The 72,089-nt window shown below is 37.5% G+C and overlaps 1 pseudogene across 1 annotated transcript in view; it reads right to left on the bottom strand.

Moving 5' to 3' along the window:
* LOC113892792 overlaps positions 1-360 on the bottom strand; it is a 562-nt pseudogene extending 202 nt beyond the window's left edge. The window contains exon 1 of the transcript XR_003511138.1: positions 1-360. This exon is cut by the window's left edge and continues 202 nt beyond it. The product of XR_003511138.1 is annotated as a profilin-1 pseudogene (transcript).
* Positions 361-72,089: the final 71,729 nt, after the last annotated feature.

Here is a 72,089-nt window from a genome sequence, read left to right as displayed (position 1 = left end):
CATCAGCAGGACTAGCGTCTTGGCAGTCATGGTGACCGTGATATTGAAGGTTGGGGCTCCACCAGTGCTCTTGGTACGAAGATCCATGGTAAATTCTCCATCCTGCAGCAGTGAGTCCCGGATCACAGAACATTTCTGGCCCCCAAGTGTTAGCCCGTTCACGAAAAAACTTGACCGGTCTTTGCCAACCAGGATATCGACCTCAGCAGGCGTGATGTTGACGAAGGTCTTGCCGGGGACGGCGGCCCAGACGGAGGGCGAGTCCTTATAGCCCACGATGGCTGCGTCCTGACAGGTCCCGTCCGCCATGAGGTTGTCGATGTAGGCGTTCCACCCAGCCATGGCGCTGCTTTTGGGGCTGCTCTCGGGGCTGCTGCTGGAGCCGTGGGCTGGGCTCGGGCTCTGCCGGGGGGCAGGAACGGCGGGCAGCGGCGGGGCGCGTGCGCCCGCATCTGCGCCCGGGCTGGGAAGGCAGTGGTAAAGAATTTGACAGCTAATGCAGGAGATGTGGGTTCAATTCCTGGGTCAGGAAGATCACCTGGAGAAGGGAATGGCAAACCACTTCAGTATTCTTGCCTTGAGAACCCCATGAACAGTATGAAAAGGCAAAATGATAGCGCACTGAAAGAGGAACTCCCCAGATCAGTAGTGGTCCAATATGCTACTGGAGATCAGTGGAGAAATAATTCCAGAAAGAATGAAGGGATGGAGCCAAAGCAAAAACAATACCCAGTTGTGGATGTGACTAGTGATAGAAGCAAGGTCCAATGCTGTGAAGAGCAATATTGCATAGGAAGTTAGAATGTTATGTTCATGAATCAAGGCAAATTGGAAGTGGTCAAACAGGAGTTGACAAGAGTGAACGTCGACATTTTAGAAATCAGCGAACTAAATTGGACTGGAATGGGTGAATTTAACTCAGATGACCATTATATCTACTACTGTGGGCAGGAATCCCTTAGAAGAAATGGAGTAGCCACCTTGCTCAACAAAAGAGTCCGAAATGCAGTACTTGGATACAATCTCAAAAATGACAGAAGGATCTCTGTTTGTTTCAAAGGCAAACCATTCAATATCACAGTAATCCAAGTCTATGCCACAACCAGTAACACTGAAGAAGCTGAAGTTGAACGGTTCTATGAAGACCTACAAGACCTTTTAGAACTAACACCCAAAAAAGATGTCCTTTTCATTATAGGGGACTGGAATGCAAAGGTAGGAAGTCAAGAAACACCTGGAGTAACAGGCAAATTTGGCCTTGAAATAAGGAATGAAGCAGGGCAAAGGCTAATAGAGTTATGCCAAGAGAACACACTGGTCATAGCAAACACTCTCTTCAAACAACACAAGAGAAGACTCTACACATGTACATCACCAGATGGTCAACACTGAAATCAGATTGATTATATTCTTTACATCCAAAGATGGAGAAGCTCTATACAGTCAGCAAAAGGAAGACTGGGAGCTGACTGTGGCTCAGATCATGAACACCTTATTGCCAAATTCAGACTTAAATTGAAGAAAGTACAGAAAACCACTAGACCATTCAGGTATGACCTAGATCAAATCCCTTATGATTATACAGTGGAAGTGAGAAATAGATTTAAGAGACTATATCTGATAGATAAGAGTGCCTGATGAACTATGGATGGAGGTTTGTGACATTGTGCAAGAGACAGGGATCAAGACTATCCCAATGGAAAAGAAATACAAAAAAGCAAAATACTGTCTGGGGAGGCCTTACAAATAGCTGTGAAAAGAAGAGAAGCGAAAAGCAAAGGAGAAAAGGAAAAATATAATAATCTGAATGCAGAGTTCCAAAGAATACGAGAGGAGATAAGAAAGACTTCCTTAGCAATCAATGCAAAGAAACAGAGGAAAAGAACAGAATGGGTAAGACTAGAGATCTCTTCAAGAAAATTAGAGATACCAAGGGAACATTTCATGCAAACATGGGCACAATAAGGACAGAAATAGTAAGGACCTAACACAAGAAGAAGATATTAAGAAGAGATGGCAAGAATACACATGAGAACTGTACAAAAAAGAGCCTCACAACCCAGATAATCATGGTGGTATGATCACTCCCCAAGAACCAGACATCCTGGAATGTGAAGTCAAGTGGGCCTTAGAAAGCATCACTACAAACAAAGCTAGTGGAGGTGATGGAATTCCAGTTGAGCTATTTCAAATCCTGAAAGATGATGCTGTGAAAGTGCTGCACTTAATATGCCAGCAAATTTGGAAAACTCAGCAGTGGCCACAGGACTGGAAAAGGTCCGTTTTCATTCCAATTCCAAAGAAAGGCAATGCTAAAGAATGCTCAAATTACCACACAATTGCATTCATCACACACACTAGTATCAGCAATACATGAACCATGAACTTCCAGATGTTCAAGCTGGTTTTAGAAAAGGCAGAGGAACCAGAGATCAAATTGCCAACATCTGCTGGATCATTGAAAAAGCAAGAGAGTTCCAGAAAAGCATCTATTTCTGCTTTATTGACTATGCCAAAGCCTTTGACTGTGTGGATCACAATAAACTTTGGAAATTTGAAAGAGATGGGAATACCAGACCACCTGACCTGCTTCTTGAGAAGCCTATGTGAAAGTCAGGAAGCAACAGTTAGAACTGGACATGAAACAACAGACTGGTTCCAAATAGGAAAAGGAGTACGTCAAGGCTGTATATTGTCACCCTGCTTATTTAACTTATATGCAGAGTACATCATCAGAAACGCTGGGCTGGAAGAAGCACAAGCTGGAATCAAGATTGACAGAAGAAATATCAATAACCTCACATATGCAGATGACACCACCCTTATGGCAGAAAGTGAAGAAGAACTAAAGAGCCTCTTGATGAAAGTGAAAGAGGAGAGTGAAAAAGTTGGCCTAAAGCTCAACATTCAGTAAACGAAGATCACGGCATCTGGTCCCATCACTTCATGGGAAATAGATAGAGAAACAGTGGAAACAGTGTCAGACTTTATTTTTTGGGGCTCCAAAATCACTGTAGATGATGATTGGAGCTATGAAGTTAAAAGACGTTTATTTCTTGGAAGGAAAGTTATGACCAACCTAGATAGCATATTCAAAAGCAGAGACATTACTTTGCCAACAAAGGTCCATCTAGTCAAGGCTGTGGTTTTTCCAGTGGTCATGTATGGATGTGAGAGTTGGACTGTGAAGAAGGCTGAGTGCCAAAGAATTGATGCTTTTGAACTTTGGTGTTGGAGCAGACTCTTGAGAGTCTCTTGGACTGCAAGAAGATCCAACCAGTCCATTCTAAAGGATATTGGTTCTGGGTGTTCTTTGAAAGGAATGCTTCTAAAGCTGAAACTCCAGTACTTTGGCCACCTCATGAGAAGAGTTGACTCACTGGAAAAGACTCTGATGCTGGGAGGGATTGGGGGCTGGAGGAGAAGGGGACGACAGAGGATGAGATGGCTGGATGGCATAACTGACTCAATGGACATGATTTTGAGTGAACTCCGGGATTTTGTGATGGACAGGGAGGCCTGGCATGCTGCAATTCATGGGGTCGCTGAATTGGTCACGACTGAGCAACTGAACTGAACTGATAATTTTGTTTATGGGAATGTCTGTATCTTATAGGCGGATATTTGAGTACATTTATATTAATGATGTAGGTATAAAAATAAAAGATGAATGGAAGACGGCACTGGAGCTGATGCAATATGAACTAAGACTGTGCCAAAGCAAAGATAGGTGACTTAGCACATTTTTAAAACATTTCTCATAGAGTAGATTATTTTTAGCTAGATTAAGTGGATTGACAATGAGATTTTAATAGTCTGAATTCCCTGAAAGACCCCTTACAAGGTTGACATTTTTTATATTTATTTTTTATTTTTAAATTTTATTTTATTTTTAAACTTTACAATATTGTATTAGTTTTGCCAAATGTCAAAATGAATCTGCCACAGGTATACATGTGTTCCCCATCCTGAACCCTCCTCCCTCCTGTCTCCCCATACCATCCCTCTGGGTCGTCCCAGTGCACCAGCCCCAAGCATCCAGTATTGTGCATCGAACCTGGACTGGCAACTCGTTTCATACATGATATTATACATGTTTCAATGCCATTCTCCCAAATCTTCCCACCCTCTCCCTCTCCAACAGAGTCCATAAGACTGTTCTATACATCAGTGTCTCTTTTGCTGTCTTGTACACCAGGTTATTGTTACCATCTTTATAAATTCCATATATATGCATTAGTATACTATATTGTTGTTTTTCTTTCTGGCTTACTTCACTCTGTATAATAGGCTCCAGTTTCATCCACCTCGTTAGAATTGAGTCAAATGTATTCTTTTTAATGACTGAGTAATACTCCATTGTGTATATGTACCACGGCTTTCTTATCCATTCATCTGCTGATGGACATCTAGGTTGGTTCCATGTCCTGGCTATTATAAACAGTGCTGAGATGAACATTGGGGTACACGTGTCTCTTTCCCTTCTGGTTTCCTGTGTGTATGCCCAGCAGTGGGATTGCTGGATCATAAGGCAGTTCTATTTCCAGTTTTTTAAGGAATCTTCACACTGTTCTCCATAGTGGCTGTACTAGTTTGCATTCCCGCCAACAGTGTAAGAGGGTTCCCTTTTCTCCACACCCTCTCCAGCATTTATTGCTTGTAGACTTTTGGATCACAGCCATTCTGACTGGTGTGAAATGGTACCTCATAGTGGTTTTGATTTGCATTTCTCTGATAATGAGTGATGTTGAGCATCTTTTCATGTGTTTGTTAGCCATCTGTATGTCTTCTTTGGAGAAATGTCTATTTAGTTCTTTGGCCAATTTTTTGATTGGGTCATTTATTTTTCTGGAGTTGAGCTGTAGGAGTTGCTTGTATTTTTGAGAGTAGTTGTTTGTCAGTTGCTTCATTTGCTATTATTTTCTCCCATTCTGAAGCCTGCCTTTTCACCTTGTGTATAGTTTCCTTTAATATGCAGAAGGTTTTAAGTTTAATTAGGTCCCATTTGTTTATTTTGCTTTTATTTCCAATATTCTGGGAGGTGGGTCATAGAAGGTCCTGCTGTGATGTATGTCAGAGAGTGTTTTGCCTATGTTCTCCTCTAGGAGTTTTGTAGTTTCTGGTCTTAGGTTTAGATCGTTAATCCATTTTGAGTTTATTTTTGTGTATGGTGTTAGAAAGTTTTCTAGTTTCATTCTTTTAGAAGTGGTTGACCAGGTTTCCCAGCACCACTTGTTAAAGAGATTGTCTTTAATCCATTGTATATTCTTGCCTCCTTTGTCAAAGATAAGGTGTCCATATGTGCGTGGATTTATCTCTGGGCTTTCTATTTTGTTCCATTGATCTATATTTCTGTCTTTGTTCCAGTACCATACTGTCTTGATGACTGTGGCTTTGTAGTAGAGCCTGAAGTCAGGTAGGTTGATTCCTCCAGTTCCATTCTTCTTTCTCAAGATTGCTTTGGCTATTGGAGGTTTTTTGTATTTCCATACAAATTGTGAAATTATTTGTTCTAGCTCTGTGAAGAATACCGTTGGCAGCTTGATAGGGATTGCATTGAATCTATAAATTGCTTTGGGTAGTATACTCATTTTCACTATATTGATTCTTCCAATCCATGAACATGGTATATTTCTCCATCTATTAGTGTCCTCTTTGATTTCTTTCACCAGTGTTTTATAGTTTTCTATATATAGGTCTTTTGTTTCTTTAGGTAGATATATTCCTAAGTATTTTATTCTTTTCGTTGCAATGGTGAATGGAATTGTTTCCTTAATTTCTCTTTCTGTTTTTCTCATTATTAGTGTATAGGAATGCAAGGGATTTCTGTGTGTTGATTTTATATCCTGCAACTTTACTATAATCATTGATTAGTTCTAGTAATTTTCTGGTGGAGTCTTTAGGGTTTTCTATGTAGAGGATCATGTCATCTGCAAATAGTGAGAGTTTTACTTCTTCTTTTCCAATTTGGATTCCTTTTATTTCTTTTTCTGCTCTGATTGCCGTGGCCAAAACTTCCAAAACTATGTTAAACAGTAATGGTGAAAGTGGGCACCCTTGTCTTGTTCCTGACTTTAGAGGAAATGCTTTCAATTTTTCACCATTGAGGATGATGTTTGCTGTGGGTTCGTCATATATAGCTTTTATTATGTTGAGGTATGTTCCTTCTATTCCTGCTTTCTGGAGAGTTTTTATCGTAAATGGATGTTGAATTTTGTTGACATTTTTGTTATCCTTTTTGTAGAATTACTTCACCTGTACACAGAATCATACATATATATACACATATACTTTATATTTACAAAATTTAGTTAAAATCAAATCATTTAGTTTATAAAAGAGAGGTATCATACAAAGTGAGTAAACATTAATAAAATACTACCTACTTAGTAATTACTCTAAAAAGGGAATTATGATAGTGTTTAAAGATGTGAACATTAACTTCAACAAGAAAAGTCAGCCCCTTTCTAAAAGTCTTAATCATTTATGCTGCAAAATGTTCAAAGTATGATATGTGTCACTATAGAAATACATTCTAGAGCTTTTAAAATGATGAAGAGATGGTATAAATATCCACTTATTATCCCTAAATCTATATCTTCTTAATCAGAATTATTTTTCTGCACAGTGATGTTTCATTAGTTAATAAATAGGACATCCAAATTAGATAACAAAATTATATTTTCCATTTTAATCACAAAATACATTGTCAATAGATAGCAATAATATTCTTTGCAGCTGATTTTTTCTTCTCTTAAGTTATCCCTTCCTGATAAAAATTTCATAACAGAGTAAGGTTATTTATATCTGAAACATTCTGTATTTCTACCATTGTAATTTTTCATGTCAATATAGGCCAGCTAAGAGGGAGGTATAGCATGACATTGCTTTATTAATGTAGACACTTTCCTGTGGATTGAAGTTTTCATCCTGTGTATATATAGAGGGATGTTATTAGCATTCAGATGTGGCTTTTCCATCAACTAATCCACTTCAAAATATTTGCATGAAATCAAATTTGCTTACCAGTGAGCTACATATAAAATATAATTTACAGACCTGGGTTCACATTAGTGAAGTTTAGTTATTTAGACCATAGAAGAATTATCAGTCAGTCTCATTACCAAGGGAAGACAGGCAGTGAATCCAAAGGCACTGTCACTTTGCCTGTCCTGAGTTGATTTATACAATGTGTATTTTAAATGTTTAAAAATATGTCGATCTTGGAGTTTTACTGATAGAGTTGGTAACATTAGGATTGAAATTTGTTATTTATAAAATTTCATGAAGTGGTAATCTTTTTCCCTTATGAAATTTACAAAGTATAAGTTTATTCCCATTACATTTAAGCAAAGGCTTACACATAGTTATCTAAATACAATGGTTCAAATTTCTTTAAAAGCTTATACATTAAAGAATATTTAAGCTTTAATGGCAACTTAGGTATACATTAATATATTTTTAGTGTAAATAATTGCATAGGTTGACCATTGTGCTATGTGGAAATATACAAGAAATGGCCAGCAATATCTTATTATATGCCAGGAAGTTTCTGAAACAGTACAAGCATTAATTCATATTTTCCTTAAAACAAATTCATAAGGTAGATACTGGAATTATTCCTGTTTTAGATGAGGACACTGAGTTACAGAGATTAAATAATTTTCCCAAGTCACAAAGCAAGTAAGGAAAGGAACTAGGATTAAAGCCCAGGCACAGTCTGATTCTGTCTGTTCATTAGCTCCACATGACTCTGAGGCTCAACCAGAACAGAACCTGAGCTACAGCACATTGCAATGAAATAACTTGATAAAATTGCAAATGTCTTTGAAAGAGAAAGTAATAAGACTGGGTTTGGGAGACTAAATAACTGCCCAGCTCAGACTAGGAGTGGACCAGGAGAATCATATATGCAGGTCGAGGGCTACACAAAGCAGAAAGGAATCACTCAAGTGAAAAGCTTATGCTAAACTCCCTATCTGGGGAAAGAGTTTCATAGTTTTTCTCAGAAAGGGAAGTTTGTTTGTTTGTTTTGGGGGGAGGGTGGCATAATTAATAATTCTCATTTCTTAACATGAAGTTGATCATCCTCAAATAATCCTTTGTACATTTACTAAAGGATTAGAAAAATTAACTGGTCAAGACTTAAACAAATCGTATTAGGCATTACTTGGCTATCAGATATAGGGAATGGTATGCTTTTATCTGTTATAGAATCTGAATTTATATTTTCCAAATATGTTTCACTTTCATCTATTTGCAACTCTTCAGCATCCCCTTCTCCACATTTTAGTGCTATTTGTATTAAGATGCACTGTTGTTATTGTTCAGTTGTTGTTGCCCAGTCATGTACAACTCTTTGTAACTCAATGGATTGCTGCACACCAGGCCTCCTTGTCCCTCACAATCTTGCAAAGTTTTCCCAAGTTCATGTCCATTGCATCAATGATGCCATCCAGACATCTCATCTTCTGAAGCCCTCTTCTATTTCTGCCCTCAATCTTTCCAGCATTGGGGATTTTTCCAATGAGTCAGAGATTTTTCCAATGAGTCAGTTGTTCTCATCAGATGACCAAAAATACTGGCATTCCAGGTTAAGCATCCAATTGGAATACTTCCAATGAGTATTCAGGGTTGATTTCCCTTAAGATTGACTGGTTTGATGATCTTGCTGTCCAAGAGACTCTCAGGAATGTTGTCTAACACCACAGTTCAAATATATTATTTCTTTGGCACTCTACCTTCTTTATGGTCCAGCTTTCACAACTGTACATGACCACTGGGAAGACCCTGGCCTTGACTATACGGACCTTTGTCATCAGAATAATGTCTCTGCTTTTCAACACAGTTAGCTTTCCTACCAAGGAGCAAAAATATTTTGATTTCATGGCTGCAGTAACTATCCACAATAATTTTAGAGCCCAAGTAGAGGAAATTTGTCATTACTTCCACATTTTCCCCCTCTATTTGCCATGAAACAATTGGACTTCCCTGCTGGCTCAGACTGTAAAGAATTCACCTGCAATGCAGGAGACCTCGGTGGAATCCCTGGGTTGGGAAGATCCCCTGGAGGAGGGCATGGCAACCCACTCCAGTATTCTTACCTGGAGAATCTCCATGGACAGTGTAGCCTGATGGGCTATAGTCCATGGTGTCGCAAAGAGCTGGACATGACTGAATGAATAAGCACAGCACAATACAGTGTGGCTGGATACCATGATCTTAGTTTATTTTTATATATAGTTTTAAGCCAGCTATTTCACTCTCCTCCTCTACCCTTGTAAAGAGGTTCTTTAGTTTCTCTTCACTTTCTGCCATTAGACTATATCTTCTGCATATCTGAGGTTGTTGATGTTTCTCCCACCTACCTTGATTCCAGCTTGTAACTCATCCAGCCCATCATTTCTCATGATGTGCTCAGATGAAACAAACAGGGTGACAGAAGACAATCCTGTCCTACTTGTTTCTCAATCTTGAATTAATCAGTTGTTCCATACTGGGTTCTAACTGTTGCTTCTTGACCCACATACAGGTTTCTCAGGAGACAGATAAGATGGTCTCGTATTCCCATCTCTTTAAGAGCTCCACAGTTTATCATGATCCACATAGTCAAAGCCTTTAGTGTAGTCAATGAAATAGAAGTAAATATTTTTCTGGAATTTCCTAGTTTTCTCTGTGATCCAGCAAATGTCAGCAATTTGATCTTTGGTACCTCTTCCTTTTTTAAACCCAGCTTAGACATCTAGAAGTTCATGATTCACATAATGCTGAAGCCTAGCAAATAAAATTTTAAGCATGACCTTACTAGCAATGGGCTTCCCTTTTGGCTCAGCTGGTAAATAATCTGCCTGCAATGCAGGAGACCTGGCTTCAATCCCTGAATTGGGAAGATACCCTGCAGAAGGGAAAGGCTACCCACTCCAGTATTCTGACCTGGAGAATTCCACGGACCATATAGTCCATGGGGTCACAAAGAGTTGGACATGGCTGAGAGACTTTCACTTTCACACTAGCAATGAAGATGAGTGCAATTGTCTGATGGTTAGCACAGTCTTTAGTACTACCGTTCTTGGGAATTGGGATGAGGGCTGACCTTTCAATATGCATTAAAATCCGTATTCTCTGACAAACATCATTTTCACCTGTTTACATCTGCTCTTATCTTACACTTTTCTCTCTTGTTTTGTGTATCAGCTATGGTTCTCACTTCAGGCAACATGCTCACTTTGGCATGCCATCACTGCTCAGCAATAACATAGATCATTTTGTCCAGCTTTCTGCCCCAATTCTTGGAAAGTAGGTAAGAGATGATTCATACTCAAGACTTCTCATCAAGACATTATAGTTATAAAATTAAAATAACCAGACTAGTTTCTTCTTCTGATTTCATATTCACCAAACATCTTTTTGTATATTTTCTTTCACTTGTTGAGAATGACTAGTAAATATATTGATAATGGTTACTTGTTTCCATTTATCATACTATAACAATAAATTAGAACTTTATGCTACACATTGAGTAAAGCAAAATGAAAGCTTTTATTTTCTATGAAAGCAATACCAAAATTTAAGGAAAAAAAAAAACTTAGAAAATAATCCTCTCTTCACCAGGGTGGGGCCATCATTAATTTTAAATGGCAAAGTATATACTTTGGAATCTTTAATTGTTAAGAATAGGTATATTAAAATTGCTGATCCTATCAATTTAGTGAGTAAAGCAGTGACTGATGGGTATAAGAAACTTGCACATTTCTGAATTTCAAATCACTTTAGCACTCAGTGGAATCTTTCATTGTCTTGAAACTGATGATGCTTGCCTGTGGCTATTCAGAAAAGCAGATAACAGGAAAGAGGGGGCTCATTCTTGTCTAGTTTCATATGCAGCCACAAGAACAAATAGCTAAATAACCACAACATATTACCATTTGTACGTAGCTCATAAATATTATTTGGAGAAGGCAATATCACCCCACTCCAGTCCTCTTGCCTGGAAAATCCCATGGACAGAGGATCCTGGTGGGCTGCAGTCAATGGGGTCGCTAGGAGTTGGACACGACTGAGCGACTTCACTTTCACTTTTCACTTTCATGCATTGGAGAAGGAAATGGTAACCCACTCTTGTATTCTTGCCTGAAGAATCTCAGGGATGGGGAGCCTGGTGGGCTGCCGTCTATGGGGTTGCACAGAGTCGGACATGACTGAAACAACTTAGCAGCAGCATAAATATTATTGCATTATTGTAATTTTACCTTTTGAAGACAAATTGGGACAAATACTAATTTTGGCTTTATTATACTAATGGATCAAATGGTATGTATTAATCTTGCTATAAATTATTAAATGTTTTAAAATTGCATTTTCTTTAATTCATATGCATATTTTAACAACTGTCTATTAATTTCCTTTCAATATGGATATAATCTACTAATCTTTGAAATCCATTCAGATAATTAAAATAAATTCTAGAATTAATGTGGAGTAAAAGCTTTCCAGGAAATTTCTGTGAACTTTATCTGTAGTTAAGTTTTGGTGATATTTGTATTTTTAGTACAAGTAAAGATTTAAAAAAAAATACACTCGAATATATACATCTTGATTCTCAATTCAGCATTATAAATCCAAAACTATGTAATTTCCTTTGGTTGAAAGTATATTATTTCTAAATTCCAGGAATAATATGGGATACAATCTTTCTTTTAAAAATGCAAAAATTTAGTAATTAATAAATATTTTGTGAATGCCTAGTGTGTCCCAATGATGTAAAGGCAAGTAGGGTAAGGAAGACCTGTAATTTTACACTGAAAACCTCCTTGTTGAAGGGCTTTACAAGGCTATCATTGTATATAGTACAATAAGATAAGAAAAAAACATGAGTGCTCAAAAAAAAAAAAAAGAAAAAAACATGGATAAATCCCAAGAAACATAATACAGAATAAAGTAAATCACTTTGCAGGGTCAGAAAATATTTCTGAAAGTATTTACCATTAAGATAAAATTATAATATAATTAAAACTTGGCAAAACTAATACAATTATGTAAAGTTTTAAAAATAAAATCAATCAATGCAAAAAAAAATAAATATGACTTTAATGATGGGAAAAAAAAACTTAATGATATAAAATAAATGAAGATATTTTAGATAAAAGGTATAGCATAAAGCCCAGAAAATGATTGATATTTAAAATCTGTAAATAATGTGCTAGCCTTAGATTAAGACATGTTAAGAGTAGTGGACAATGTAGCTAGAAAAGCTGGAAGATAAACAAGGATTTTCCTCAGTTTGTACACAACCCTTTTTATAACTATGTAACTATAAGTACATCTGTCTATCAATCTATCTGTTATCTACTCTTTACATGACTATATCTTGGTGAGGTAATGCCACAAAGTGATCCTGAATGTCACCACTATTCTGTAATATTCCCTTTATCACTCTGAATACTTTTCATCAGGTAACTTTGGAGTCTCATTTTCATCTAGATTTTTTGAATGTCTGTATACAAAGTGATTTATATTATAGCCTTTTATCTTATATTCTCCTTGTATGTTATCTTCCTAGGTAATCTCATCTATTCTCTTTGATTTCGATTGCCATATTGGGCACTGCCCAAATATACCTTTTAGCTGAAATTTTTATTCAATTCATCGAACCCTACACTGAGCATCCAGAAAAGATCACAGACATTTGAAATAAAGTTCACGTCAAAACGAACTCTTAAAAAAAAAAAAAAAAATGAACTCATCATCCTCTTTCCCTGACACAATGCTTCTGTCTCTTCTAGGAACAGCTAGGTGCCTAGTTTAAGCCTACATTAACCTAGTTTCTCAAAATTTTCTTGACACTTCTCACTTTGTCATCTACTTAATTAAATCATTACTTTTGCAGATTTCATTTCTAAAATATCTTTCTAATCTTCCTGTAAATTGGATCTCCACTGTCATTGTTATAGTGTCTATTTTTCTTTCTGTTTGGCCCTTTCTATTTATTCCTCATGCTACAGCCAGAGTGATCTTTCACAAAACAAATATTATTCTCTGCATAAAACCCTTTAGTGACCATGCAGTAGCAACAAAATAATGTATCCCATATCATTTTTTTACTTCATGTTGTCAAAGAGGATGCACAGAGAAAAAGGGGCACATCCATAAATATCTAATAATTAGAAAACAAGCGACCACCTAATTACTCTCTAGGTCTAGATCAGGAAATCACCACACATACAGAAGCTCCTGGACTCTTTTTAACCAAATAAACCCTCTTCCTACTCCCAAAGATGATTGTTAGCTTGACTTTTAATGTTATCTAAATCAAAACTCTAAATAATAAAAATCTAGCTTTGCCTAATTTTGAACCTAGATCCTATACCTACCATGGTGTTAATTATTCATACATCATTTTCCCTCCTTGGACCTAAGTGAGTACCCTCTCTCTGAATCACAGAAGTTGTACAAAACTAGTATCTATGATGATTATTAAACAAAGGAATGTTTTTCTGTGAGCAGTTGTTCCTTGAATTATGGTGTTTACTATTTGCACTACCTGATATACAACTCTAACATTAAATTGTCATATATAGATTAGTTTTCTCTGAAATCTCTCACTACTAGAGTTTAACTGATTCTGAATACAGAAAACCAACCAAGCAGTGAGCCTATTTACTGAATAAATGAAGATGTCTCCTCACAGAGCAAAATCTTCAGTATTTAATGTTCATTCAGCCACAGGAATGGTTTAACTTTGATTTTTTATCCCAATCCTAATATTAGTTTTGCCTGGAAGGAAGTGTTTTTCTATCAAGGGACAATTCCATAAATATTACAGTCCAGAGTAGGCACTCCAATTATGCCCCAGGTATTTGGTTTCATAGAACACTCAGGGAACTAGTCCTCAAAAGTAAGTACTTTGCATGATAAAATTTTTTAAAACCTCCATCCCAACATATATGTTCAACACTTCAAAAATATGTTGAGCCTGTCCATCTGCTACCAGATCTTATATAAGCATGAAAAAAAGTGAAAGTTGCTCAGGCATGTCCAGCTCTTTATGACCCTATGAACTATAGCCCACCAGGCTCCTCTGTCCATGGAATTTTCTAGGCAAGAATACTGGAGTAGGTTGCTATTTCCATCTCCAGGGATCTTCCCCACCCAGAGATGAAACCTGAGTCTCCCAAACTGCAGGCAGATTCTTTACCATCTGAGACACCAGGGAAGCCCAATAGGAAATGGATATTAAATTTCAATCATCTCTATTACAGTAGATTTGTGTTTGATGAATCTTCCTGCCACTTAATATTTACTGATAAGGTTTAAAAAATTATAACCAAATATATAGCTAATTCTTTACTGAATACTGTATCTACTTCATATAAAATCATCTCAAAATGTTTACTAATGATGCTTTCTTGCCAAAATCCAAATAATATTTTTAAAAGTTTCACCTTTATTGTGTTAGCAACTTTATCATGTGTGAGCATCACTTTCTTCTTGAAATTCGCTTCTCTGGGGGGAATCTTGACATAAAATTTTCTTACTTTTTAATTTTTATCCTAGTTTCTCTTACATTTCTTTTTGTTTCTACTCTACTTTGAAAGAATTTGAACATCAAAGGAACTTAATACATATACTTTACAATTTTATCAAGTCATTTATTCTTCCTCATTAATTTATAAGAATATTTTTAAATTAAAAAAGATGTAGCTGTTCAGGTTCTTAAATACAAACCATAGCAACCGTCTCTGTGTAACTTAGAATAAATCGCCTAGAGAAGTTTATGATCTCAAAAATCTCACAGAAAAATATCAGGAGAAAGCAATGCCTGAAAGTCAGAATCACAGCCAAAGTCAAACTTGCATGATCATGGATACGTAGGTATTGCCTATGGATATTAGATATCACTGTTTTTGAAGTGAATTCTAAGTTGTATTTCTCTGTTATTTGCTCAGTACGACAATAGTTTCTTTATCTCTTACATTACAGTTATTTGAGAAGTATTTGGAGGACTCTGGTCCATGCAGACATCCATAAACAGATTCCTTCTATCAGTGGATCTGCTTTGGCTTAGAAGTTCAAAGTCCTCCACTGGATCAACTGATGAAGGTAAAGCAACATATATCTCACAATATGGTATTTTTGTTTGTTTTCATTTTAATTCATTATTGACTGTCACTTAATTCACAGGGGCCAATATCTAATCTGGAATTTATGTTCATGAATAAATAAAAACTTGAGTTGTTTTTATTTTATTACCAAAATCAATTTTTTATAATTAAATTTTCACTGACTTGAAATGTCATGATCATACACAGAATTCTTATATATTTTTGCATCTAATTTGATGATTCTGTTTGGTTCATTGGTCTTTCTATGTCAAGTGTTTAAATGGAAGTATCAAATGTCATTTTGGGCAAAAGCAGAAGGGCATAGAGTTCTAAAGCAAGAAAGTTCCAGAAAAACATCTCTTTCTGTTTTATTTACTATGCCAAAGCCTTTGAGTGCGTGGATCACAATAAACTGGAAAGTTCTGAAAGAGATGGGAATACCAGACCACCTGACCTACCTCTTGAGAAACCTATATGCAGGTCAGGAAGCAACAGATAGAACTGGACATGGAACAACAGACTGATTCCAAATAGGAAAAGGAGTACGTCAAGGCTGTATATTGTCACCCTGCTTATTTAACTTATATGCAGAGTACATCATGAGAAATGCTGGGCTGGAGGAAGCATAAGCTGGAGTCAAAATTGCCAGGAGAAATATCAATAACCTCAGATATGCAGATGACACCACCCTTCTGGCAGAAAGCGAAGAAGAGCTGAACAGCCTCTTGATGAAAATGAAAGAGGAGAGTGAAAAAGTTGGCTTAAAGCTCAACATTTACAAAACAAAGATCATGACATCTGGTCCTATCACTTCATGGCAAATAGATGGAGAAACAGTGGCTGACTTTATTTTTGGGGCTCCAAAATCACTGCAGATGGCGACTGCAGCCATGAAATAAAAAGACGCTTACTCCTTGGAAGGAAAGTTATGACCAACCGAGACAGCATATTAAAAGCAAAGACATTACTTTCCCAACAGTGATCCTCTAATCAAAGCTATGGTTTTTCCAGTAATCATGTATGAATGTGAGAGCTGGACTATAAAGAAAGCTGAGCACCAAAGAATTGATGCTTTTAAACTGTGTTGTTGCATAAGACTCTTGAGAGTCCCTTGGACTGCAAGGAGATCCAACCAGCCCATCCCAAAGGAAATCAGTCCTGAATGTTCATTGGAAGGACCCATGATGAAGCTGAAACTCCAGTACTTTGGCCAGTGATGTGAAGAGCTGATTCATTTGAATAGACCCTTATGCTGGGAAAGATTGAAGGCAGGAAGAGAAGGGGACAACAGAGGATGAGATGGTTGGATGGCATCACTGACTCAATGGACATGAGTTTGAATAAACTCTGGGAGTTGGTAATGGACAGGGAGGCCTGGTGTGCTGCAGTCCATGGGTTCACAAAGAGTTGGACATGACTGAGCAACCGAACTGAACTGAACTGTTCAAGTGTCAAAATAAAGTCTTATAATAAATTTCAAGAGGTGGACTCCAGGTCGGTAAGAAGTTCAGTGGGTTCTCTCCTGATCACAGCAGTTTAATTGGTGAATATTATTATTTTTCAGTTGTTTAAATTCTTTGGAAATTCTTTTAAGGGCATATAGCAAATAGGATATGTTTCATTTAAGGAAATCTAACTGATGTTGGTAAGAACAGCTAAAGTTTATGGTATTTGAGTCATGATTTGCTACCATACCCCACCTATCCCGCCAGCTCCTATTAAAAAGCTCTGCTGCAGCCAGGTGCTGGTTCTCTATACCCAGATCCCAGTCAGGATCTGCTCCCGTGGGGTTGGTGTGGGCGTGCTGAAGCAGGCTGATGATGGTGTTTCTCATCCTTCTCCTCTGGCTTTATGGAGGGAGGTAGGCAGAGTCAAAAGAACCTATTCTCCCCTTTCCCACCCAACCCCCAGGTGAAGCAGGATGGCATACTGCTGCCTCAAAAGCCCATGATCTGATTTTCTCTTATTTGCAATAATTGACATAATTACCAACTAGAACATCTTCCAAGTTTAATGTACTTTCCATTTAAAATCTTATTTTCCTCAGAAAATATATTTTCATCATGAAGTTTCATCATGAAGCAACTTTGGGGAAATTTACTGACTTTTATCAACAGTTGTGGCTATCTCACTCAATTTTATTTTCTTTTTTGGTCTTTAGCTTTATTTTGTTGTTCTTATTTTGACATGGACCCTTAGATTATTGATTGTCTTTTTTAATACATGCATTTAAACATGTAAATATTCCTCTACTTTAAGCTTTAGTTGCAATGAACTAATTTTAAGTCACATTTTTGTTAACTTTCAGCTCAGAAATATTTTCCACTGTGTCTTTTTTATATTTATCTTGGGGTTATTTAAAAGTGTATGTTTAATTACCAAATATTTTATGATTGTCTTTAAATTAGTAATTTTACCATTTCTACAACTATGTGAAAACTATATATATTTAATGCCATTCACTGCACTCATCATATATGTGATTTCTACATGTTTTTGAACCCAGTATTTTTATATTGTCATTATAATTAAATGATGAATATTTATATGCAATTTGACTATTTACTTTATTACTCTTCATTCTTTATTTCCAATCACATGTGGTATGTTCTTTTAATGCAGATCTGCTGATTCTGAACTCTCTCAGCTAATGTCTAAAATTTATTTCACTATTTTGAAGAATATTTTATCTGTTCATAGAATTCTGGGTTGGCATTCTTTTCTTATTTCAGCATTTTAAAGATTTTCTTTCATTTGCCTTTGGCTTCCATGACTGCTCTTGAAAAATTCTGAACTTTTGTTGCTTCTTGGAAAGTAATTCACTTTCTTTCTCTGGTTGCCCTTAATTTTTTTTTTTTTTAATGTAGTTTTACTGTAGTGTACCTAGGTATGGGCTTCTGTACAATTTTTATGCAGGTTTTGCTGAGCTTTTAATATAATAAAATCATTTATATGGTTCAATATCTTTGGTCAGTTTGAATAATTTTTGCCAAAATTTCTTCTAGTATTTTTTTCTAACTTATACTCTCTCTCCTTTACTCCTGAATTCAAATCACAATTATACTAGACTTTGGCATTATGTTTACATGTCTTTGATGGTCATTTCTGTATATTGGCATTTTTTTTTTTTCTTTTATGTTTTGGCTCCAATCTGGATATTTCCTACTTACGTACTTTGTATTTCACTAATAACTTTTATTTTGTGTCTAATCTGTTATTAATTCCATCTCTATTCATTTCAATTATAGCACTTTCTTCTTTTAGTGGTTTCATTAGATTCCTTTTGAAAGATTCAATTTTTTTTTCTTTTCTCATATTTTGCTTAATTTGTTCTAGCATAATTAACATAGCTATTTAAAATATTTCAGTCCAAGAATTCAATCTGATTTGCCAAAATTCAAGTCATATCTCATTTTCCATAGTGAGCTTTTATATATTGGTTTTAATCAGTTGATTTTGCTTTATAGATAAATGCCTTATGAAGTCTTTTTTTAAATTGGATATTAGACATCACATATTAAAATTGTAGAAATTTAAATCTATGTTTCCTTCCTCCTGTGAGGTTTAAGTTTTCTTATGTAAGGAATATAGGATACAAGCAGATTATCTCAATTCTATAAAAGGTTGCTTTTTGTGCTTTGTCACTATTCGGGTTTCTTTATGTCTAGTTGCACAGCCTCTGCAGTCTCAACTAAAAGCCTAGGGTATTTAACAAAACCACTTTGTACTGGCATTAAACTCTATCTGCTAAAATCTGAACTTAGCTCTTTAGTCTGTCTACTTCAGGTTTATGCTAGACTTATTAGTCTTAACCAGTATATGATGAAATTAGTAGCAGATAAGTGCTTGAAAAGATTACTTATAGATTTCTGTGGTTACTCCCATGACTTTCTCTTTTCTTCAGATGTTTCTTCCCATTTCCATCCAATTTCTGTTTTCTTAGTCCAGTGTGACTGTATATTCTGCCAAGTCCTATTTTACAACAGTAGGAGTTGATAAATGATCTCAGGAAAAATTCTATGTTAAGATGATATTCACTTGTGATTTCATTCTCTCTCAATAGTAGTCTCTCAAGTGTTCCCTCTATTGATGTCTCTGAAATTCTTTTAAATGGTCATTCCTACATATTACACAGATTTTATTGTTCTTTTCAGTAGAATAGGTTCATCCCACATAACATCCCCAGTCCAGGGTGGGTTGAACTTCTTGGTGGAAGCAGATGTCTCGTGGTCCCATGCAAACATTCGTAAGACATTTGGTCCACATCCACAGGCCCATGTCCCTGATATTTAGTCCTGTTCAAAATGTCCATAAGATATTTGCTCCACGCCAAAGAGTCCTTAATATTTGGTTATATTTTTATTACTCAAAACATCCAGGGAGACAGTTGGTTCATGACAAAAGGTCTTATCCAGGTCTTATCACTGGTCATGAATCTGATATGTTCATGAATATTTGGATAAGACCAAATTTTAAGGTCCCCTTGGCATGGGGCCAAATATATTATAGATGTTTTAGACAGGACAGGATGTCCTGTAAGGTGCTTTTTGCAGCATCCTTAGTGCTAACTAGCTGGATATTTTTTATATATATATAAAATTTGAACTTTAATGTCCATACATTAACCATAAGTTTTTATACCTTGTTCCATAGCAATTATTTGAAATGAGAAAAGTCTAAATCTGATTTTTTTTCACCTATTTGATTTCAGGTTTTCCAGTGATATTGTTTTTCCTTGTTTAACTCTTCTTGCTTCAATTTAGCTAGTTTTAAACTTCTAACCTTTTTATTTTATTAAATTATTTGTTTTGCTTAATTTTCTTCTATAATTGTAAATATATTGAGTTTTACTCTTTCCTGATTTTATATGAATTTGTGTTTTTAAAAGTATGTCCTTTTTCTTTTATGTCCTTATATCTTTTCTTCCTAATAGGAGTGTGTAAGTGTTGGTCATTAGAATTTTTTCTTGGGTCTGAGGAAATTACTACTTACTTTACATTGCCAATTTGTGCCTATGAGATGAAAAATAAACTGTAAGTAGAATTGTTTCCCCGTTTTCTTAGGAAGTAGTTAGTCTCTTTAGAAAATTATGATAGAACCTTTTCTACTAATCTCCTTAGTTCTCAGAGAAAAATAGATACAGATTAACAGTGGGCTTCTAATTTTGGAAGTGTTTTCCAAACTTTTGCTTCTTTGAATACCTGCTCTACTATAGTTCACTAGATTGTAAAGATATGGCCTTCTCTTTTGGAAAAAGATGCTGTTTTTGAGACTATACAATTTTTCTTGATCTTATTCCATTGCTGATTATTAGACTGATATGTGGGCTTTTTGTTTATGGTTCAGTAAATATTTTTATTTTGTTCATTTCTGAGTCTCAGTACCATCCAGAGGTTTGTTTTTCTTAATAGTATGCCAAGTTAAAGAAACAAAGTGTGTGTGTGCATCTGTGTGTGTGTGTGTATGTGTGAATATATAACATAATTATAAACATATATGTAACCTAATATATACATATTAGGTATATATATCTACTCTGTATTTGTATATTAAACATAAAATATATACTGCAATAAATGCCCTAAAGTATTAATGTGCTTATATTTGCATTTATATATAAATAAATATGTATATGGGCTTCCCAGGTGCTGCTAGTGGTAAAGAACCCTCCTGCAAAAACAGGAGACATAAGAGAAGCAGGTTCTATTACTGGGCTGGGAAGATACCCTGCAGGAGGGCATGGCTAACCACTTCAGTATTCTTGCTTAGAGAATCCCATGGACAGAGGAGCCTGGCAGGCTATATGCCAAAGGGTCACAAAGAGTCGGACAGGACTGAAGCAACTTAGCATGCGTGCATGCCTATATTTGTATATATTTTTTGATTTTCCTTTTTTTTTCACTCTGCATGAGTCACTGCTACTTCTAAAACTTAGGATTGTTGGTAGATAAAATGGGTTTTTAGTTTTCTTTGGCCTTCTTTTTGCATTTTGACTGCACCTCTTGCACTCCTCCTCCAAAATGAATAAATGCTTTGAGCTTTTGAAATTAATTGCCTTTATTCTTTATCATAGCTTACTGTAAACACAGCACATAAGCCTAGTGTAAGTGACCTCAACTCCCTTATCTTGATATGTTCCAAACTACACTGCATTTAATCCTTATCTTCTGATGCTATGGGATTTGATGAGTCCCTTCCTATTTTAAGCACATGAAAAAAAAAATTTTTTTATTCTTTTTACTTTTGGTGTGAAGGATTACATAATAATTTTAAAATACTGATGTTTCCATAACTTTTTTACCTCTTATACACAATTAAACTTAATTCATGTCAGGAGCTATGGTATTTGCTACAAATGTGTGTACATGTATGTGTGCTCAGTCTCTCAGGTGTGTCCAATTTTTTGTGACCCTATGCACACTAGCCCACCATACTCCTCTATCCATGGAGTTCTTCAGGCAAGAATACCAGAGTGGGTTGCCATTTCCTTCTCCAAGGGATCTTCCCAGCCCAGGGATTGAAGCTGCATCTATTGCATCTCCTTTGTTGGCAGGCAAATTCTGAGACTACTGCACCACCTGGGAAGCCCATATTCTCTGAAGAGAATAACAAATAAGATATAATAATTTTGTTTTGCAATCCACACAATTTGCATTTTATAACTAATAAACATCTTAATTCAGTGTTTTCTTTAATATAATGGATCAAAGATAAATTAAAATTAGGAGGGTCTCCTTTTTGGTATCATGTCTCTTTAAATTGAGAATTAGCAAACAAGGTTCTTCCAATTATTACTCAAAGTACACTTTACCAAATTAAATTCAGGGAAATTCAAGTCTCTGGTTTCATCTCTACTTTCTAGTTCATTTGAGAGAAAAAAAGCAATTTCCTTTGTATAATGATTAATTTGTTACTCACTGCTTTTTATTTTAACTTTATTAATAATTAGGCCAAAAGTCTGCTCTCTTTAAAGAATGTTAGGCATGCCAGAGTCACATTATAATAATAAAATTTAAATTAGCCTAAAAATATGAATAAAATACAAAATAAACACATAAATAATTTTTAGTGAGGATATTCCATTTCTGGTACACATCTATTCAAATATAATCACTTCATTGTTAAGATTAAAAATATTGAAAACTCAGAATATGGATTTGATATAAAGTGTAAAAATAAACATAAAAATGTAAAATATATAAAAATGTAAAAACTGCAGCTTTGGTTTTGTGTGGGTCTAGGTTGTTTTTACCCAGTCCAGTATTCTTGCCTGGAGAATCCCATGGACAGAGGAGCCTGGCAGGCTATATTCCATAGGGTTGCAAAGAGTTGGACAATCAGACACACACACATGCAGGTTGTTTTTACAGTTACTCTAATGGCAATTGAAAGTAGCAACTTCCTGTTATACCTTATCTAAATGAAATAAAACATGGAACAACATTGTTAGTCCACTTTATTTTCACTTTTTATTTAAATTATCACTTTTTCATGTAAATATATGAATTAAGGTCTTGAAATCCCAGGGATTTTTGCCAAAGGGGAACGCAGTCCACAATATATTGTACCATTACATGACAACAAGTCCATTTATTCATTTAGCAAACATCACAATTCTAATGTGAAATCAAGCAATGTTTGAGATTTTAATTAAATGGAAATGTGTAATTTTAGCTGAGCAAAAGAAAGCAGTCAGCTATTACATAACCCAAGGTTTAAATGCTGGAAATACATGTATTGGGTGAAATTCTATACCTACACAGTTTTATGTGCAAGCAATTGTTCTTGATCAATTAAATAGCTAACATACGTAGAACTAGAAATGACACATTTTATAAAATTGAAAAAATTTAAATCATTTTTAGTGGTCAGGATTTGAAATTTTATGGCATAGTTCTTAGTTAAGTGGGTGTCCTCCTGCTTTCATGGTTATCTTAACAAGCATACTATGTCTTACATCTGAAAAAAACAGGATTTCTTTGATATTGCATTCTAATAATTTAAGAGGTAGACCCTAGATCATTTTAATAATGTTTGGTAAAATTTTAAATTGTGATACATTAAATAGCAAGCACATCAGGAAACTTCTCATAAAACTATTTGCTGACAGATTTTCATAATTACTTGCCATGTTTAGCGATATATAAAAAGTGTTTATTGAGATACTCTCACCTAACTAGACTGCTTTAATTACAACTGGTGACTATAAGCATGGCCCATAGCTAATTCTTCTTAAACAAAGAAACAAACTATTATGGGGCTTTTCATATGATTTATTCAATTTGCCAACTGAATAAATTGGCTTTTTGGCATGTGATGGTTGCAGAAGTATCTTTCCTCTAGTTTCACCCTGATATTGTTCTACTTTTATTATTGTCTTATCCATATGGTATGCCTCAACTTTTTAAAAGTATTGAAATTACCTATTTTGTCAGTGCTTTCTAGTGTGAAGGAAATTAAAAACAAGATATGGTGCCTTATAGTTGATTACTCTTTAAACTTGAGTAAAATTGGCATCCTCTGAAAGCTAGGACTGTGACATTGTATTCAGTGCCCAGTGTGCTAGTCTTAACCTTGTAGCACAATCAACCAATATATGATATAATATTAGAGAAGGGAAGGCTAATTGTAAGTTAATGAAAGGAGGAAGAGGGTAAATACATTAATTTGAATTTTGTTTATGGTCAGCGTGAAAGAAAAGAAAATGTTTAGATATGGCGAGCTAATTGAAGTTCCAGCCTTAATTATCTTGTTTCTGTGGGTGGCAGGAATACTGCCAAATTTATCATTGACTTTGTAGAAGAGTTCTGAGTACAAATCTGACAAAGGACAGCTGAAGCAATGAGAGAGGTGAAGCATAAATATCCCCAAACAACCTATTTTCCATATTGAAATGTGTTTCTTCTAAGATGGGAAAGCTTTAATGAAGTTGAAGATGACTGCAAAGTGGCTTACCTGACAGATGAAGCAATAAGCCCATTCCCTCTCTGCAGCTAAAAGCTTAAAATTATCCATCTGTCATCTCTCTAGTGGGTGGAGATTATAATAGAAAGCAGCAAGCTATCTTAATTACATAACTATTCCAGTTCCAATTATATATCATGTAGCATTTAAAATACATTATCTCCCTACAATAAACTGAACATATAACAATGGCACTTCTCACTTTCATCTCTGACATTTCTATTTTTTATTACTAATTTTTGTTTAATGTAGTATTTTTTCACATTTTATCTTGATGTGACTTCTGTCTTTTTTGGTATTGAATTATGAAATATGCAGTGCTTATTTGTTGGCAATTACTATGTGCCTGAATCCATATCAGTATGTCATACAAGTTTTTAATAAGGAAAAAGGAAAGTAACAGCTTGATTTAAATATTTAAACTTTTTTCTTAATTGTTTCTCTGTCACTTGGTACAATAGTTCTCAAGGTACCCTACTCCAAGGGACTATAAGGTGTATAGACTTACTCATATGACTTTGAGCAAAAGATGCTTGTGATTTAGTTCAATATTCTTCACTTCCACAGTTGGATAGATACTGCAAGTTCAAACATAGTACTGATTTTGAGATTTTTTTCCTTTCATGTGATTCACTCAATGATAACCTTGAGCTGTAACCTTCACAAGTAAGTATGTAACAGGTATATTGAGCTTGTTAGGATTAAGAACACTTAAAAAGGAAACCTTTTTAAATTTTCTACATAAAAGGGCACTGAGAACAGACACTGAATACAGATAAAGTGCCATTTAAAATCAGATTTTGAAAGGTTGTATATATATATATATATATATATATATATGGGAATATATTCACTCATATTCAGTGGAAGTAATCTAAAAAATGAAACTGCCATTTTTATGCAGGTTTTGTTTTAATATGGAAAAAAATATCTCCCAAACTTTTGTATCAGTTAGTTACCTCTGCATAACAAATTCCACCAAAATTCGTCAGCATGTGACAATTAGTGTATACTTGGCTCACATTCATTTGGATCTGATGACATGTATGGGGCTTGCCTGCTGAAGTTTCTCTTTGTAGTTTTCTTGCCCAAACTAGGAACAATGTTTAGTCCCAGTACATTGACCTCACAGCAATGGCAGGAGCATAAGACACAAGGGGAAATGAACAAAGCCTCTTGTTAAAGTCCAGGCTTAATGCTTGTGCAGTTTCTTCAACTTGACTTCATTTGTTAAATAAACTACATGATAAAGCCAAAGTCAAAGCCCAGGGAAATAGACTCTGTCCTTTAATGAGAGAAATTGAAAAACCACTTAACAAGGAATATGAAATTATGAAGGAGTGAAGAGGTGAGCTTAATAATGTGGTCAACCACCATTGAGTAGTTATCAAATGTTCATGTTCTAAGAATTGTGCTAACTTAAGGGGAAGATTGGAGAAGGTGATGGCACCCCACTCCAGTACTCTTGCCTAGAAAATCCCAGGGACTGGAGGAGCCTGCTAGGCTGCAGTCCATGGGGTCACTAAGAGTCGGGCACGACTGAGCGACTTCACTTTCACTTTTCACTTTCATGCATTGGAGAAGGAAATGGCAACCCACTCCAGTGTTCTTGCCTAGAGAACCCCAGGGACGGGGGAGCCTGGTAGGCTGCCGTCTATGGGGTCGCACAGACTCAGACATGACTGAAGCGACTTAGCAGCAGCAGCAGCAAGGGGAAGGTAACAAACTGAAGACAAAGTTAATATGCCAAAAGTGTTTATAGTCTCTTTAGGTGGATAACAAATATCTTGCAGGGAAAAAAAGATAAATTAATCATTGTGTGAATGTGATTTCTGTTTTGGTTATTCATTTTACTTTTGAGGACTGTCTACACAGATTTTTATGTAAACTAAGACTCAGTGGGAGGCAGAACATGCCTCCCAGTATAGAAGCTGAAAATACTAGACTTTTTCTCATTTCCCTAGAATTTATGACCTTGTCATAAGATCTGGGCTCAACCAATGGTAGTGGGTAGGGATGGGAAAGGATGTTAGGAATTTTGAATTTTAAGCAGTGCTTGAACAAAAGAAGGGAGAATAAAGAATGTTCTCTGGTAGAAAGGGTGGTGCTTCAAGGGATACCTGAAATGCTGTCATCAACAAAAGCATCCAGACACAATGGTGCTGGTAGAAATGTGATCACTAGTGCTGCTGCTGCTGCTGCTGAGTCCCTTCAGTCGTGTCCGACTCTGTGCGACCCCATAGACGGCAGCCTACCAGGTTCCCCCATCCCTGGGGTTCTCCAGGCAAGAACACTGGAGTGGGTTGCCATTTCCTTCTCCAATGCATGAAAGTGGAAAGTGAAAGTGAAGTTGCTCAGTCCTGTCCTACTCGTAGCGACCCCATGGACTGCAGCCTACCAGGCTCCTCCGTCCAGGGGATTTTCCAGGCAAGAGTACTGGTGTGGGGTGCCATTGCCTTCTCCAGACCACTAGTGCTAGACAGATATTAATATTTTTCTTGGTGGCTTTTGGCTGCATTGCTTTCTGACTTTAATCTATTTGTTTTTATTCCTTTATCTCATTGTGATATAGTCTTCTCATCTATATTCTCTCAATAAATTCCCTTTCCCTGCTCAAATAAGCTAGAGTCATATCTGTTGCTTAAGATTACTACTCTTGCCCTATACTTTCAGCTTTTAAACAAATAGGTAAATTATATATCATTTCAAAAAAGAAATAGTAGCATAAGCATAGGAATCAGGGAAAAGTTAAGGAGGCTATGGGACTTAACTGACTCTTACAAGATGCCAAAGAGTAAATAAAGGCTAGCTATCCCAAGCAAGGCAGATGGCATGAAGAATGTAATTTCCATAATGAACAGTAGACCACCACAGCACGGACTTCAAAGAAGTGATTAAGCTGGTCCTCTCTGGCCCTCTTTCTCCATTCCCTCTGCCATACATTTCACTGTGAGTTCTCTTAACATCTTATTGTAAGCATTTAATCCCATTCTTATAATAACCCTGAGTCTTTGACTTGCATGGGCAGTTTTCAGTTTATTATTACTTGAAAGTGAAAGTGTTAGTTGCTCAGCTATGTCTGACTCTTTGTGACCCCATGGACTGTAGCCCACCAGGTTCCTCTGTCCATGGAATTCTCTAGACGAGAATATTACAGTGGGTTGCCATTTCCCTTTCCTGGGGATTTTCCCCACCCAGGGAATGAACCCAGGTCTCCTGTATTTCAGGCAGATTCTTTATCATTTGAGCCACCAGGGATGTCCTTATTATCACTTAGATGACCTCTAATAATAACACTGATTATGTTTATCACTTTCGTTTGTGACTTCTGTGACATGCACCCTCCTGAGTTTCCTCTACCTACCTGGCTACCTCTGTTCAGCCTCCTTTTCCAATTCACTTTCTTCCTGCCTCTCACAAAGGTGAGTGTTTTTCAGAATTTTTTTAACAAACATAGTTTACTCATTATCCCAAGGTAATATCATCAATTCCCATATGTTCAAAAACCATGTATGTGCTGCTGTCCTCCACATATATATTTACAGCTCTGATCACTCTCAAATTCCAGACACACGAATTAACTGCCTAGAGGAACGCTCAAATTAGATGCCCTAGAGGCAGTTCCAGTTCAACCTATTCACACTCAGCTTTTCACCCTTCTATTTACCTTGGTGAACAGTTTTGCTAATGCAGATATTTTTGACTTTTCCGCATTTCATATCAGTATCTACTTTTCCGCATTTCATATCACTACTGCAGTCACCACTATCACTTCTATTTCTACGCCATATTGAATCAACCATTAGGGCCTATTGATTTTTCTTCTTTAATATTTCTCATCTGCTCGTCTGTCTTTTTTTGTTTTCCCCATCTCACTGCCATTATCTTTGTTCTGTTTGACATTCTCTCTCACTTGATTTATGGTAAGAGTCTCATAACGGGTAGCTCTTCAAGTATAGTTTTTCTTCAAATTTATTGAAAATACACCTACACTTTTTACAAAATGATTGTTTAAATATGATTACTGTATATTTAAAACTTACTTCAGTTCAGTTCAGTTTAGTTGTTCAGTCATGTCCGACTCTTTGAGATCCCATGAATTGCAGCACGCCAGGCCTCCCTGTCCAACACCAATTCCCAGAGTTCACTCAAACTCAAGTCCATCGAGTCGGTGATGCCATCCAGCCATCTCATTCTCTGTCATCCCCTTCTCCTCCTGCCCCCAATCCCTCCCAGCATCAGAGTCTTTTCCAATGAGTCAACTCTTCGCATGAGGTGGCCAAAGTAATGGAGTTTCAGCTTTAGCATCATTCCTTCCAAAGAATACCCAGAACTGATCTCTTTTAGAATGGATTGGTTGGATCTCCTTGCAGTCCAAGGGACTCTCAAGAGTCTTCTCCAACACCACAGTTCAAAAGCATCAATTCTTCGGCACTCAGCTTTCTTCACAGTCCAACTCTCACATCCATACATGACCACAGGAAAAACCATAGCCTTGAATAGACAGACCTTTGTTGGCAAAGTAATGTCTCTGCTTTTGAATATGCCATCTAGGTTGGTCATAATTTTCCTTCCAAGGAGTAAGCATCTTTTAATTTCATGGCTGCAGTCACCATCTGCAGTGATTTGGGAGCCCAAAAAAATAAAGTTTGACACTGTTTCCACTGTTTCCCCATCTATTTCCCATGAAGTGATGGGACCAGATGCCATGATCTTCGTTTTCTGAATGTTGAGCTTTAAGCCAACTTTTTCACTCTCTTCTTTCATTTTCATCAAGAAGCTCTTTAGTTCCTCTTCACTTTCTGCCATAAGGGTGGTGTCATCTGCATATCTGAGGTGATTGATATTTCTCCAGGCAGTCTTGAGTCCAGCTTGTGCTTCTTCCAGCCCAGAGTTTCTCATGATGTACTCTGCATATAAGTTAAATAAGCAGGGTGATAATATACAGCCTTCACATACTCCTTTTCCTATTTGGAACCAGTCTGTTGTTCCATGTCCAGTTCTACCTGTTGCTTCCTGACCTGCATATAGGTTTCTCAAGAAGCAAGTCAGGTGATCTGATATTCCCATCTCTTTCAGAATTTTCCAGTTTATTGTGATCCACACAGTCAAAGGCTTTGGCATAGTCAATAAAGCAGAAATAGATGTTTTTCTGGAACTCTCTTGCTTTTTCCATGACCCAGTAGATGTTGGCAATTTGATCTCTGGTTCCTCTGCCTTTTCTAAAACCAGGTTGAACATCTGGAAGTTCACGGTTCATGTATTGCTGAAGCCTGGCTTGGAGAATTTTGAGCATTACTTTATTAGCATGTGAGATGAGTGCAATTGTGCGGTAGTTTGAGCATTCTTTGGCATTGCCTTTCTTTACTGGGCTCTTAATTTCTCTCAGAAGAACTTCTATCTTGAACTGCTATATAATTGATATAGCATACAAAAATTCTCTTTTTTTTTTTTTCCTTACCTCTTTAGGTTCAGCTTTTAATATTTCCCTCTCCCTCTCATGCCATCACAATCTCAGGAACACACTATATTTCAGTATGAAACTTATTTAAAGTTTATAATCTTTCACTCATCTCTCTACCTCCTATCAGGTACTTCTGGCCCCAGCCAAATACATCCTAAATTGGATGGCACCTAATTACTACTCAGAAATCATCTTAGGTCTTACCTGTTCTCTGAAGGTACTTCAGAGAAACTCTCTGAGTCTGAGAAGGGCTCTTTCTGGGCCATCTAATAGCATCCTGAACTTACTTATTTTGAACATTAGATGTTGTACAAAAACAGTTATGACTCATTTCAGTGTCAAACACTAGACTCTACATTTTTCAGCATCATGCTCTTAAGGTTTTATTGCATATAGTTGATGATAAATATGTGATTATTTGTTGGCTGACTGAATCATGGGAAATAAGCTTAAAGACGAATATGAACATTGCCTATTAGGCAAAAAGTAGTCTCAAGATGAATTAGTTTCAAATTGTTGTAATTCAAGACTGACTTACAAAGCATTTAAAATTTTAATGTGTTCTATACAGTTGCCATACTAAATTACTTGCCAATCCCAAGCAATACATACTATTCAGAGCTTCTTAATTTTGCTTGTGTTATTACACTAGTATCATTTTATCTCTTTTAAAGAGAATTTATATTCATTGCTATGATTTGCTACCTAATAAAACCTATTTGATTATTAAGTCTGTTTCTTAATACATTGATGCTGACTACTTGATTCAGTATCAAATACTTCAACTCTGATAAATCTTTTAAAGTAACATGAAATATAGCTTGTAATTTACATATATCAAAAATATTTGTAAAAGTGGCAGTTTTGCTGGGAAAGATTGAAGATAGGAGAAGGGGATGTCAGAGGATGAGATGGTTGGATGTCATCACCAACGCAATGGACATGAGTTTGAGAAATCTCCAGGAGTTGGTGATGGACAGGGAAACCTGGCGTGCTGTATGTAGTCCATGGGGTTGCTAAAAGTCGGACACAACTGAATGACTGAACTGAACTGATAGTGAAAATTAATAAAAATCAGATATTATGAGTGTTTATGTTATATACATAGAAGAGTTTTATTTTCTTAACTATTAACCTCTTACTAAAAATGAAAATGGAATAATTAATTAATAATAGATAACTACATGCTAAACTCTTGCAAGAAATTTTGCAAGATATTTCTATAAAATGCAACATACCAAGATTGGACTAATCCCTGTATATACAATTTTCTATAAAGAATATTTCTAACCTATGTTTCCAAACTAGGAGTAAAAATCTTTAATGCTCTGAAAAGAACCACTCAATCCATATGGTTGATCTAAATCTAGTTTCTAAGGAATTATTTAACTCAAGACTTGGCAAAGATATCAAGAATTTGAAGTTAGAAACAAAATATACTAAAAATATAAAATGAGAGAAATTGAAATTTGTTTAATCTTAAGCATAAATTGATATACAAGAAACTAAACTGTTTTCCAGTAAAGGTCTAATGTTTACTTTTAAATCTTCTAAAGGAAAAAAAGAGCAGGGTGGAATCTGTAGACCATAATATCTGTTTTACATGTTTATTATTGTTAATTTATTTGTTAATTTCTTCTTATTATTAATTGTTAATATTGTTAACAATATTAATGATACCAAAATTAACAATATTAATGTATTAACAATATTATTGTTAATTATTGAATACTGTTAATTTCTTATTGTCTTAATTCCATGTACAATTTAAAAATGTTCTTGCCCCTTTCCACTTGCTTTGACAATGTTCTTTGTATCAAGCCAAGACTTTAATAGATTTTTAGCCTTCATATTCTAATGTAAAAATATTTAATCATTTTTTAAGTGTGAAAGAAATGGTTCCCTTTATAACTGAGTTCCCCTAATGATGGTGAACCAAGAATATATGTTCTCTTCTCCTTTTCACTATTGTTGTTGTTCAGTTGCAAAGTAGTGTCAGACTATTTGTGACTCCGTGAACTGTGGCACACCAGATTTCCCTGTCCTTCACTATTATCTTACTGAAACTGCCACACAGATATCTTAAAACATTAGAATAAAACTGTGGCCAGAACAAGAATAGGATTTCATAGCACAGGAGATTTAGTGCTGCGTTCTGGAAGATGGAGCAGCACTGGAAATATATTATGAGATTAAGAATAATTAATATAATATAATATATTATGAGGTTAGTTAAAATTCTCACTGGCTATTGCAGAGTGTACAGCTAAAGAGCTGATGATGTGACACATGTGACCTCATAGAGGATCAAGGGTCAAGATCTGAAGTGGAAATTAAGAATCACATGGGGTTTACTTTAAAATTTTGCTGTGTGTTAGCTGCACCGATCATATTCTTTTTAATAACTGGAGTGTAATTGCTTTACAATGTTGTGTTAGACATGTGGATGGACCTAGAGTGTCATACAGTGTGAAGTTAATTCATAAAGAAAAAATCAAATTCTTGATTGAACAAAGATAGGCCAAATTCCAGAGAAAGTGAATTTGACTTATTGGGGGTAGAAGTGAAGTTGCTGGGTATTGCTGAGTGGAAAGAAATTTCTGTCACTAAGAAATACAATCTTTCCTCCATAACTATAAGAGATTGGTTCCGGGACACCTGTGGATACCACAGTCCATGAATACTCAAGTCCATTTTAAAATGGAGTAGCACAAAGGTCCCGTCTTTTCTTCTTTTTTTAAAATTGAAGTATAGTTTGTTTATAATGTTTTACCAAGCTCTGTTGTATAGAAAAATGACTGTTATACACATAGATACATCTTATTAAATATTCTTTTCTATTATAGTTTATCACAGTATATTAAGTATAGTTCCCTGTGCTATACAGATATTTATCCATTCTAAATGTAATAGCTTGCACTTACCAACCCCAGACTCCCAGTTCATCCTTCTCCTTCCCCCTTCCCTTCTCCCTTGGCAACAAGTCTGTTCTCTACGTCTATGAGTTTGTTTCTCTTTTGTAGATAGGTTTATTTGTGCCATGTTGTAGATTCCACATATAAATATGGAATATAAATATCATATGGTATTTGTCTTTCTCTTTTCGGCTTACTTAGTATGATAATCTCTAGTTGCATCCAGGTTGCTGCAAATGTCTTTATTCTTTTCTTTTTAGTGCCTGAGTAGTATTCCACTGTATATATGTACCACATTTTATCCATTCATCTGTTGATGGACATTTAGGTAGTTTCCATGTTTTGACTATTGTGAACAATGCTGCTATGAACATAAGGGTGCATGTATCTTTTTGAATTACAGTTTTGTTTGAGTATATGCCCAGGAATGGGATTCCTGGATCACATGTTAATTCTATTTTTAGTTTTCTGAGGAAACTCCATGCCATTTTCCATAGTGGCTGTACCAACTTATATTCCCATCAATAGTGTAAGAAGGTTCCCTTATCTCTATACCCTCTCTAACATTTATTGTGGACTTTTTAATAATGGCCATTTTGACTGGTATGAGCTGGTACCTCATTGTAGTTTTGATTCTCATTTCTCTAATAATTAGTAATGTTGAGCTTCTTTTCATGTGCCTATTGGCCATCTGCCTGTCTTCTTTGAAAAATGTGTATTAAGGTCATTTGCCTATTTTTTGATTGACTTGTTTTATCGTTGATGTTGAGTTGTATGAGTTGTTTGTATATTTAGAGATTAAGCCCTAGTCTACCACATCATTTGCAAATACTTTCTCCCATTTTGTATATTGTCTTTTTATTTTTTTCCATTGCTTCCTTTGCTGTGCAAAAGTTTGTAAGTTTGATTAGGTCCCGTTTCTTTGTTTTTATTTCTACTGCATTGTGAGACTGACAAAGATCACTTATCAATTTCATAGGTTAAGAGTCCCTTGGTCTTACAGCCACTTTCTCTCTTAATACTACTAAACCAAATCCTGCCAGTTAATACACATGTCCAATCCTGCCAGTTAATACACATGTCCTATGCTGGATCATAGAAAAAGCAAAAGAGTTCCAGAAAAACATCTATTTCTGCTTTATTGACTATGCCAAAGCCTTTGACTGTGTGGATCACAATAAACTGCAGAAAATTCTGAAAGAGATGAGAATACCAGACCACCTGATCTGCCTCTTGAAAAATTTGTATGCAGGTCAGGAAGCAACAGTTAGAACTGGACATAGAACAACAGACTGGTTCCAAATAGGAAAAGGAGTTCATCAAGGCTGTATATTGTCACCCTGTTTATTTAACTTATATGCAGAGTACATCATGAGAAACTCTGGACTGGAAGAAACACAAACTGGAACCAAGATTGCTGGGAGAAATATCAATCACCTCAGATATGCAGATGACACCACCCTTATGGCAGAAAGTGAAGAGGAACTCGAAAGCCTCTTGATGAAAGTGAAAGTGGAGAGTGAAAAAGTTGGCTTAAAGCTCAACATTCAGAAAACGAAGATCATGGCATCCAGTCCCATCACTTCATGGGAAATAGATGGGGAAACAGTGGAAACAGTGTAAGACTTTATTTTTGGGGGCTCCCAAATCACTGCAGATGGTGACTGCAGCCATGAAATTAAAAGACGCTTACACCTTGGAAGGAAAGTTATGACCAACCTAGATAGCATGTTCAAAAGCAGAGACATTACGTTGCCAACAAAGGTTCATCTAGTCGAGGCTATGGTTTTTCCTGTGGTTATATATGGATGTGAGAGTTGAACTGTGAAGAAGGCTGAGTGCTGAAGAATTGTTGCTTTTGAACTGTGGTGTTGGAGAAGACTCTTGAGAGTCCCTTGGACTGCAAGGAGATCCAACCAGTCCATTCTGAAGGAGATCAGCCCTGGGATTTCTTTGGAAGGAATGATGCTAAAGCTGAAACTCCAGTACTTTGGCCACCTCATGCAAAGAGTTGACTCATTGGAAAAGACTCTGATGCTGGGAGGGATTGGGGGCAGAAGGAGAAGGGGACAACAGAGGATAAGATGCCTGGATGGCATCACTGACTCAATGGACGTGAGTCTCAGTGAACTCCGGGAGTTGGTGATGGACAAGGAGGCCTGGCGTGCTGCGATTCATGGAGTCACAAAGAGTCGGACACGACTGAGTGACTAATCTGATCTGATGCCACAAATCTTTCAGATTTCCTCTTCAGAGGACAGGGTGATTGACAAAAATATCAACAACCATAGAACTGATAGATGAGGAAACTCATAGTAGATGAACCAACAAGGAAAGTCTGTGTAGTTCCTTAATATAAAATCATTATAAGATCATCAGAAACATGAGAACTAAATAAAAGCAAGCTAAGTGAAAGATATTTTTTAAAATAATGCTAGAAAAAATATAAACAATTTGGATAAGAGAAACATTTCATTAAGGCCAAGAAATTTTCAGAATGTAAACAACATAAATATCTCATGCATAAACCAAGAACAAAACTGTATGAAAAATGTGAGCAACCAGAAAACAGAAAGAGTTCTTAGAAGTTAAAAAACCCTAATTGCTTGAATAAAGAAGGATGCCATCTATTTGAAAACCACAAAGTACAACCTAAGAAATAATCTATAAATTAAAGCACAATTGTTAAAAAAAAGAAAAAGAAAAAATGTGCAAATATGGAAAAAAAAATGAGACCTAGAAGATAGAACCAGCCCAGAAAGTCATAACTATTAAAAGAACCAAAAATATAGCACTTAAAAGAAAGTCAAATTACTCTTATCTACCTTGTTACATACCCTGGAAATTTAAGTGTCACAGAGAAAGTTTATTTTCTTTAATTATAGCCTTTTTCTATGAATCATCTTTTTTTCTTCTGATGCTAATTTATCTCATTTTGTTTTCTAGCATACCCCATGATCTCTGAGGGTCTCTTACTATTTTATGAACACAAAGTGCACTAATTTCTTGGTTGCTCTTGATGGTTTCCTTCACTATTCTGGGTGTTGGACTCTTTCTCATCACCTTCTTTGCTGAGGTGATCTAGGAAACTAGCTGCATTGACTTTCCAGGCAACTACCTGGGAGATCTAGCCGCTTATGTGACTCATTTAAAGAAGCAGAATGTGGAAAAAAAAAAGAAGCAGAATGTGTATGGATCTAGGAGGTAAAGAAGATAATAGACTTTAGAGTCCCTTGTTTAAATATTAACTACTGGTAAAATTAAAAAAAAACAACACATATGTCAATATAAAATATATAATATTAAGAGATCATTAAATTTCTTGTAATTGACCCCTTTGCTTATTTGCTTCACTGACTATGATGTACTTCAGAATACCTTTTATAGTAGGTGTAAGTGTCAGCAAGAATTTTCTTTGGTGACAAGACACAACAAATACTGTATATTTTGGCAGCTGTAATTCTAATGTAAAAGTTATTGCTAAAAACTGTTGATGTAGTCAGCAATATTAATAAAGTAACTTTTATTTTACTTTTATAAAGTAACAGCAATATTTATAAAGTAACTATTGCAAACAGCTTTTCATATGTTAGAGTTATATTAGTAAATGAATTATCTCCATAATGGGAGTAGATACAGGGGGAGGGGGAAGTGGAATAACAAAGATGACATGAAGAGTGGAAACTGGGAAAAGTCTCCTAAAATAGCAATGCATTTTGCTCTCTACTGTGGATGTAGAAAATAAACAGAGCCTAAAAATTTCCTTGCGTAGTGTAGAAGTTTTATATCTATATCAATATATCCAATTCAGCATGGATTCGAAATCATAGGGTGACCAGCATAGGGCCAGGGCAAGGAAGATGAGTTATGAAGATTATGTACCTACCCCTAATACTGTGTACTGTCTTCTCTAATTAAGGCCTAGCTGACTGGTATTTTCCTTCTATAGTACAAAATAATCCAGACCTTGATCAATTTGTCCTCAAGCTTATAAATCCCCTTCTTTGGTCCCTCTCTAAATCAGTCAGCTGAAGAGGAGTTCCCAAGTTATTTCTTGCCAAATATTTTGATTGTGTTAGTATCTGTTTATCTATGGATCAAATCAAAATAATCATTCTCTTTGTTTAGTGACAGCTGTCGCTATGCTGGGGATATTCCTGCTCATAGATACCTTTTCCCTGATGTTTATACTTTTCTAAGATATTATTCTTTCACTCTGTAACATTCACCTGTAGATACCCCACTATATCTGCAGTGTTAAAACTGACTAAAGTACTAGCCAAGAGAATTATCTATCTCAGGAAATTCAACTTAGGTAAAATTTGGATTTTAATAGGGGGAAAAAAGGCACTAATACTAGAAGTGAATGTGAGTTATGCCTTGAAACAATCCAGAGGAGCAAAGAAAAGTATCAAAGAGATAGGAGTTAGCATTTTTTATTCAAAAATAATGATGCAAAAGTTTGGATATAACCAACACATATTTGTAACTTAATAAAAGCTCCAACATTTCTGCAACTGAAGCAAAATATATCATTTTTATAAAGAGTTGGATAATTTACATGACAAAATTTAATGAAATATACTGTTAAGTGTTGCTGATTCTTTCTACAAATATATATGTATGTGCATCTTTGTTTGTATGTGTGTGTGTATTATGAACACACATATATTTTAAAGAATAGACCATATAAATGTCATCACATTTTAGGGAAAATTATGCAAATATGTCTGTAAAATGTTTAAGTTGATTTAAATGAAGTCAAAAGCAGTATGTCCAGACCCCCTCTTTTTTTTTAAATTTTGCTCTTCTCACAAGTGATTTAATAAATTTCATTTTAGATAGATCAGTCTTATGGACTCTGTGGGAGAGGGAGAGGGAGAGATTTGGGAGAATGGCATTGAAACATGTATAATATCATGTATGAAATGAGTCGCCAGTCCAGGTTCGATGCACGATACTGGATGCTTGGGGCTGGTGCCCTGGGAAGACCCAGAGGGAGGGTATGGGGAAGGAGGAGGGAGGAGGGTTCAGGATGGGGAACACAGGTATACCTGTGGTAGATTCATTTCGATATTTGGCAAAATTAATACAACATTGTAAAGTTTAAAAATAAAATAAAATTAAAAAAAAAAAAAAGAAAAACCAAAAAAAAAGAAAATAAAAGTAAATTATATGATTCTGGACATTTGTCTTACAATATTGGTAAATAAATCACAAATATTGATTTTTATTTTTAAACACTAACATCCTGCCACAAATCTGTTTAACCAATACTTTCTCCTGATTAAATTTTCATTGTTAGTGTTGTTATTCAGTTGCTAAGTCATGTCTGACTCTGCAAGCCCATGGACTGCAGAATACAAATCTCCTCTGTCCTTCACCATCTCCATTTCAGTTTGCTGAAATTCATGTCCGTTGAATCAGTGATACCATCTAACCATCTCATCAACCCTCTTCTCCTTTTTCCTTCAATCTTTCTCAGCATCAGGCTCTTTTCTAATGAGTCAGCTGTTTGCATCAGGTGGCCAAGGTACAGGAGCTTCAGCTTCAATATCAGTCCTTCCAATGAATACTCCAGGTTGATTTCTGTTTGGACTGAATGGTTTGATCTCCTTGCTGTCCAAGGGACTCTTCAAGAGTTGTTTGCCATTCTCTCCTCCAGTGGACCATGTTTTGTTAGAACTCTTCACTATGACCCATATGTCTTGGGTGGCCCTCCATGGCATGGCTTATAGCGTCACTGAATTATGCAAGGCTCGTTACCATAAAAAGGCTGTGATCCATTAAGGCGGAGATTTTGATTCAAGTTATTATTATAGTTTTATCACTTTCACAATTAAGCCCTAAACAAAGCATATGTAAAGCACAGTTGAAATTATGATGAAAATGTCCATTCACTTTATAATTTTTCTCAAATTCTATTATAAAGAAGTATTAAGAAGAATTTTTCCAGGCATGCATTTTATAAATATACTTTAAGATATAATTATCTATCAAATTATGTATTTTCTATGAGGATAATACTCAATTCAGAGATAGACAGAAATTTTCCTGAAAAAAGTCCCAATATAGTTGTATTAAAACCTCAGCCTAGATAGATGGAGGAGCCTCATGGCTGGTAGGGTACAGTCCATGGGTCGCAGAGTTGGACACAACTGAGTGACTTCACTCTTCTTCTTCGGCATAGATACAAGAATGTATTAAATCAGGAAATTACAAGAGAAGTGAATATAAGGCATAAGCATAGTAAGTACCCAGCTGTCTATAATTGTTTAATCTCACCCAATTTTATTTTCTTTATAATTGTAACATGACTTAAACTTGCCTTGGTATACTTATATTGAATATTTAATATATTTTTAATTGAAATTTACTTAATCTCTCTTCCATAAGTATATTAAGTCAGACACTGAACTTTTTGGGCTTTGTAACTTAAGGCCTGGAGACAGAGTGGTAAAATCAAAATAAATTTCACTGAACACATTATTTGAGCTTTATCTTGGGAGAAAAAATTATATATTTGGGTTAGAGAAATTAGATAAACAAGCTTTGAAGCAACCTAGATGCCCATCAGCAGATGAATGGATAAGAAAGCTGTGGTACATATACACAATGGAGTATTACTCAGCCATTAAAAAGAATACATTTGAATCAGTTCTAATGAGATGGATAAAACTGGAACCTATTATACAGAGTGAAGTAAGCCAGAAAGAAAAACACCAATACAGTATACTAACACATATATATGGAATTTAGAAAGATGGTAACAATAACCCTGTGTACGAGACAGCAAAAGAGACACTGATGTATAGATCAGTCTTATGGACTCTGTGGGAGAGGGAGAGGGTGGGGAGATTTGGGAGAATAGCATTGAAACATGTATAATATCATGTATGAAACGAGTCGCCAGTCCAAGTTCGATGCACGGTACTGGATGCTTGGGGCTGGTGCACTGGGACGACCCAGAGGGAGGGTAGGGGAGGGAGGAGGGAGGTGGGTTCAGGATGGGGAACACAGGTATACCTGTGGCGGATTCATTTCGATATTTGGCAAAACTAATACAATATTGTAAAGTTTAAAAATAAAATAAAATTAAAAAAAAGAGAGAAGTGTTGTGGATATAAACACATCTTTTTTGTTCATTTTTTTATGTATCTTGTTGTTGCCTTTTTATGGTGTGAAATGCCATGATAATAGTTTGCTGAATACTCTTGGATTCTACTTTAAGTTGGAAACCATAAATTTGTCATGCCACTAATTTTCATTCCAGTGTAATTTTCTCTAGCAAGACTCAGCTACCAAGTAAAAGAGTCTAGAATGGAAATATCACATTTTTCCAGAATTATTTCATCATGAACAATGGTTGTGTGGGGAAACTTTCAACGACATGAAATTCAGACCCCAAACAAGTGAGTTCCCAAACAACTCAACTTTTGGTGGCCTCATGCAGGTGGCCACAGTACCCTAGCCTTTAATGATCACAAAATCTGTATTTAGAATCACCTTGCTAAAGTGTACTTTTTTGTTCTTTAGAAAATATAATTATGAAAGCAGAAAAATAAACCTGTTTCTTTTCTCTGAAATTGCAGTGATTATAATTTTGATATGGTTAAAAAGGAAAAGGCATTTTAGTTGATGGTAACTCACGAATGTTGTCAATATTGAAGCTCTTTTCGTTGACATGCAGACAGGCACTTCTCCATGTTTAGATACTTTGCTTTTATCTTCCTCTTTATGACTGGTCAATAGTTCATCAGTATTTTATAGTCACTTTTCTACCACAGTGCTTGCATTTATGACATGATAGCATTCTCTATTTCCTTTTTTAATCAGTCTGTGTTGTTTCCATTCTTTTATGGGATAATTACTGAGGAGTTCAGCATTCAAGTTTTCATTAACTAATAGTTATTTATAATGTGTTAGCTAGATTTCCTAATGAGTCAGTTTTCAACTCTTGTAAGCAACTGCTTTTTCTCAAGTATTGCAAATGTAAGAATCATCTGTGATACTTCCAAAAACTGTGCTTGCTCTCTCCTCCTTGAACATCCCATCAAATATGTTTGTGGCAGGACACATATCTATATTTTACCAAGAACTGTAGGTTGTCCTTCTTCAGGTGGTAGAAACCACAATCTAAGAAACACTGTTATAAGGCATGATATATTGTATATATCATATTTTGATATTAAGATTTTTCTTTCAGGAATACTCATTGCTTAGTCTGTCTTTAGAGTGTATACTTCTAAAGCATGTTAAATCATTCCCTGGTAATACTTTGGGGAACTTTACTGTGTAGTAAAGGATACCAGCATTTGATATTATCTCTTGACTTATAGATAGAAAAATAAGCTTGGATCAGGACATCTCTGCCACTTTACTACCTTTTTTCCAGTTTAGTTCTATATCTTTAACCTTACTATTGCCAACCACTGTGACTGCAGTCACTACCATCTTTTCTAAAGAAAACAATAATTATATTTATTCAAAGGCTCTTATGTGTGAAGCATCAGTAAAAATCTGGAGAAAAGAATGGCAAATACATAGTGTATCTGTCTTCATACAGTTTTCAATCTTTTTACATTTACTTTTTATTTATTGAAGGACAATTGCTTTACAATGTTGTGTTGGTTTCTGCTGTGCAACAGTGTGAATCAGCCATAATTATACATATACATCCCTTCCCACATAAGCCTCCCTCCCAACCACCCTCCCCCCATTCACCACTCTAGGTCATCACTGAACACTGTTCTCTCTGTTATACAGCAGCTTCCCACTGGCTATCTATTTGACACATGGGAGTGTATATATCAGTTTGCAATCTTCTGTCGGAAACACATTTAATCAGATAATCATGCAGTTGACTTAAAATATAATTGTGATAAGTACTGTGGAAGATAAGTATTTATGATACTTGAAGTTGCATAAAAGGGTAAGATTTGAAAGGGTAAGTAGACCTTTAGAAGGAAGCTAAATGGTCTGAGAAAGTAAAAGTAACCAGTTGAAGAGAAGAGTAATAAAGAACACTTTAAATTTAGAAGATAATGCAATCAAAAGCTGAGAAGAAATTAGATATAAATACAATGTAACTTAGACATAATGAGAAGAAGTGAGATGTATAGAAGAAGATGGGATTGTTTTCGTCACTAAAGTCAAGTTCATGTAAACCATCTCCTAGCTCCCTCCCTTCTTTCCTTCCTTTCTTTTCCCCTCCCTCCATCCTCTCTGCCTTGCTCCATTCTTACCTTCTTTTTCTCTCCCTTCTTCCCTCTCTCCCTTCCTTTCTTTCCTTATTTCTTATATGTCAAGGATCCTTTTATAAAAGCAATGAGAAATAGTTGAAAGAACCTAAGTATATAAGTGGCATGATGAGATTTGTCCCTTGAAAATATCAGTGTGGAAAAACAGATTGAAGATGATGGTCGTCTGATGGCAATGTAGAGAGTAGAGATATCAGCAAGAAAGCCTGGTAGGGACCAGAGTGACTTTTAAAGGATAAAGCAAAGGAAATGGAAAAGTACCAAATGACAGTTATATCTTGTTTATAAAACTGACAAAATTTAGAAGTTGATTTGTATTTATCTCTAATTCTCCTTCCTTGCCATGTCCAACATTCAGGGATGTGACTTAAACAGCAGTATACACAGAGAAGCCATTTGCTGTCAAGTGGCAAATGGACAGAGGAACAGATATAATGTTGGTTTTAGAAGCCAGAGTTCAGTGTTGAGCAAATTAAATTTTAGATGTTTGTAAGACTTGCAATTATGAAGCTATAATAATAATTATGAAGCTATAATATTAAGTTCATTTACTTAAAAAGGATATTAAGTTCATTTACTTAAAATCAAAAAAGGATAGTGAAAGCAAACCAAAGTTTTTTACTCTGATTAGGTCTAACCATTCAGAGCAGGAAACCAAACTATAATTTCACTCATGCTATCATTCATTCAGTCATCAATTTTTTTACCAAGCACAAAATATAGTAAATTTAAAAGATTCAAATATAAACACTATGTCTTCTATCTTAAAAATATTTGAAATTTTGCATTTTCCAAGTTCAATATCAGATTTGAGGAATAAAAATTTATCATCAGAATTAACACTCATACTACACTAGGTTGCTTCTTTACTATCATACAAGTTACTATTGCTGGAACTATTAAAGTAAAATGCCACATATTATAAAACTAATTACTCTATTTTGGTTGAAATAAATAAATATATGACTTTGTGAGAAACTCAAAGGTCTAAGATAAAGTTCAGGATATTATATGACAAAACAGCAGAATACCTACCTCTCAGGGACAATAGCTTATCATCATAGGATTCTATTTATATACCTAGCTCTGAGAAAGAAATTCTTGAATGCTAATCACAAGACAATCATAGGAATGGGTAGCATAAAACATTTTTACTGAGGAAACTATGAGTCAACATATTGATCTTCCAAAATTAAAATACTAGAATGTTCAAATCTGGATCATTTAACCAAGCAGGTACTTCACTCCATCCCTCTTCTTCCCCATGATGTAGCATGGGAGAGAGCGTGCAGCACAGAAACGATGATCACAGACCTTTAGATAAGTGACTTAATACTTGTAGTCTCAGCTTTCAATTTTACACCTATATCAAGCAATTACCCCTACCTCTTTTAGAGCCTATATTTTCACTTTCATACCATATATAAAGTTCTGTGCCCAAATCTACCTGATCTTGTACCACATATATCTATGTCTTATGCCTCACTATTCTTTAACATATATCCTGTTTTGATTAATAAAGAAGGTCACTGCCCCCTCCTTCTGAGCATACTTATTAAAGTCTAAGATTCGTTTTTGACATTTTGCTTGGAATAGCTCCCATCCACCCTACTTATTTTTCCAATCTTAGTCATTCACTTCAGACATCTTTTAAAGTCAATACAAAATCCAAATTCCACACACACTTCCTTGGCTAATTTCAGCCTTGCATTTCATATTTTGGAAAATGGAAAATTAGGGGAAAAAATAAGAAGCTAGAAAGAGGTGTCCTGAGACAATTGCTGTGAGGGTGTTCAGGATCAGTAGAATTACATATGCCTAGAATAAACCAATGTGTAACAAAAAAAATCATTTTTAAACACTTCACACAAAAGGATACATATATTTGAAATTACTGATTCAATACTTTATTCCCTGAAACTCTAACTTAAAACTATAACATAGTTTCAAAGTTTATGCTTAACTATTTATGGTTCTCAGGATTGAATGATTAAGAGTTTAGGATCCAAATACAAGAATCTTGAAAAATATACCTTGTTTACTTTTGAATTTACAAAGCCATGCTACAACAAGAAATCAATATCTTGGCAGATGGTATGTATTCCCATATTGGAGCTAAAATCTAGCAGTCAGAGCAAGGCCTTAACTTAAGAATCAAAGTAAATAATAAGTACAGGAAATCATGAACTATGGGCAAGTAGTAAACTGGCCGTGCCCTTCCTTATATCTTTGTTCATCTTATTTGTCAAACTACGCTTAGAAAGTAGGAGGAACAGCTCCCCTTAGTGTTAGAAAGTTGCCAGACTGCAATGAAGCAAAGGAACTACTGGGAGGAGCAAGGGATGAAGGAAGTGAAGTAGCTGAGACTCTTGTTTGTATTTGTTTAATCACTCAAACCTGAAAAACACATTTTAAAAATATTCAAATGCATGGTCTAAAAATATTGCATTATTTTTACTCCATTTTCGTTAGATAAAATGTGTCTGTAAACTAAACATAAGCTTGATGATTCACTGAAATCTTTACTGTTCAAGAGTTCTCAATGTCTGAATCTATGCGTTATATCCCATTTAGCCTCCTAGGTATCCCAGGGGCCCCATGGTGGGATAACAGGAAGAGAGTTCTGGCCAAGTGGATCAACATCTATCGGTTCTCTAATTCCCTTTAATTCAAAGGCCTTCACAAAAAACAAAGAGACCTGAAGATCACTGATGAATGCTATAATGAATACATAAAAACAAATTCCTAGTTTACTGCTAAATACCTTTTATTAGCAAAGCACTAAAAGGGTTATGTGACATTGTTTTTATGGTATTATAATCCTAATCATTCAGGGATGACACATTGAGAGTTTATCATACTAATGTATATATTATATATATTCCCAAGTCCTGGCACAGACCTCCTAAAACCCTTGTATTTCCTGGGTAATAGAGTGTGTCTTTTGCTCTAAGGAGGCAATTCTGGGCAGGCTCCTGAATGAGGCCAGTCATCAGAAAGACCAAGTCACCAGAAGTTTAGAACTTTCAGCCCTACCTTCTATTATCCAGTCAGAGGATAGGGGCTAGAAATGGAGTTAATGTTCAAACATTTTTATATATGAAACCTCCATAAAAATCCCCAAAGTATAGGGATCAGAGAGCTTCCATGTTACGGAGGAGCTGGTGTGTTCAGGGGGAACTGTGAAGCCCTTCGCACATAACTTATCCCACTCATCTGTTCCATATGGATGTTCATTTGTATATCCTTTATTATATTCCTTTATAATAATCATAGACAATAGGAAAACTGTTTACCTGAGTTCTGAGAATGGCTCTTACAAATTAACTGAACCTAAGGTGCAGGTCATGGGAACTCCCACCTGTAAGTGAGAATCATAATTGACAACTGGAAATTGCAATTGGCATCTGAGTTTGAGGTGGAGCAATTTGTGGGACTGAGGCCTTAACCTGTGGGATCTGAAACTATCTCCAGGTAGATAGTGTCAGAAATGAGTTACATTGTTAGCACCCAGCTGGTGTCATAGAATTGCTTGGCATGGGAAACCTCACACACATTTGATATTAGAAGTGCTGTGAGAACAATAAAAGCTGGAGAGGGTGTGGAGAAAAGGGAACACTCTTACATTGCTGGTGGGAATGTAAATTGTTATAGCCTTGAACAATTACAGCTATGAAAGATGGTATGGAAATTCCTTAAAAAACCATGAATAAAACCACCATATGACCCAGCAATCCCACCTTTAGGCATATACCCTGAGGAAACAAAAACTGAAAAAGACACATGTTCCACAATATTCATTACACCACTATTTATAATAGCTGAAACTGGAAACAACCTAGATGTCCATTGACAGATGAATGGATAAAGAACCTGTGGTACATATGTAAAATGGAATACTACTCCGCCATAAAAAGAAATGCATCTGAGTCAGTTCTAATGAGATAGATGAACCTAGAGTCTATTATACAGAGTGAAGTAAGTCAGAAAGAAAAATATAAATATCATATACTGACACATATACATGGAATCTAAAAAGATGGTACTGATGAATTTATTTACAAGGCAGCAATGGAGAAACAGACATAGAGAACAGACCTATGGGCACAGGGGGATGGCAGGAGGAAGAGGGTGAGATGTATGGAGAGAGTAACATGGACATTTACATTACCATATGTAAAATAGATAGCCAATGGGAATTTGCTGTGTGACTCAGGGAGCTCAAACAGGGGCTCTGTGAAAATCTAGAAGGGTGTGGTGGGGAGGGAGGTGGGAGGAAGGGGACATGGGTTTACCCATGACTGATTCTTGTTGATGTATGACAGAAGACCACAAAATACTGTAAAGCAATTATCCTTCAATCTAAAAAAAGAAAAAGTGTTGTGAGTATAGCTGTAGGGTGGGAGTAAAGGAGACACAGAGGGAAGAGTGAGGTTTTTCCTATACAACCTAATTGCTATTTTCTCTAGGTTATTACCTCTATAGAGGTAAATTATTAGAGGTAAACAAAGAACCAAACAACGGTTCTGCTCTCAAGCAGCACAACATCTAGGGTGGTGCTTCTCAGTTTTGAACGCATGTAAGAATCACCTGGAGTAATTACTTACAGTTCAGTTATTACCCACCACCACCTTTGGATGAGGGTAGTTCTCTGGAGTGGGGTTTCTAAATCTGTATTTGTTACATAATCAAATGATTCAGATGACAGTGGTATAGTATCACATTTTCCAGAAAATATTGTAAAAGAAAAGACAAATGCATGTATAGGAAATTATAATGTGATAAATTCTGTCTAAATAAAAAGAGTAGAAGAGACAGTAAATAATTTTAGAGATAAGAAACAGAAAGCTTCCAAAATTTTTTTCAATTCCATTTTTAATAAGATAAAATTTTGACTACCAGAAAAGCAGGAGAGTCTATTGCATGAAGGGAAGACAGCACAAACAAATAAATGGAAGCATAAGAAGGTATTGTTGATTTGGGGAATAGTAAGGAGATCTATGAAAAAAATAAAAAAATAGGTTATGGATTATTTGTGGGAAAAAAGATGAAGAATTATGTGAGAAAATTGAGTAATGACAGTAAATAAAGACATTAGATATCATGCTAAGACATCTTTGTGTGCTTAGTGGCTCAGTTGTGTCTGACTGCAACCCCATGGATTGGGGATCCATGTAACCTGCTAGGCTCCTCTTGTCCATGGGGATTCTCCAGTCAAGAATACCAGAGTAGGTTGCCATGCCCTCCTCCAGGGGATCTTCCATACCCAGGATCAAACTGGGGTCTCCTGAACTGCAGGCGGACTTTTTACCAGCTGAGCTCCAGGGAAGCCCCAAAATATCTTTATATTATACCATGCAAAACCGAATTCAAAGCAATAGAAATATCCAGTTTGTAACTTCCAAAAAAGACAAATCTGACAGAAATGTGAAAAATGAAAGAGAGAAGAGATTTAGATTGAGAGTCTTGTTTTATATATCTTTGATGTTTGTGAAAAGTTTCAGAAAACTGTATCTATGAATTGTATGTATCAAAACAACAGTTCACAATTAAACTAAACATAATATGATTTATAAGGGCAAAAGGCTTTCTAATTTAGGAAGAGAAGGAAATGACAGAGGATGAGGTGGTTGAATGACATCACCAGCTCAATGGACTTGAGTTTGAACAAACTCTGGGAGTTGGTGATGGACAGGGAAGCCTGGTATGCTGCAGTTCATGGGGTCGCAAAGAGACACAACTGAGTAACTGAACTGAATTGATTTTATAAGTGTTTTTCAGTTAAAAAAAGAAATGTGAAACTAAACCTGTAACTAATCAAAAGACAGTTTATATTAAACTATTTTATTTTATTATCTCATCATTGGGTTCTTTAGAAATTAAGAAAATTTTGAATATAATTTAATGAATAAAATAAAATAAATCTAAAAAATATTTAAATAAATGTACCTAGTAAGTCAGATCATCTATAAACTGGTACAAAAGAAAATAGTACACGTTAACCTCTAGGCTTTTAGACCCACTCTACAATTAAATACCAGCTTTGCTCCCAGAAAGTTCAAGATCAAAAGGCCTTGGATGATATGTATATGTACTTTAGAGTTTGGAAATTGTAAAAGCTAACAGTAAATTATAATTCTTCATTAATTTAAAATCAATGCCCTGGGACTAAAGGAGGCAGCTAAGGGCAAATGGCTTTTCAGTTTAAAGAGTGCCAAAGACTTTATGAGTTTAAGTGGCTTGTGATGTCTAAGTACTATGGTAAATGCAAATATCTGTGTATATGTAAGTTCTGGAGAAGGCAATAGCAACCCACTCCAGTGTTCTTGCCTGGAGAATCCCAGGGAGGGCAGAGCCTGGTGGGCTACCATCTATGGGGCCGCAGAGTCAGACACGACTGAGCGAATTAGCAGCACCAGCAGCAGCATGTACGTTCTAAACTAGCTAACCCCACTGAAGTCAGTAGGAAAAAGAAATAGATTATAAATTTAGTTAGAGTTCCCACTTATGCCCGAGAATAAGGTATTGAGATAGTGCCATCTTCAGTTAGGTCATTTATATTCTGAATTAAACACTTTTTAGTTCAGCTCTTCCTCCTGCTTTAAAGAAACGTTGTGGTTTTTATAAAAGAGATTAAAAAAAAAAAAATCAGTTCTGTGTAGAAGTAGGAGTGATTGCAGCCTAACCTGCAGAAGTGGGGATTTCTGGGAACTGTAAAATGAGCATAGGATAACACAAAGTAGAGGGTAGATGGGAAGAGAAAACCAATATAGGTTTTCTCAACTATAAACAGAGGCTCTCAACTCTAGATGACAGATTTCTCAACCCTCTGAAAAATCAGCAAAAAGGAAATTAACTCTAACAGTTGGATTAGTTTATAAGAGTTTATAATGGATTGGTGGAAAAGCAGTGGGCTCAGAGATTGCCCAGGTGAAATGCCAGAGCTTTTCTGTCACAAAACATTGAGGTGCTGAGGGTTAGTCTTCAGACCAGAGTATCAATCATATAATTGTTTTTACTGCTTGTGTTCTTCAGTGGTGCCTGTTAGATACTGGGAAGCAGATTAGAAGATAAATGAGAACTGATGTGATTTAATTATATACCAACAGCCAATAATTAAACTTAGGCCAAATAATTCTATTGCCCTAGACACAAGATAATTTAGATGGGAGCCACCGGTTTATGGGTATCTGTAGGACAGCTCTTCTTCTCTCCCCCTCCATCAGATGGCCTGAGGTTCAGAGACTTTGATTAAAACTAGATTGTCTATTTCCTGTATGCTACTAACTTGACCAGTCTGAGTGCCAGTTTCTACATCAGTAAATCTGGATAATGATGCATAACTTTGTGGATGGTTCTGAGATGTAAATTAGGTGTGCACACCTATAGGCCTTAAACAGTGACTAACATACAACAAGTCCTTAGTATATGTTCAGTTCAGTTCTGTTGCTCAGTCGTGTCTGACTCTTTGCAACCCCATGAATTGCAGCACACCAGGCCTCCCTGTCCATCACTAACTCCCGGAGTTCACTCAAACTCACGTCCATCAAGTCGGTGGTGCCATCTGGCCATCTCATCCTGCCCCCAATCCCTCCCAGCATCAGAGTCTTTTCCAATGTTAGATGTCAATACTTTATTAATTGAATTTATTTCTAAAACCATTAAACCAGCTAAACGTTAATTACAAAACTGTGAAACCATGTAATTTTAACTTGGATTCTGGAAAAGAAACCAATGGTTTCTTGTCTTCATGTATTGATTTTCTATAACATACAAAGAATAATAGATATATTTAAAAATACATACTCTGTTAGAAAATTTAGATAGTCATTATTGATATATAATCCTAATATAAATAGATACATATACTCTTTTCAAGACAACTGGCATAGAATCTGTATGAATAAATTTGGTGTTTCATTGAACAAAATTCTCCAAGGTATGTGATTTAAAATTCCTCTCCAAATTCATAAAAATGTATATATTTTGACACTATTTAACATGAAGATAGCAAATACTTAAAAAAATTTTCCTTTGCATGTCAAGTTTTACTTTCATTTTCTACATTTTTATAGACTTCATACAGAATCTATAAGCATTAGTTGCTCAGTTATGTCCAATTCTGGGGCCCCATGGACTATAGCCTGCCAGGTTCCTCTGTCCATGGAATTCTTCGGGCAAGAATACTGGAGTGGGTAGCTATTCCTTCTCTAGGGGATTTTTCTGACCTAGAGATTGAGCACAGGTCTCCTGCATTGCAGGCAGATTCTTTACCATCTGAGCTACCAGTAACAATAAATATTCAACTGTTTCATTATCACATTTACTTGCATTGTATTCATTATTCAGAGTTGTTCTACATGCTCATTCTTTGCTTTCTATTGTTTGTCTCCACTTGTTTTTGACATCTTTTAATGAGGAGAAGCATGCTTAAATAAAACAAAAATAACTCTGTTATTATTATAACTTTGTTTTCTGATACACAGTCATTGCATAGTAAAAATAAAATGCACCTCTACCTATGCTATTAGGCTCATTAAATCACAATTCTTGTGGTTGGGTTCCAACCTGCACTGTAAGAAAAAAGCTGTTTAGTTGTTAAGAGTTTACTACATACTTGAGTTTCTGTTTTGGGGCTCCAAAATCACTGCAGATGGTGATTTTAGCCATGAAATTAAAAGATCTTACTCCTTGGAAGGAAAGTTATGACCAACCTAGACAGCATATTAAAAAGCAGAGACATTACTTTACCAACAAAGATCCGCCTAGTCAAGGTTATGGTTTTTCCAGTGGTCATGTATGGATGTGAGAGTTGGACTGTGAAGAAAGCTGAGTGCCAAAGAATTGATGCTTTTGAACTGTGGTGTTGGAGAAGACTCTTGAGAGTCCCTTGGACTGCAAGGAGATCCAACCAGTCCATCCTAAAGGAGATCAGTCCTGGGTGTTCACTGGAATGACTGATGCTGAAGCTGAAACGTCAATACTTTGGCCACCTCACGCAAAGAGCTGACTCATCAGAAAAGACTCTGATGCTGGTAGGGATTGTGGGCAGGAGGAGAAGGGGATGACAGAGGATGAGATGGCTGGATGGCATCACCGACTCGATGGACATGAGTTTGGGTAAACTCCAGGAGTTGGTGATGGACAGGGATGCCTAGCATGTGGCGATTCATGGGGTTGCAAAGAATCAGACACGACTGAGCGGCTGAACTGAACCAAACTGAGTTTATATGAGAAATATGGAGGATTTTATGTTATAATTATATTTATGTGAATAGCTAACTGTAGTGCTAAAGCAAATGTGAGGTACTTTTGTAATATTTTTGATGTTTCAGTTTCTTTCAACCATTATGGTGTGGAAAAGGAATACAAAAATGTAATTCTGCTTAAGGAAATGTGATGACTAACTCCAAGCAAAAATGATCATTAGAAGAAAAAACTGGTTTCTATGTTCAGCACAAATATTCTTTCAAAATGTAATAAAATCATACTCAATGATATAAAATTTAATGGTTACCATAGACTGCCAGGTATCATAAATGACTTTCACACACACAAAAAGAAAAAAACAGTTATGTTTAAAACACTTTCTCTCAAACAATGGCTATGCCTCCCTTGGGGATTCACCTGATGTATAGAGTAGGTGCCCTGTAAATGTTATTGGATGCTTTTGGACTATAAAGGTGAGTTTGTTACTTTGACTATTTGAAATATTACATTACACTCTTTTCCTCTGTGCTATGGTTCCATTTACTTAAGCATGTACATCAATATTATGTAAGAGTGGAGGAAGGGGAAATGAAACAACTGAAAATGGGTAGTTTTTCTTTAAATATCTGAGAATACTATCCAAGTGTTATCAGAGAGTAAGTTCTTGTCTTGTAACAGAAAAGATTCAGAGATAAGACACAGAGGTCAGTGAAGTAAGTTCAGTTCAGTCGCTTAGTCATGTCCAACTCTTTGCAACCCCATGGGTTGCCTGGAAAATTCCATGGATAGAGGAGCCTGGTGGCCTATAGTCCATGGTCACAAAGAGTTGGACACAACTGAGCACACATGCATTCATTCACTCAGGACTCCTATCATCTCAAGATATATGGTTTCCTGTCAGGCCAGAGGTTTCTGCTTTTCTTTATATGCCTAGGGATTCCTGTTGTTCTCAAGTTGTATGATTTCCTGCCATCTGGCCTGTGTCCCCTTTTCTCTGATTATATCTAGCTATTTGCCTGATTTAATGAAATAACTTTCTATTATAATAGTGAAAAAAAATCCTTATCAAGGGAGTGACAAAGAGTGACCAAACAGCATATACAGAGGGTTGTCTGGACAAAAGTTAATCAGGGGGAAAGTAAAGACAGTGGCAGAAGTAAGTGCAGTGTTTCAACATCTTCAACAGTGCACAGCATCTGGTAGGACTAGGCATTGGAATCCAAGAAAGGCATTCTGGCCCTTTAGTTGCAAGGCTTTTAAATTGCATAGGTAAGCATTCACACCTCTACTGGTGTTATTTACAGAAGTAAATGGACAGGTCTTTAGCTTCCAGCTATGCATTCCTTCTAAATCGGCATTCATAATTGGGAACACCAGTCACTCCTCCCCTAATGTAACTCAAAAACTTGGGTTGAAACTTTACCAGTTTACCACCAAAACATACTATCAGTATTAACTGCCTAAGCATCAGGCTTTAGGAGGTTCCGCTAGAGCTCTACAGGAGATTGTGTGTGTGTGTGCATGCTTACACATCTGTGCTTTTAGTCTCTCACTCATGTCCGAATCTTTGAGACCTCATGGACTGCAGCCTGACAGGCTTCTCTGTCCATGGGATTCTCTAGGTACGAATACTGGAGTGGGTTACCATTCCCTTCTCCAGGAGATCTTCCTGACCCAGGGATTAAATCTAGATCTCCTGCATTTCAGGCAGATTCTTTATTGTAGGGAAGTAAAGTTTACTTCTAGTCATATCTTTTCAGCCCAAAGATGATATTTCCACAATATTGTCAACAGCTTATGTCATTTGAAACTGGGAGAGTTCTAAATTTAGGCAGCGATAATGCCATGATATATACTAGAGGAAAAAAGTTAAAAAAAAAAAAAAAAGGAGTACAAAATTATCTTGAAGTCATTAAACTCTAGGGAGAAGGAGCCTATATTTAACCAAAAGAATAGGTCCCAGTTTGCAGACTGGAGCTTTAGAGCTTATAATAAATATGTTATTAGAGTTGAGCAGTGGTTTATGGGAATGTATCAAGTGATAGAACTGTGATTGAAGAAGAAAAAGGAAAAAATGGAACAGAAAAAATAAATGTCGATAGTTACTGCTTGAAAAGTTAAAAAACTTGAAAAGCTTATATACGTGTATTATAATATATACATAATTATATAAAATGCAAACAATTATATGCATATCAACATATATTATCATAATTGAATAGATAATATGATTATATAATTATTTGTTTATATAAAATTATATAATTCTATATGTGATCACTAACCTAGAGCCAGACATCCTGGAATGTGAAGTCAAGTGGGCCTTAGAAAGCATCACTACGAACAAAGCTAGTGGAGGTGATGGAACTCCAGTTGAGCTATTCCAAATCCTGAAAGATGATGCAGTGAAAGTGCTGCACTCAATATGCCAGCAAATTTGGAAAACTCAGCAGTGGCCACAGGACTGGAAAGGTCAGTTTTCATTCCAATCCCAAGGAAAGGCAATGCCAAAGAATGCTTAAACTACCGCACAATTGCACTCATCTCACACTCTAGTAAATTAATGCTCAAAATTCTCCAAGCCAGGCTTCAGCAATATGTGAACTGTGAACTTCCTGATGTTCAAGCTGGTTTTAGAAAAGGCAGAGGAACCAGAGATCAAATTGCCAACATCCACTGGATCATCGAAAAAGCAAGAGAGTTCCAGAAAAACATCTATTTCTGCTTTATTGACTATGCCAAAGCCTTTGACTGTGTGGATCACAATAAACTGTGGAAAATTCTGAAAGAGATGGGAATACCAGACCACCTGATGTGCCTCTTGAGAAATTTGTATGCAGGTCAGGAAGCAACAGTTAGAACTGGACATGGAACAACAGACTGGTTCCAAATAGGAAAAGGAGTTCGTCAAGGCTGTAAATTGTCACCCTGTTTATTTAACTTATATGCAGAGTACATCATGAGAAACTCTGGGCTGGAAGAAACACAAACTGGAATCAAGATTGCCGGGAGAAATATCAGTAACCTCAGATATACAGATGACACCACCCTTATGGCAGAAAGTGAAGAGGAACTACAAAGCCTCTTGATGAAAGTGTAAGAGAAGAGTGAAAAAGTTGGCTTGAAGCTCAACATTCAGAAAACGAAGATCATGGCATCCGGTCCCACCACTTCATGGGAAATAGATGGGGAAACAGTGGAAACAATGTCAGACTTTATTTTTCTGGGCTCCAAAATCACTGCAGATATTGACTGCAGCCACAAAATTAAAAGATGCTTACTCCTTGGAAGGAAAGTTATGACCAACCTAGATAGCATATTCAAAAGCAGAGACATTACTTTGCCAACAAAGGTTCGTCTAGTCAAGGCTATGGTTTTTCCTGTGGTCATGTATGGATGTGAGAGTTGGACTGTGAAGAAGGCTGAGTGCTGAAGAATTGATGCTTTTGAACTGTGGTGTTGGAGAAGACTCTTGAGAGTCCCTTGGACTGCAAGGAGATCCAACCAGTCCATTCTGAAGGAGATCAGCCCTGGGATTTCTTTGGAAGGAATGATGCTAAGGCTGAAACTCCAGTACTTTGGCCACCTCATGGGAAGAGTTGATTCATTGGAAAAGACTCTGATGCTAGGAGGGATTGGGGGCAGGAGGAGAAGGGGACGACAGAGGATGAGATGGCTGGATGGCATCACTAACTCGATGGATGTAAGTTGGTGATGGACAGCGAGGCCTGGCGTGCTGCGAATCATGGGGTCACAAAGAGTCTGACACGACTGAGTGACTGATCTGATCTGATCTTGATCTGATATACAATATGCATAAATTACAAAATTATATATAGACAGAGATGATAAAATGACAACTCAGTTCAGTTTATTTGCTCAGTCATGTCTGACTTTTTGCGACCCCATGGACTGCAGAATGCCAAGCCTCCCTGTCCATTACCAACTCCCGGAGTTTGCTCAAACTCATATCCATTGAGTTGGTGATGGCATCCAACCATCGCATTCTCTGTCGTCCCCTTCTCCTTCTGCCTTCAATCTTTCCAAGCATCAGGGTCTTTTCAGATGAGTCAGTTCTTCGCATCAGGTAGCCAAAGTATTACAAGTTCAGCTTCAGTAGCAGTCCTTCCAATAAATATTCAGGATTGATTTCCTTTAGGATGGATTGATTGGATCTCCTTGCTGTCCAAGAAACTCTCAAGAGTCTTCTCCAACACCACAGTTTAAAAGCATCAGTTCTCAGGTGCTCAGCTTTCTTTGTAGTTCAACTCTCGTAACTATACATGATTACTGGAAAAAACATAGCTTTGATTAGATGGACCTTTGTTGGCAAAATAATGTCTGCTTTTTAGTATGCTTTCTAGGTTGCTCATAACTTTTCTTCCAAGGAGCAAGAATCTTTTAATTTCATGGCTGCAGTCGCCATCTGCAGTGATTTTGGAGCCCCCAAAAATAAAGTCTGTCACTGTTTTCATTGTATCCCCATCTATTTGCCATGAAGTCATGGGAAAAATGTCATGGTCTTAGTTTTCTGAATTTTGGGATTTAAGCCAATTTTTTCACTCTCCTCTTTCACTTTCATCAAGAGAATCTTTAGTTTTTCTTTGCTTTCTGCCATAAGGGTGGTGTCATCTACATATCTGTAGATATTCCTCCCAGCAATCTTGAATCCAGCTTGTTCTTCATCCAGCCCAGCATTTCTCATGATGTACTCTGCATATAAGTTAAATAAGCAGGGCAATAATATACAGCCTTGACGTACTCCTTTCCATATTAGGAACCAGTCTGCTGTTCCATGTCTAGTTCTAACTGTTGCTTCTTGACCTGCATACAGATTTCTCAGGAGGCATGTCAGGTGGTCTGGTATTCCCGTATCTTTAAGAATGACAATTAAAGCCCATGAAAAGGAGTGACTGGAGTTGGAGTGGAATTCTGTCAGAAATTTCAAGAACAAAAAACAAGAAACAATTACTTTGATGGAACAAAAAAATAACTTTATCTCTCCCTTGCACCATATGCAAAGGTTACTTCAAAATAGGCTAAAGTCCTGAAAATAAAGGCTTATATTTTAAATGAGAGATAAAAATTCTAGAAGAAAACACATAAAGTGTTTTCTGGAGTTGATTATAGTATATGATATCAATTCAGTTCAGTTCAGTCTCTCAGTCATGTCTGACTGTTTGTGACCCCATGAATTGCAGCACGGCAGGCCTCTCTATCCATCACCAACTCCCGGAGTTTACTCAAACTCATGTCCATTGAGTTGGTGATGCCATCCAGCCACTTCATCCTCTGTCATCCCCTTCTCCTCCTGCCCCCAATCCCTCCCAGCATCAGAGTCTTTTCCAATGAGTCAGCTCTTTGCATGAGGTGGCCAAAGTATTGAAGTTTCAGCTTCAGCATGAGTCATTCCAATGAACATCCAGGACTGATCTCCTATAGGATGGACTGGTTGGATCTCCTTGCAGTCCAAGAGACTCTCAAGAGTCTTCTCCAAAACCACAGTTCGAAAGTTTCAATTCTTTGGCACTCAGCCTTCTTCACAGTCCAACTCGCACATCCATACATGACCACTGGAAAACCCATAGTATATAATATAGTTATATGTGTATGTCAGATGTATCTAAATTAGACTTGAGACATGTATTTGATCGGATGTGAATTTTATTCAAATGATGTTTAATGAAGCAGGTAAAAGATAAGGGACATGGTCTCAGTGCAATAAGCCATTGACAGTCAACTGGGAGGCTGGTATCAATGTCAGATCACCAGGTACTTCCTGGCAAGAGATGCAGTCCAGACTTCCCAACTGGCTGAGGATGTTTTAGTGTGGAAGAGTTAAAAAAAAAAAAAAAAGGAAAGGGATATATGAATCTTTGTTTCTGCAATGTGGTTGTGTAACTTCTAATATCTTTCTCACCTCTTGATTCCTGACTTCCAAAAGACAGACATTGGGTTTCTCAGGTGGCACTAGTGGTAAAGAACTTGCACGCCAGTGCAGGAGACGTAACAGACACGGGTTCAATCCTGCATCAGGAAGGTCCCCTGAGAGGGTTATGGCAACACATTTCAGCATTTTTTTTAATTTTATTTTTTATTGAAAGATAATTGCTTTACAGAATTTTGTTGTTTTTTGTCAAACCTCAACATGAATCAGCCATTCAGTTCAGTTCAGCCACTAAGTCATGTCTGAGTCTTTGAGACCCCAATGAATTGCAGCACGGCAGGCTTCCCTGTCCGTCACCAACTCCCAGAGTTCACTCTAATTCATCTGCATCGAGTCAGTGATGCCATCCAGCCATCTCATCCTCTGTCATCCCCTTCTCCTCCTGCCCCCAATACCTCCTAGCATCAGGGTTTTTTTCAATGAGTCAACCCTTCGCATGAGTTGTCCAAAGTATTGGAGTTTCAGACTCAGCATCAGGCTTTCCAATGAACACCCAGGACTGTTCTCCATTAGGACGGGCTGGTTGGATCTCCTTGCAGTCCAAGGGACTCTCAAGAGTCTTCTCCAACACCACAGTTCAAAAGCATCAATTCTTCGGCACTCAGCTTTCTTCACAGTCCAAATCTCACATCCATACATGACCACTGGAAAAACCATAGCCTTGACTAGATGAACCTTTGTTGGCAAAGTAATGTCTCTGCTTTTGAATATGCTATCTAGGTTGGTCATAACTTTCCTTCCAAGGAATAAGTGTCTTCTAATTTCATGGCTGCAGTCACCATCTGCAGTGATTTTGGAGCCCTCACCCCCCAAAAAAAAGTCTGACACTGTTTCCACTGTTTCCCCATCTATTTCCAATGAAGTGATGGGACCAGATACCATGATCTTAGTTTTCTGAATATTGAGCTTTAAGGAAAAATTTTCACTCTCAAGTGAGACGATAGCTATCGCAAGAGGGCATCAGAAGGCAGACAAACTGAAAACATAATTACAGAAAACTAGCCATTCTGATCACACAGACCACAGCTTTCTCTAACTCAAAAAAACTAAGCCATGCCATGTGGGGCCACCCAAGATGGCCTGGTCATGGTGGAGAGGTCTGACAGAATGTGGTCGACTGGAGAAAGGAATAGAAAACACTTGAGTATTCTTGCCTTGAGAACCCCATGAACAGTATGAAAAGGCAAAATGATATGCTACTGAAAGAGGAACTCCTCAGGTCAGTAGGTGTTCAGTATGCTACTGGAGATCAGTAGACAAATAACTCCAGAAAGAGTGAAGGGATGGAGCCAAAGCAAAAACAATACCCAGTTGTGGATGTGACTGGTGATAGAAGCAAGGCCCAATGCTCTAAACACCAATATTGCATAGGAACCTGGAATATTAGGTCCATGAATCAAGGAAAATTGGAAGTGGTCAAACAGGAGATGGCAAGAGTGAATGTCGACATTCTAGGAATCAGTGAACTAAAATGGGCTGGATTTGGTGAATTTAACTAGATGACCATTATATTTACTGCTGTGGGCAGGAATCCATTAGATGAAATGGAGTAACCATATGGTCAACAAAAGAGTCTGAAATGCAGTACTTGGATGCAATCTCAAAAATAACAGAATGATCTCTATTCATTTCTAAGGCAAACCATTCAATATCAAGGTGATCCAAGCCTATGCCCCAACCAGTAACACTGAAGAAGCTGAAGTTGAACGGTTCTATGAAGACCTACAAGACCTTTATAAGTAATACCAAAAAAGATGTCTTTTTCATTATAGGGGACCGGAATGCAAAAGTAGGAAGTCAAGAAACACCTGGAGTAACAGGCAAATTTGGCCTTGGAATACGGAATGAAGCAGGGCAAAGGCTAAAAGACTTTTGCCAAGAGAACGCATTGGTCATAGCAAACACCCTTTTCCAACAACACAAGAGAAGACTTTACACATGGACATCACCAGATGGTCAACACTGAAATCAGATTGATTTTATTCTTTGCAACCAAAGATGGAGAAGCTCTATACAGATAGCAAAAAACAAGACTGGGAGCTGACTGTGGCTCAAATCATGAATTCCTTATTGCCAACTTCAGACTTAAATTGAAGAAAGTAGGGAAAACCACTAGACCATTCATGTATGACCTAAATGAAATCCCTTATGATTATACAGTGGAAGTGAGAAATAGATTTAGGGGAGTAGATCTGATAGACAGAGTGCCTGATGAACTATGGAATGAGGTTTGTGACATTGTACATGAGACAGGGATCAAGACAATCCCCATGGAAAAGAAATGCAAAAAGGCAAAATGGCTGTCTGGGGAGGCCTTACAAATAGCTGTGAAAAGAAGAGAAGTGAAAAGCAAAGGAGAAAAGGAAAGATATAAGCATCTGAATGCAGAGTTCCAAAGAATAGCTAGAAGAGATAAGAAAGCATTCCTCAGCGATCAATGCAAAGAAATAGAGGAAAGCAACAAAATGGGAAAGACTAGAGATCTCTTCAAGAAAATTAGAGAAACAAAAAGAACATTTCATGCAAAGACGGGCTCAATAAAGGACAGAAATGGTATGGACCTAACAGAAGCAGAAGATATTAAGAAGAGGTGGCAAGAATATACAGGTGAACTGTACAAAAAAGATCTTCACGAAGAAGACAATCACGATGGTGTGATCATTCGCCTAGAGCTAGACATCCTGGAATGTGAAGTCAAGTGGACCTTAGAAAGCATCACTACAAACAAAGCTAGTGGAGGTGATGGAATTCCAGTTGAGCTATTTCAAAGCCTGAAAGATGATGCTGTGAAAGTGCTGCATTCAATGTGCCAGCAAATTTGGAAAACTCAGCAGTGGCCACAGGACTGGAAAAGGTCAGTTTTCATGCCAATCCCAAGGAAAGGCAATGCCAAAGACTACCACACAATTGCACGCATCTCATATGCTAGTAAAATAATGCTCAAAATTCTCCAAGACAGGCTTCAGCAATATGTGAACTGTGAACTTCCAGATGTTCCAGCTGGTTTTAGAAAAGGCAGAGGAACCAGAGATCAAGTTGCCAACATCCACGGGATCATGGAAAAAACAGGAGAGTTCCAGAAAAACATATATTTCTGTTTTATTGACTATGCCAAAGCCTTTGACTGTGTGGATCACAATAAACTGTGGACAATTCTGAAAGAGATGGGACTACCAGACCACCTGACCTGCCTATTGAGAAACCTGTATGCAGGTCAGGAAGCAACAGTTAGAACTGGACATGGAACAATAGACTTGTTCCAAATAGAAAAAGGAGTACGTTAAGGCTGTATATTATCACCCTGCTTATTTAACTTATATGCAGAGTACATCATGAGAAATGCTGGTCTGGAAGAAGCACAAGCTGGAATCAAGATTATCAGAAGAAATATCAATAACCTCAGATATGCAGGTGACACCACCCTTATGACAGAAAGTGAAGAGGAACTAAAAAGCCTCTTGATGAAAGTCAAAGTGGAGAATGAAAATGTTGGCTTAGGGCTCAACATCCAGAAAACGAAGATCATGGCATCTGGTCCCATCACTTCATGGGAAATAGATGGGGAAACAGTGGAAACAGTGTCAGACCTTATCTTTTTGGGCTCCAAAATCACTGCAGATGGTGACTGCAGCCATGAAATTAAAAGACGCTTACTCCTTGGAATGAAAATTATGACCAAACTAGACAGCATATTCAAAAGCAGAGACATTACTTTGCCAACAAAGGTCCGTCTAGTCAAGGCTATGGTTTTTCCAGTGGTCGTGTATGCATGTGAGAGTTTGAATGTGAAGAAAGCTGAGCACCAAAGAATTGATGCTTTTGAACTGTCGTGTTGGAGAGGACTCTTTAGAATTTCCTGGTTGGAAGGAGATCCAACCAATCAATTCTAAAGGAGATCAGTCCTGGATGTTCTTTAGAAGGACTGATACTAAAGCTGAAACTCCAATAGTTTGGCCACATCATGTGAAAAGTTAACTCATTGGAAAAGACTCTGATATTGGGAGGGATTGGGGGCAGGAGGAGAAGGGGATGACAAAGGATGAGATGGCTAGATGGCATCACTGACTCGATGGACAACAGTTTGGGTGAACTCTGGGTGTTGGTGATGGACAGGGATGCCTGATGTACTGCAATTCATGGGGTCTCAAAGAGTTGGACACGACTGAGTGACTGAACTGAACTGAACTGAGGGGAGGAAATCAGTGACTTACATTTCCTTAGAGCAGTTAGAGATAAATCTTATGGCTGCCTCACAAGATTCCCTGTCTCAGGGCATAGACTTGGATTGCTTTATGTCATGATATCTATTCCCATCTGTGGTGAAAAAACTGGAAATCAGTTAAAATGCAACCCCTTAAATCTACCCAGCACTGGTCATACTGAAGACCTTGGGGGACACCCAATTCCAGTCCAGTGGTCCCAGGAGGTTGACCCACCTATGATATGGTCCTTGAAAGGATGTCACACCTCAACATGTTTGGGAATCTGCCAGTCCAGGGGTCCCAGGAGGTCGACATGCCTCAACCTTCCCAGGGATTCGATCTTCAGGAGACTGTCATTCCTCAGTTTGCCTGGGGATCTGCACTTTGACCCAGGGACACCTGGCTCTCAGATTGCAACAGTACTGGGTAGGATAAGCTTCAGAAAGACTCATCCCTAAGGAAGTCCACCCATGGAAATTGAAGGAAACCTATTAGTTTTTTTCTTTTTTCTTTCCCTCCCTGTCGTCACTGACTTTCAGATGGGAAATAACCTGTCCACTTCCCAACAGACACCCTTGAGATGCATCCCTGATAACTGGAAGTTGTCCGATCCTCTAACTCTAAGGAGAAGTTTCTTAACGTTCTTTCTGCCACTGTGTGACCACGGTATCCTCTGGGGGACAAGTAACTTTGGCCTGAGGACAAGACCCAAGGCAAATATATGGATATATTCCAATACATTACCTTGGCCTTTGACTTGACATGGAAGGACATCATGGTCATATTTAGTCAAACTTTATCTGACCCTTAGCATGCTAGGGTCTTAAAGGAAGACCAAAGGTATGCTACAGGGCTTCACATGTCAAATGATCAATACCCAGTAAGAGAAACTGAAGTCCCTCCTCAGATCCTAATTGGAATTATAATGACCCTGAGAACATCTGGGAAAGGACCATTTCCTTATCTGTGTGAATGTAGGACTGAAAACAGCCCATCAAAAAGTAATCAGCTATGCCCGGGTCTCAGTAATAACTCAGGAGCCCAATGAGAACGTCATTGCCTTTTTTCAAAGGATAAAAGAGGCCCTCCAAAAGTTTACCAATCTAGACTTAGATTCTTACAAGAGACAGGTGATTTTAAAGGACAAATCCCAGTCCCAATGTGCATCAGACATCAGGATAAAGCTACAACAGCTGCAGCAGCAGGACTCTGCTGCCTCTTTAGATGAGATGGTCCAGACAGCCACCAATACCTTTTATAACAGAGTAAAGAAGAGGGAGGCCCAAGGGCCAGGAAAGGGAGAAAAAGAAAGAGGCACGGTATGGCCAGATACTGGCCACCATCCAGGGAAGGCCTATGGCAAATCCCAAATCCTTGAAGGACAAGGCACCAGGCAAATGCTTAATCTGTAGATAGGCAGGGCATTGGGCCAAAGAATGTCCAAACCACGACAAGTCTCCTAAAATAGTTTGCCACAAATGCTATCAATTGGGATATTGGGTGGCACTCTGCCCTTGGGACCCAAAAGCCTCAAGGTCAAGTGCCAAGCCTTCCCTTATGATGGTTCAACAGGACTGAAGCGGCCCATTCCAACCAGCCCACCTGACACAGATAACCATGTTTCCCCACCGATTTGCCATGAAGTGAGGGGACAAGATGCCATGATCTTAGTTTTCTGAATGTTGAGTTTTAAGCCAACTTTTTCACTCTCTTCTTTAACATTTGTCAAGAGGCTCTTTAGTTCTTCTTTGCTTTCTGCCATAAGGGTGGTATCATCTGCATATATGAGGTTATTGATATTTCTCCCAGCAATCTTGATTCCAGCTTGTGCTTCATCCAGCCCAGCGTTTCTCATGATGTACTCTGCCTATAAGTTAAACAAGTAGGGTGACAATATACAGAATTGACATACTCCTTTCCCTATTTGGAACCAATCTGTTATTCCATGTCCAGTTCTAACTGTTGCTTCCTGACCGTATACAGATTTCTCAGGAGGCAGGTCAGGTGGTCTAGTCTTCCCATCTCTGGAAGAATTTTCCACAGTTTGTTGTGATCCACAGTGTCAAAGGCTTTGGTGTAGTCAATAAAGCAGAAATAGATGTTTTTCTGGAATCTTCATGCTTTTTTGATGATCCAACAGATGTTGGCAATTTGATCTCTGCTTCCTCTGCCTTTTCTAAATCCAACTTGAACACCTGGACATTCACGGTTCATGTACTGTTGAAGCCTGGCTTGAAGAATTTTGAGCATTACTTTGTTAGCATGTGAGATGAGTGCAAATGCTGTAGTTTGAGTGTTCTTTCGCACTGCCTTTCTTTGGGATTGGAATGAAAACTGACCTTTTCCAGCCCTGTGGACACTGCTGAGTTTTCCAAAGTTGCTGGCACATTGAGTGAAGCACTTTCACAGCATCATCTTTCAGGATTTGAAAGAGCTCAACTGGAATTCCATCACCTCCACTAGTTTTGTTCACAGTTATGTTTCTGAAGGCCCATTTGACTTCGCATTCTAGGATATCTTCTCTAGATGAGTGACCACAAGATCGTGATTATCTATTTTGTGAAGACCTTTTTTGTACAGTTCTTCTGTGTGCTGTTGCCACCTCTTTTTAATATCTTCTGCTTCTGTTAGGTCCATACCATTTCTGTACTTTATTTTGCCCATCTTTGCATGAAACTTTCCCTTGGCATCAGTAATTTTCTTGAAGAGATCTCTAGTCTTTCCCATTCTATTGTTTTCCTCTTTTTCTTTGCGTTGATCACTGAGGAAGGCTTTCTTATCTCTCCATGCTATTCTTTGGAATTCTGCATTCCAAGGGTATATCTTTCCTTTTCTCTTGTGCCTTTCACTTTTCTTCTTTTCACAGCTATTTGTAAGGCCTCCTCAGGCAAACATTTTCTTTTTGTATTTCTTTTTGGGGGGGATGGTCTTGATCACTGCCTCCTGTACAACGTCATGAACCTCAGTCCATAGTTCTTCAGGCACTCTGTCTATCAAATCTAATCCCTCAAATCTATTTGTCACTTCCTCTGTATAATCGTAAGGGATTTGATTAGGTCACACGTGAATGGTCTAGTGATTTTCCCTACTTTCTTCAATTTTAGTTTGAATTTGTCAATAAGAAGTTCATGATCTGAGCCACAGTCAGCTCCCAGTCTTGTTTTTGCTGACTGTATAGAGCTTCTCCATCAGTGACTACAAAGAATATAATCAATCTAATTTGGGTATTGACCATCCGGTGATGTCCATGTGTAGAGTCTTGTGTTGCTGGAAGGTTTTGCTATAACCTGCATTCTTTTGCAAAACTCTGTTAGCCTTTTCCCTGATTCATTTTGTACTCCAAAACCAAATCTGACTGTTACTCCAGGTATTACTTAACTTTCTACTTTTGCATTAAGTCCCCTATAATGAAAAGGACACCTTTTTTGGGGTGTTAGTTCTAGAAGGTCTTGTAGGTATTCATAGAACTGTTCAACTTCAACTTCTTCAGCATTACTGCTTGGGGCATGGACTTGGATTACTGTGATATTGATTGGTTTGCCTTGGAAATGAACAGAGATCATTCTGTCATTTTTGAGATTGCATCCAAATACTGTATTTCACACTCTTTTGTTGACTATGATGGCTACTCCATTTCTTCTAAGGGATTCTTGCCCACAGTAGTAGATATAATGGTCATCTGAATTAAATTCACCCATTCAAGTCCATTTTAGTGCACTGAATCCTAAAATGTCGACATTCACTTTTGCCATCTTCTGTTTGAACACTTACAATTTGCCTTGATTCATGGACCTAACATTCCAGTTTCCTATGCAATATTGCTCTTTACACTATCAGACTTTACTTCCATCACCAGTTACATCCACAACTGGGTGTTGTTTTTGCTTTGGCTCTGTCTCTTCACTCTTTTCTGGAGTTATTTCTCCACTGATATCCAGTGGCATATTGGACATCTACCGACTTAGGGAGTTCATCTTTCAGTGTCCTATCTTTTTGCCTTTTCATACCGTTCATGGGTTTCTCAAGGTAAGAATACTGAAATGATTTGCTATTCCCTTCTCCAGTATACCATGTTTTATCAGAACTCTCCACCATGATTGTCCGTCTTGGGTGGCCCTACATGACATGATTCATAGTTTTATTGAGTTAGACAAGGCTGTGTTCCATGTGATCAGATTGGTTGGTTTTCTGTGATTGTGGTTTTTAATCTCTCTGCCCTCTGATGGAGAATGATAAGAGGCTTATGGAAGCTTCCTGATGGGAGAGATTGACTGAGGCAGAAACTGGGTCTAGTTCTGATGGGGGGCCATTCTCAGTAAATCTTTAATACAATTTTTTTGTTGATCAGTGGGGCTGTGTGCCCTCCCTTTTATTTACCTGGGGCCAAACCACTGGCTAAAGAATCCCAATATCTTTTTGACTTCTAGTGAGAGGCTCCAGGAGAAAAACACCAACAGATGACTTGGACAGTATAGTATAGGAACTCCTCAAAAGAAGGCAGAGACTACAGTAAAACAAGCCTTAACTCAAGCACCTGCCTTGAGGTTGCCAGATCCAGAAAAAGCATACCAACTTTATGTTCATAAAAAAGAAGAAATAGCCTTGGGAGTGTTAACTGAAAGGTTGGGACCTAAGCCCCAGCCTGTAACTTACTTATCCAAGAGGCTCAACCCAACTGCCTGAGGTTGGCCTCCCTGCCTTTGAAATCTTGCAACTATTGCAATCCTGATAGAAGATGATTTTAAACTCTCTTTTGGGGGCAAACTGTTTTTACCAGCCAACAAGTGAAACAACTCCTAAATGGGAGAGGCCATTTATGGATATCTGATCAAAGAATCCTCAGATATCAAGTAGTGCTGATGGAACATCCAGGCCTGACTATATCCCCTTGTGAGGTTCTTAACCCTGTCGCCCTCTTCCCTAGCCCCAAGGGCTCTCTCCCCTTTCACTCTTGCCTACAAACCTTGGACCACTGGACAAAACTCCAAGAGGGATTGTTGGAAGATCCTCTGACCAATCCTGAGGAAATCTGATACACTGATGGAAGCAGCTTTGTCTTGGATGGAAAAAGAAGAGCCGGTTATGCAGTCGTCTCCAATTTTGAGAACATAGAGGCTAAACGTTTGCCACCAGGTACTTCAGCCCAATTAGCTGAGCTCATAGCACTGACTCAAGCTTTAGAGCTGGGAAAAGGAAAAAGAGTAGCCATTTACACTGACTCCAAGCATGCCTTTCTGGTGCTACATGTACATGCTGCTATTTGGAAAGAAAGAGGCCAGTTGACAACCCAAGAGTCCCCAATCAAATATGGCAATCAAATACTTAGGTTCTTGGAGGCAGTCCATCTGCCCACTGAGGTTTCAGTCTCCCGGCTATAAAGGACACCAAAAAGGGAGTACAGAAGTAGCATGAGTGAACCAAAGAACCAATCAGGAAGTGAAGAGATAAGCATTACAGAACAATGACCTAATAGGGTTGCCACCTTAGATCCACAAGCTAATTTGCCAGAAACTCCTTCAAATACTGAAGGTGAGACTCTTAAAGCTAAGAGTGAGGGCTTTCAAAAAGATCGTATGGGGCTGATTCCAAAAGTAGGGACTCCTTTTTCTGCCTGGGAACCTTCAATGGAAGTTGGTTAATTCTTTACATGCCATCACTCATTTAGGGGAAAAGGCCCTCCAAAGATTACTAGAAAGGTCCTTCAGAGGAACAGGCCTCCAAACAACTATAAGGCAAGTGATCTCCTCTTGTCCCACTTGCCAATTAAACAACCTCCAAGGAGCTCAAAGATCCCAGCTGGCCCAGACTGCCAACGTGGTACCTACCCAGGAAAGGACTGGGAGAAGGACTTCACCCAGATGTCAGTTTCTCTAGGGTATGAATACCTATTAGTTATGATAGATACATTGACAGGATGGATTGAAGGCTTTCCCATCCAGATTGAGAAGGCTGAGGAGGTGGTAAAAAAAACTACTCTATGTAATCATTCTGAGATTTGGTTTGCCCAGATCATTACAAAGTGACAATGGGACATCATTTACTTCTAACATCACCCAAGGGTCTCTAAAACATTGGGCATTACTTATTATCTCCATTGTACCTGGAGGCCTCAGTCTTTAGGAAAAGTAGAAAGAGCCAAATAATTCTTAAAATCAGTGATAAAAAAGATAACGCAGGTTACCTCCCTGGGATGGAAGGATGCTTTACCAATAGCTCTTCTCCACACCTGCATTTCCCCTAAGGAACAGGTTGGTCTTAGTCCTTATGAGATGCAATATAGCAGACCTTTTATGTCAATGATCTCTTCCTAGATCCAGAGGCTGATATTCTCCAGTCTTATACTACAGCCATTGGGCAATTCCAACAGGACATACTCTTGTGGGGAGTCAACCAAGACCCAAAAAATTCTAAAGAGTCACCACTGCCCCAGGGACTCAAGTCCTAATTAAAGTCTGGAAAGGTGGGTCCCCAAAGGCTAAACTCCAGCTCACACGTAAGGGCCCCTACCCTGTAATTCTTTCTACCCTCACAGCAGTCAAGGTACCAAGACATGACTCCTGGATTCACTACTCATGAGTCAAGCCATTGAATAAAACAGAAGAGGACACTCAATACACCTGTGAGTCCCTGGGTGATCTCAGATACCTGTTCAGAACTCATTCATTAGAATGAGTGCCATTCTAATGAATATCCCCAAAATTAAGTTTCTGGGGATAAGATTTCTCAGGATAGCTCTAAAGAGCCAACATAGCTTGGCAGTGGTTGTACTCCAAAACAGACAGGAAATAGATCTCCTGATCCCTGAACAAGGAGGGATTTGAGCCATCTTGAATGAGACGTGTTGTTTCTGGGTAAATACCTCCAGCGAAGTTAAAGAAAGTCTCACAGTCCTCAAGAAAAGCATTCAGATCCTACAGAATCTCAAAGAAAAAGCTGGAGAGTTCTTGGAGTGGCTACAATCACTCTTTGGGGGATTCTTCTGGTGATGGGAAATTTGGAGTTGGCTAATGCCCCTATTAATCCCTGTCGTCAGAGAAGGCAATGGCACCCCACTCCAGTATTCTTGCCTGCCTGGTAGGCTGCAGTCCATGGGGTCGCTAGGAGTCAGACACAACTGAGCGACTTCACTTTCACTTTTCACTTTCATGCATTGGAGAAGGAAATGGCAACCCACTCCAGTGTTCTTGCCTGGAGAATCCCAGGGATGGGGAAGCCTGGTGGGCTGCCGTCTATGGGGTCGCACAGAGTTGGACACAACTGAAGTGACTTAGCAGCAGCAGCAGCAGCAGCAATCCCTGTTATCACCATATTGATGCTGCTTATGATTGCTCCATGTATTATCAACGGTCTAAACCATTTTGTTTCTGCCCATGTCAACAAACTACAACATGTGGTGCCAGTTCAACAAGGATATATAAAACCACAGCTAACCACGGAAAACATTACTCACACTTAGATGGACACTGCTATAAGGACTCTTAGGCTTGAGCCTAGCAAGAGGGGGAGGCCCAATGCTCCTGGCCATTCCAGTTCAGTAGGAAATAGCCAGAGAGACCTTGATGTTCCTATTCCCAAAGAATTGGGCCTCCCATCTCTTGAGGGAGGAATGTTAGGTAGTTAGAATAGGAAAAAGGAGTCCAAAATGGAGGTGGCTAAAAGACCAAGAAGGGAAAAGCCCACGAAAATAGAACAAAGGAACTTGCGAGGACTGGAGTGAGGACCACAGGTAAAACAGACAGAACTCCTGGCTAGTCCAATTTACATAGGGCAGGCCCAGGGGGAGGATAAAAGATATATAAAAAGAGGAGCCAAAATTGGGTGGGGGACCTCTCTTCTCTTCGCATCTTTTGGGTCAGCATGTCCTTATGCCTCAAGGATGTATTTTCCTTTACTTTAGAAATAAAACTGAGCTGTAACATGGAGCTGTAACACTGGTCCATCCAAGGGCTGTAACACTGGTCTGTTACTTCAAATTTTTGTTGCAATGAGACATTACTGAGGAAATTACAAACTCCCCCGACACTATGACCAGTGCGTTCTCTTGCAAAACTCTGTTAGCCTTTGCCCGACTTCATTTTGTACTCCAAGGCCAAATCTGCCTGTTACTCCAGGTATTTCTTGACTTCCTACTTTTTGCATTCCAGTCCCCTATAATGAAAAGGACATCTTTTTTGGGTGTTAGTTCTAGAACGTCTTGTAGGTATTCATAGAATAGTTCAACTTCAGCTTCTTTAGCATTACTGCTTGGGGCATGGACTTGGATTACTGTGATATTGATTGGTTTGCCTTGGAAATGAAGAGATTATTCTGTCATTTTTGAGATTCTACCCAGGTACTGCATTTTGGACTCTTTTGTTGACTATGATGGCTACTCGGTTTCTTCTAAGGGTTTCTTGCCCACTGTAGTAAATACAATGGTCACCGGAATTAAATTCACCCATTCCAGTCCATTTTAGTGCACTTATTCCTAAAATGTTAACACTCACTCTTACCATCTCCTGTTTGATCACTTCTAATTTACCTTGATTCATGGACCTAACATTCCAGGTTCCTATGCAATATTTCTCTTTACAGCTTCTGACTTTACTTCCATCACCAGTTATATCCACAACTACATGTTGTTTTTGCTTTGGCTCCATCTCTTCTTTCTTTCTGGTGTTATTTCTCCACTGATCTCCAGTAGCATATTGGGCATCTACCAACCTGGGGAGTTCATCTTTCAGTGTCATATATCTTCTTGCCATTTCATACTGTTCATGAGATTCTCAAGGCAAGAATACTGAAGTGGTTTGCCATTGCCTTCCTCAGTGGACCACATTTTTTTCAGAACATCCTTCAAAATTTCCCATGCATGCAGTGCCTCACTCAGTGTCCGCTAACCTGAAGCAGGCCACTGCCAACCCACACCTCCACTGGAGACTCCTGAACACTCACAGGCAAGTTTGTGTCAGTCTCTTTTGGGGTCACTGCTCCTTTCTCCTGGGTTCTGGTGCACAGACGGTTTTGTTTGTGCCCTTAAAGAGTCTGTTTCCCCAGTCCTGTGTTAAGCTCTGCAATCAAATCCCACTGCCTTCCAAAGTCAAATTCCCTGGGGGTTCTCAGTCCCTTTGCCAGATCCCCAGGTTGGAAAGTCTGTTGTGGGTCCTAGAATTATCTTAACAACTCAAGAATTTATTTGGTGTAATTGTTCCGCAGTTTGTGGGTTGTCTGCTTGGTGGCTCTATGGTGTGGTTAATGGCAGCCTCCTCTAAGAGAGATTATGCCACACATATACGTATATGCTGACGTATACTTCCACAGGAGACACTCAAACACTCAAAGGGAAGTCTGGCTCAGTCTCTGTGGAGTTTCCTGGTGCACACAAGGTTTTGTTTGAGCCCTCCCAGCATCTCTGGAGGGTATGGGTTTTGATTTTAAACATGTCTAGGAATATGCTTCAATTGGAGGCAAAATTTCTCTCCATCTGTGAAATGTGAAATTCAGGAAACAAGCTATCTACTTCTAAAATACAGTGATGAAACAAGATAAGGACCCAGTTATAAACATTCCCATTCAAAAAATGAGAAAATGGAAGGCAAAAGGAATCAACTATCCAAATAATTTTAAAATCCATCTAGGGAAATTTCACTTAGTTTTAAAGCCACCCTTGATATCTTATGGCTCCACCCTCTGGGCTACTGGCTCCATCTTCTAAGTCATCCTATCATTTTCATGAAAGTTAGTAAGTGTTTACAAGTGTGTAGTTTATCAGCATGTTCTTGAATGTAGAATCTTGAATCTGACAGCCTTTTTTTTTTTTTAATTGTGTCATCACTGTACTTTTCAGTTAAAGTTTAATTCTCAAGAACTTCATGGTTCTTCTATGTTTTCACAAGAATTCACCCCATTAGATGTGATGCTCCTAGATAATGCTTTCTATATTTTGGCTTCTGCTAAGATGGTTGAGAAAATCTCTGAGTAACAAGCTTAATCTTCAAGAAGCTTCTTTAATGACTGAATATTCTTATCTGTTGCCTTTCTAAGGTATTATCAAAAGATTTTACAGTCACAAGCATGATCTTTTCTAAAGTATATGCTCTCTCAGTTCAGTTCAGTCACTCAGTCATGTCTTACTCTTGGTGACCCCATGGATTGCAGTATGCCAGGCTTCCCTGTCTCTGCTCTCTAGACAGTGAATATCTTAATATCTTTTGAAATCTAGATGAGAATTTTCCAAATCACCAAGCTCTATTGTTTCTTTGCTTGTTCTTTCCTCAATTTATCTCTTTCCACTGGGATTTTACCATAAGAAGAAACAAGAATCTAAGCTATACCTTCAATACTATGCCCAGAAGTCTTCTCAGCTAAATGTTCAGCTTCATCATTCATAAGTTCTTCTTTCTATGTAATCTGCTATGTAGATACACTTCCAATCCTGCTATGTATTCTGCCCCTACTTACAAGGATCTCCTTTCCTCCAATTTCAAATACAATGTTCTTTAATCCCTCCTGATCTCTCAGCAGTAGCATCTTTAATGTCCATATTTCTACTAAGTATCTTCATGATAAAATAAGTATTTTCTAAGGCAATATGTTTTCCCTATCATATTTCCGATTTCCTTCATTCTGTTGTTACTGAGTCTAAGCTCATACTGCTCACCACAAAACAGGCCAATCAACTGAGAAACAAGGAAGGTGTTGGGACAAGGATATAGTGACTTTATTTGGAAAGCCAGCTGACCAAGAAGGTGGTGGACTACTGTCCCAAAGCACCATCTTTCCCAAATTATAATGTAAGTTTCTTTTATACTAAGTAGGTGGAGGTAAAGTCCTGGTTCTGCCAAACTTCACTGGGGATGTGTTCATTTTTTCCTTCCTGTAGCCCTTGGTCAGGATGTTTCCTGTGATAGAAACAAAGGTATTTTAGCTTAAGGCTCATTACCTAGGAGGCAGGGTTCCCAGAGATAGGCCATTGTATGTAATCTAAACTTATAGGTAACATCCCTTCAATGATTAACTTGTACTGGCATACAAAGGTTCTTCCTTA

This window comes from Bos indicus x Bos taurus, chromosome 1, assembly GCF_003369695.1.
Source record: "Bos indicus x Bos taurus breed Angus x Brahman F1 hybrid chromosome 1, Bos_hybrid_MaternalHap_v2.0, whole genome shotgun sequence".
NCBI lineage: Eukaryota > Metazoa > Chordata > Mammalia > Artiodactyla > Bovidae > Bos > Bos indicus x Bos taurus.
The sequence above is the reverse complement of the archived record's forward strand: the minus strand, read 5'-3'. Positions and strand labels throughout refer to the sequence as shown.